Below are 63,498 nucleotides of genomic sequence, written 5' to 3' on the forward strand. Positions count from 1 at the left end.
AGGAAGCTCTTTAGTAGAATACAGCGGATACTAACATATTTCAATGTCTATAAATGGAGTCACAATATAACCATAGGCACCCTTCCCTTTTCCCTTTCTTTTTTTCTTTTTTTTTTTTAAGAAGCCTTGGACCAAGGCTTCTTGAAAGCAAAAGCCTCAGCATATTTTTCTCCCTACAGTAAACATATTATGAAAGTTTACATACTTCTATTAGTTTGACTGCCTTCAGATTTTTGGCACGCCTTGGGACAACTCTATTTTTAAACTCTTAACTGCATACAGAAAACTGATAGAGAGGTTTAAAATTTGAACAAGCAGTATTACTACCAAAAACGTTTTTTCAAAGGCATGAACATTTTGCGGATACAAATGATTTTGCAGATCTCAGCCAGAGGAATTATTCAAATGTCGAAAGTTTAAGCTACTGGTAGAAAATAATATAAAGCTGTAGAGTGCCACAAAAACCAGATCTTTCTTTCAAATAATATAAATATGAAGTTAATTGTGCACATCAAATCTTAAGGTGAATGAACTGCGGGGAATTAAAGACTTTGGAAGACTTATAATCTTCTTTAAAATTGCCTGACTAAATTGCTGACTTGATTTTGCAGAAGCAAACCTATATTAAACAGCTACCTGAACAGTCAGCCCCGTAAGCCTTGGGAAAACACATGGGCCAAAGCAGCACAGTGCAAATCCTTGAAGCCTGGAGTGCAAGACACCCTTGTCTACAGATTTTGAAGACCTGAAGAATCTTCTTCTGCCTGCTGGTTCTCCTACATCTCCCCATCAACTCCTCTGCCCTCCCTGTCCATTTTCCAGTCTCCCCAACTCCTCCCTTACTGCCTCCCCTTATCTTCCCTCTCTCTGTCATTTCTCTCCCCCCACCATTAATTCTGGCTTGGCTCCCTGCCTTGTGTTAGCCCATCTGCCGATGCTGCGTCTCCTCTGCTCTCCCGCTGCCCATTGCTTGGCAGCCACTGACATCCTCTCCTGAGTAGAGCGTGAGATACCCAGGCAACAAGCAGCACGTAAAAGGGAGAGCTCAGCCAATTCAGGAGGAACCATATGGCATTAGCCACAGGTCCAAGCCGACCACAGCTTCTTCCAAAGCAAAAGAAGGGGAAAAACAGAAATGGCATTAACACGACATCATTTCTGAATCTGACCACAGTGCTGCTCCTCCCGTGGTGTGCATCAATAGAAATCAAAAGGCACAATTGCTCAAGGTTTGGGAGACCTCATCACCTAAGCAAGACCCAGTCTGCACGCAAAAGGGACCAGTACTTCCAGGCAGCATCATTAGTAAAAATACTAGCTCTCATCTGCCAGTAGCCACGCAATAATTCATACTCTCACAACTGCCATGTTAGCATGGTGATTTAGGATGCTTTCAAATGCTGTTTTAATACCAAAAGCAATCTAGTTCATATATAGGCTCAGGATAATAGTCCCTTTTCATTTGTTTCTGCCTCAGTTTTTCTGTTCCTTCTGTCACTGAAATATCAATCATAATTCAGATACCAAATACCAAACTGTAAAAAAATAAAATAAAAGTCATAATTACCTAAATAACAGATCAGATTAAATATAACTTGCAATTAGTTAAAAATGAGGAAAAAATATATTCTCGGGAGTTTTTTTGCCTTTGCTCTTTTTTTTTTTTTTAATAGTTTTATAGTTTTAAATGTTAACTCTCACCTGCACACACATCTAGCTGTCAGAACCTAGGAGTGGATATGTCAACTTAGTACTAGCATACCTGAAAACAGGACTTAAGAAGATTAAATCTTTTCTGAGCATTTTAAAGAGGTAGTTAGTCCAGACAGTTAGGATACTACAAGACTAGGCCAATCCATTTCTTAATACTACACATTTGCCCCCTTCTTAAAAGTACAGATTTTACAGATATTTTAGGCAAAATGCTTTAATAGATTCCCATGTCTTACACAGACTCCCAAAGCCTCAAATACACATAATGCGTATCTAAACAAAGCATCAAATGCCTTCACTCTACCGAACTTGAAGCAGAATACTGTATTCCTCAAGAATTTTTAAGCCTTTAGAAACGTACTATATAGGGCTACTAATCTGGTAAGGTGATTAAAAATTGGAATTTTAAAACCAGGTATTTATATTTTCCTTCTCCCAAAAGTCATATTTTCTCCATTAAATTAAGGTAAATTAACTATTTTACTTAGTGGAAAATTAACAACTTCCACATGCACAACTACAAACTTAGCTGGTTTTATTGCTGCATGTTTTTAGTGAGGTACCACCACCAGAGAGAAACGGGAATAAAGTGCAGTTATTGCCACAAACATACAATCTCAATGCACAAACCCATAAAAGAGGCAATAGATATTAGCCTTTGCAAAGGCACAGTCAACTTCCTACAGCAAGTTTGACCACAGTACCTTCTAGTTATGTATCATATCTACTGTTTCTTAAACGATGCTAGAAAGCCAACACCCAACAGTAACAATACCACCTTTTCTATTAACTGTGTGATATTGGGTGGGCAAATCATTTTACCTGCTGGCGTTTGCTTCCACCATTGCCCAGCTAGTATATGTGAAGCATAAACCCTTCCCTCTTTCTTACTACAGACTTGAGGTTTACTCAGAATGATGAGATCCACTTCCATGATACTGCATGCTTATAATTACTGACAATAATACAGCTGCCTCCATCAAATAAATTAGGAAAATGTCCAATAAATAAATAAATAAATAAAGAAGGCTATATTCTCTTTTTCCTAAAAGGTTACTCCAGCTTCTACCAATACCACTGTACAGATAAAACCCCAAACTACAGAAGCTGATACGAGGTACACAAGCATAAAGACAGCGAAGATGTGCACCCAAGCCCATTATTTGATAGTGCAAATTATTTACTTGAGTTTTTATCTGGAAGCCTGTCTATCTTCCACACAACAGCCCTGTAGGCACTCTCGTATTTTGCTGTTCCAACCGAGACTTGTATTACAGGATCGGATTCAACCTCATGTAAAGCACCAAGGCACGCTCTCCTATTCATTTTTGCTTTTAGGGATTTCTGCCTTTGGAGGTTCATGGTCCAAAGTGCTTTGACCCACTGTGTGGGAACAGGAAAGCGTATCATAACGTTTTCACAGTATTTCACAGAGGGTAAACGCATTGGGATTGGAGCAGTTGAAGACATGTTTATAAAAGCCTGAAGTTCAACATATGCCCCCTGAACCACTACTGCAGCCTTCACAGAAAAGGGAAGGTCTTGCCCATTATACTGTGTCCTGAAACGCATCAGTTCCAGCCTACAGGCATCCGGGGGCGTAAACTTAATAATTCGTGACTGCTCGAATTCCTGTGCTTTGACACAGTTATGGAAATGGCAATCGAGAATATCGATCCATTTCTTCTCCTCCTCCTTCTCGAAGTAACGCTCATCCCTCTTCTGGAGCTCCAGGTCATTCAGGGTTAGAAAGCAGTCGGCACTTCCATTCACAAAACACAAGCAGTAAATGTGCGTGATGACAGCACTTTCTACAAGTTTTCCTTCTGCCTTAGTGACTTTCCCCCAAAAGTTATCCACTATTTCCAGAGTCATTTCTTGCTCTTCATAATTTTTCTTTTGTCTAGAAACAGTAGGAAGTTTCATAAGCTCTTCCTCGACCGTTGTGAGGAAATCAGTGAAGTCGTCATAATCTGTGGTGCCTAGCTTTAACATCTGCTCAGCCTCCGGCTCATGGATCGCTTCTACTTTGGGATGATACCTCCTTTTCTCTGTGTAAGACACGCACTCAATCTTCACAGTATGGATTTTTCCCGAGACATTATAGCTCTCTAATTTGGGTTCGGACAGCTTACAGTGTGGGTGCAGCTGGAATTCCCTGAAAGGTTTCTCCAGGCCCTTTTCATAATACATCTGCAGTACACCTCCAGCTAGGACGCTAAGGTAAATAGGGCCCCATTGCCGAGATGACATCATGTTCTTCTTTTCGGGAATCCTCAGCATGAACGGCCACCCATCCGCTTTCCGGCTCCTGAAGAGGCTCTGTGGGATGGCAGGGGAGAGCTTGTGCCACGTGTGAGCATTGGAGGTGGGTGGGCTTCCCATGGCATCGCAGCTATCAGCTTGCAGGTGTTCAAGCCTCTCGCAGATGTAACTGAAGGAGCCCTGGTTAAGGCTTTTCTGATCATGGCAAGTTTCTTTGTCTTTAGGATGACAGATGCTCCTGTCGAGCACTTTGTCCTTCCTGTGTGTGCTAACATTAGCGGGTGATGTGCTGAGCGAGCATCCTTCCTTCCAAAATGGACTGGAAAAAGCACAGTCGCTCTGAAAGTATGGGAAGTGCGCTGGTGCTGACAACAATTCTCCTAACTCCTCGCAGCTTCCTGGCGGATTAGGGCTTCCTTCATCTGTTGATTTGGAGACCGAAGTCTTAACTGGATGGTCATTAGGTGAGGTGTTCAAAGCGAGGCTGCTCAGTTTCTGCGAGGTTAGGGATGAGCAAATCCCGGGTGATGGAAGAAAGTTAACATTTGATGGCCATTCAGGGATGGGATAAAGGATGTGAATCCCAGGCTTTGGGATGCATGGACTTCCTGGGTAGTCTCTGGTAGGTGTAGTAAGTGGAGAGTTGCTGGGAGGTCCAGGACTTAGGTAGAAGTCAACTACAGGAGACGAGAGTGGAGTGCTGCCTGTAGAAGATGATATACTTGAAGACTCATGCACACTAGACAGATTCAGTTTAAGGCCATTTGCTTTACAACTAATCTGATTATCAACCGATTTCTGAGGCGACTGGAAGAGTGGCTCATCATCGAAGGTGACCCAGTTTGCTGGATTTGTGGAACACATCTTGTTGGAGGAACTTGAGGCACTTGCAACACATATCACCCGCAAACCATCTACGGAGAAACAACAGACATGAACAGAAATAAATTCTCTTGAAAGACAAAACAAAGAAACCCAACCCTTATAAAAGTCAAACCACACAAAGCTTAAAATGTGCATGCAGTTTATAAATCCAGTGTACTTTGTGTTTTACATGTATAATCTGAGACAGCCATGTAGAAACAGATGAACTCCCCATGAATCCTCACTGCTCTCCCAGACTGGAGATCTAAGCGAGACCTAAGCTTTATGGGCTCTTCAGAGTGTCTGATGTATGCAGCCTCTAGATTAGAGAGAGCAGAAAGTCCCACAGCTGTACAGGACTGCCTGCATAATACTTTCTACTATATCACTTATCTGTAGCTTGTAATATGGACAGAGATTTTCCATACTAGGCCTCTGCTCCAGGTGAGGTTTTCCCTCCATCCCACCATTAAACAAAACAGTGTTTTACTAAGAATGGTGCAGCTGTTTCCAAGAACAAAATTAGGAGGATGGGGGGAGGGGTATTTTTGTTGTTGTTGAAAAGCTGTAGCAACTCAGTGCTGATGGCAAAGGTACACATACTACAGCCGTCAGGGCAAAACCAGCCCACCAAGATTACATGTGCAACGATCGGCCAGTTCCTGAGGTCTCTCCAAAGGCAGACGCTCCCCTCGTGCGATGGGCACAGGCAAGAGGGCAGTTGCGTGAGCATCCCCAGGTGAGAGGCAGCAGGGAGTGTACTGTAGCCACCAGAACCGGCCTGCGACTCATCACCCACTCCACGCTGCTATCCGAGGTGCCTTCTGCCAGGAGGGGAATATGCAGATTGTTCCCAGATGCCTTCCAGACCTTGGCAGGAATCAATTCACATCAGTTCCTTCAACGCTGACTTATGCTGTTAGGGACTGGACATGTCAGAGTAAGGTTAGAGACACGGTGGAAAAGCCTTAGACTTTATAAACAAGAAGGAGTTAGCCCTAAGGATGAGCAATACATCCCTGTTGAAGGCTAGACTACAAGCATCCACCAGAGATAAAATGCTGTGAAGCACAAGTCAAGGCCAAGTAACAACATACGCAACTGCTAAGCACTGAATTGGCTGGTGGCCTGGAAAAAGTACAGCTCTTTAAACCAATTAATAAACTACACTTCATCAAACAAAGTGTCTTTGGTAAAGGGCTCAGCTAGATGTCCTCGGAGGAGAACTGCAACAAGTAAATAATTGATCTTGCCTTCATGGTTTTAAATCGTGCACTGAAATGTAAATGCTCACTGTATATATGTCATCCCCAAAGTTTTTCCTCCCCACTGCTCCTGACCGATGAAGAAGTGAGCAATAAATTGCTAAAGACTGAGGAGGAATCGAGTGCAATGAAGCACCACAGGGCACAGATAAACATCATCCATTTGAAAAAAAAGCTCTTCTTGTTATGTCAGAACATATTCACGTTTGCCTGAAAGCACAAGGAAGGCAGAGTTCATACAGACAAAACCACCTGCATATATGTTACTCCGTTAATTAAGGTTAGATAACGATGACTTAAAGCTATTTCCATTCTTTATCTGTAGCATTTAGAGAACAGTTCATTTCTAGAGATGCCAAAGTTCGCCAAGTGAAATCTTACGCTACGGGTCATTATTTTTACCATTTCCCCATCATTTCTTGGCCAGTTTATAGCCTTTAAGAAAGTACCATAAACCGTGGCACAGCCCACTCACTCTGCTGCCGAGCAAACAAGAGCTCGCAAGGGAGAAGGACTCTGGTCCTTCATTATTTTTTGAACTCTCGCCCTTTTTGTTCAGTAAAAATATTTGCACTATGCTAGTTATTTTATAAGCACTCTCCTCTCCACTTACAGAGAGAGAGAGAAGGAGCAAACAAGTTACAAATGACTGTCATAGCTCAGACACACACAACTACCAGTGTATCCTTCACCCACACAATCACTTCATCAAAATAAAGTGTAGCAATGGAAAGAAAAATCACAGCTATTTGGTCTCTGACTTGGTCATCATTTTTTCCTCCCGTTCCACACCCTTCTCCTCCTTTCCCTCTGGTTGCTGCCACTGCTCCTTCTGCAGTATATATTGATTATTTCTAGATCAGGAAGTTTCAAAGTTTTCAGACCTTCCTTCATCTTAACAAACTTTGTTTGTTAATGACAGCTTACACAATGCTAGCTCAGAGCATGGCTTTTTTCTCTAACAGCCAGGTAAATAGAAAGCATTAGGAAGCAGCCTCAAAGGCTGCCATTAAAAACTCCTCCAGCATTTACAAGAGATAAAAGTACCACCAGCGAGAGAAAAAACCACGCTGAGCAAGGAGAGAGAAAGCCTTTCTCTCCGGCAAGGCTCCGGGGATGATGCAGGGGTATGGCGTGAAGCTCAGCGGAAATGACAGTGAGTCCAGCAGCCTGAGAAGGCACAGCTATTCGGTACGACCGCAGCCACGCTGAAGGGGCAAATCACAAAACACTGAGATGTGCGAGTGGAAAAGAAAACATAAAATGGGAATGTAAGTAAATACAAATGTTGTTTACAGTAAAGAACACATTCTGCAGCCTGTTTCCCTTTCTTGTTAGAAATGAAGTTTTTCAGCATCCTTTATTATTTCCAGATGTTGATTTTTTTTTTCCCCAATGTCTGTTCCTATTCACTTTCTAAAACATGATGTTACAGATTATTCGGCAGGTTTTTTTTTCCCGTTACAAAACAAAAAGATGCTTGAAATTCACCTGCCAAATATTTAACTTCAGTCAATAAATGTCTATGAAGCAAACTGCTTTGGCAGAGGAAGCTCTTATCTGCAGTTGCAATACCCTTCACATACCTGTCAGAGTCTGTAGCTTTCACCTTTCATTACTTTTCCAGAAATGTGTTTTTCAACAAAAACCCGACACTGATGTTAACAAAAACATACGTGCAAGAAGTAAGTGTTGAAATAGATAGCAGTTCCCCTACTATTGCTCACTGATCCCCAAAACCAACTACTGGGAATGGAGGAAAAGAATCCAAATGGATCTTTAAAAGCTGTTTTTATAATGTCATGCTAATAAAAGGAAATGCACCTTCTCACGTGTTACGGGCAGCACCATTCATCTAGTATTTAAAAGAAAAAAAAAACATTTATAGCCTCATGCTATTTTATGTAGCTTGTTCTCTGATGCTTTTACATCTGCACAACACCATAAATTAATCTTTTCTCTCAAGTTCTTTTCTGTTCTAAAAAGTACTCCAAACTCCTCCTTAAGAATTAGGACATTCTTCCCTGAAACGGTAGTAAACTCAAGCTTTAGGATAGATGTGTTTTGTCTCCAAAAAGCTCCCATGGGACCCACATAAACGTAACCCAAACGATTTGGGGAAAGAGGAAAATGATACAAGATGCTATTGATCTCTGTTACCACATATGTTATGCAGCCCATAACATTTAAATTACAAGCACATGTGGTATCCCATTCAGATATGCGACAGGAAATACCATTTTTAGAATACTGAAACCGCAAACGAAAGAGCTGGCTGAAATAACAGTCGATCCTAAATGCATCAATTCCAGTGAACCCAAAAGCTGCAACTCATCTCAATTCATCCTCTTCTGCCTGAAAACAGTCTTCTCATTTATCAGATTAACTCAGTCCCTCAGCATTTAATGAACAGTATTTGCGGCTTAATTTCTCCATTTCAATACCTCAAGGATGTAAGGAAGAAAAATCCTATCCTATTATTGAGAGATTTTACAGGCTGTAGCTATTACTGGGTCCTTTGTTGCTTTGAAAATCCCAGATCAAATCTGCAGTGAAAATACTGCTCAACTTTTGTGCCTTGCTGGGGGATACTGTTATCTCTTCCTACAGTGAAACAGTAATAACAACTTCCTACTTGCTCCGAGGTGCAATTCAAGGTATTGACTCTGGTACTTTTAATCCTGATAGGGCTTAGCTGAGGATGCTGACTTGTCATCCAGCGATGTCCCCCACCACCCAGATGGAGTGGCCTTGCATCGCCTCCTCCACGGCAGGGAAGCAGCAGCGTCTGAACCAGCACAGTGCATGACTGAACGCCTTAGCATCTCACGCCCAGGGCCTTCCCTAATGTTTGGCACCAGTTACAACCCTCAAGCACATCCCTGTAGATTTAAACACAAAAGTTCTTTTTTTAAATATTGGAGGACCATGGGGTCATCTAATGGGGAATGGCAGGGAAACACCTCCCTTCTGCAAAATGCAAGGCAAGTAAATGCAATGTTTAATAGACAGTACTCACATTCCAAAAATACACAGAAAAACATAATTTTGTAAATACATTCCCTATTGCCTCCAGCTCCAAAGGCCATCGTGGCTTCAAAACTATTAAGCTATACATCCTCTGAATAAACTCCCTTTGTAACACCCAAGCATGTATCTTACGTGTGCTACTTCCATGGTGGGGTCTTATTGGGCAAGTAGCAACCTCATGACTGTTTCAATCCCCAAAAAAGTAGATTTACTTACACACAGTGTGACAAAACAGTTAAATAATCCTTCCAAAATAAGCTGAGCTCTTCGCATGAGGTAGTCCATTTGTGGACAATGCCTGGTTGTTTTATTTCCACCCTTCCAGAACAACTACGTACCCCATACACTACTACACATCAGTTATATTTCCAGGAACAACATCGTCCATTGAACACAGGTTTTATAGAAATTTAACACAAAACTCTACATACTGTGCACACTGTGGTGAAGCTGTCCCATAACGATACCAGATGAGTTACCGTTCCTTCTACAAATATGTAGACAATTCTTCAAGCATTTTGCCATAAAGTGTAATAGCCTCGCAGGAAAGTACAAATTCTCTGCAGTTTAAGCAATAAGGCACATATGGTATATAAAGTACCCTAGAAGTTTATAAGCCTGTGTGATATCCAAGTAAAATATGGCAGATTTATCTCTGTATTTTACAGCCGTATTCTTTGTATCACCGTTTCGTTTCTTACTTAACTATGCAAAAAACTTGAGGAATACCTTCCATGTAAAATAATGCTTGATTTATGTTGATTTGCCTCAAATTTCTTTTTGAGACTACATATGGCTGCACTTTTATTTAACTCTGCTTGATGTCTCCTAGACCAAAAAAAAAAAAAAATTCTCCAAGCTGTACCTCTGAAATAAACATAAGCCAAAGGCACAACTGATGGGAAATAGGCATTTCTTGGCTTTCGTTTGTATTTGGGACATATACATGGATTAAGTCTCCCACTGCATTACTCATTTCATTAACTTTTCAAAAATAAGGAACTGGTGTAACAGTCAAACACATACACCGATTTCAAAGTGTAATGTGAACTTGTATTTACATTGCTCACTCTCTGGGGCATAGGCACAGCTGGGAGAAGTTCGGAGCTCGCAGCTGATCTGTTTAATTTGGAATTCCTTACTCTTGGCCCCGAGAGCTGGAGGAATTAAAGCTTTCAGCTTTTGACAGAGCGCACATCCCCAGAGCAAAGGCAGGCGTAACTCATGCAAACGCCTCTCGCTATTACTTGCTTCTGCTTTCAGTCAAAGGGGAGTTTACAAACAAGATGGTTGGCACTTCCATGCACTAGCATGAAAAAAATTAACGTTTTTAAGGGCATCAGCACAACATATCACAGTATATGCCCAAGCAGAGACAACGCTTACTTTCCTTGCTGGGGTAAAGGATACAGCAAAGGCTGAAACAGCCTCTAGAGAGGATGGTGTCACACGGTTTGGGACGTGGGGGACTCACTACCACAAAGGCAAGTACTGACCGATGCTCTCTGCATGCTGGGAGAGCACCCAGCGCTCAGAAGGGATGCTACACAGAGGTGCCTGACGAAACGCCTGCTCCTCTGCCTCTCAGAGTCACATCTAATCCTTTAAAGGTTGTAAACAGGTATGAGATTCACACACAAGGGAAAACGTACAGGAAGCTCTCAAAAGAAAATAAAAGAAAAGCAGCAGCACTGCCAGATTCACATCTCTAATAACTATTCCAGCCTGCTGGACTGTGGCTGAAGTGAGTCTTCCTCAGAGAAGTAGCTCCTCTGCTTGCTCACAACAGAATGAGGTGAGATGGTGAGGACCTTACAGTTTCTATGAAAATCTGGCATGGCTATTCAAAACAAATCCCATCTTTGCCATGAAACAATCACCCAAACCTCAGCTGCTATGCACTGTAAATAAACTCCTTTTCATGTCTAGATCCATTCTGGGAAACCTTCCCTAACACCCAGGTATGAAGTCATTTCAAAGCTGCCTGAAAAAGACACCAAAACAGCGTGCGTGACCGGTCTTGTGTGTAACACGATTGGCTGCAACTGATCTCCCCATATACTGTAAGCCCCGATTCCCACACCCTCCCTCGCCCCATTCCAGCAGTCACACCACCGCGGGGCAGTCGGACCAGCTTGCTCCTTTAGTATCTTCTTAGCTGGGAATAAATATCAAGGTGGGAAAGCCTAGAAACAACGTTTTACTGGAAGTGACCGTAGGATTTTACGGGGACATGCCAAAGATGCTTTCTACAGGTACTAAGAGATTTTCAGAAATCACTGCACCACAGTCACCTGGGATCTGCACCACCATTCCTCTCAAGGCTTTTTTGCAGAGTTTATCATCACGAACATCACTTTGAGAATGGGACAAAATAAACTAAATAGAATAAACGAAAAATAAATAAAATAAACTAAAATAGATAATTTAAGTGTCATTGGGAAAGATACCAGAATGGAGACCTGAAGCCACTCTTGGAAGTTACTCAAGAGTCTCTCCAGCAGTGCACGCAGCCAAGCACTGAGCTGCAAAAAAGAACAGCAGTCCACTTACCCTAAGGCCACCTCCCTCACCTGAAGGGAACTATAAAGTTACTTGCAGCCAATTCCTATACTGCTTGCTGTGACTTAGCCAGTATGCAGACACAGTTCAAAACGCATGAATCAATGAATGCAACAGCACAGAGAAGTCAGTCAAAAGCCAATCTCCAGCTACAAAACATCTAAGGATCGCAGGCTTGCAATGAGCACTTTCTAACATTAAAAAAAAAAAAAAAAAAAAAAGTTTTCCCAATCCACAGCTACATGTAACTATTTTGTTTCAAGGAGATGCAATCACATCTTGCATCACACCACCAAATCCGGATAATTCTGGCGCATAAGAAAGAGCCAGAAACAGGTACACTTACAACCTGGTGGGTTGTTTTTTTTTTTAAATGTAACAGAAGTGACAAAAAAGGCGCTTATCTCTGGTATAACATCAGGTCTAACCACAAGAATGGCAAACATCAGTACTCGACAAAAGTCTTAAGCATCTTTCTTGGGTCCATCAGTTCTAACTTCTTGCTTGGTTCCTCCAGAAGAGACTCAGGAAAGAGGCCCACCTCGGATATCCAGCACTTTCCTGTTCATGGGGCGGATTTCCTGTCTCAGAAGGTGAAAGACTGTGCCAGGTCTAAGTAATGTATGCCTGGTAGCACGTGCTTCTGTGCATCTTTGGACTCCAGGTTGGTAACTGAGAAGGCAGGATGGGGTGTACCCATGCTCATGCCCCATTCACTAGCAAACAGGGGATGGTCAGGAAAAACCTCAAGAGGACACAATCTGCTACCAAAGGCAGTAGAAGCATTTTTACTAACTTGAGTGAGAACAGGATTCAACCCTAAGAACCACAAAATGGTTCTCTATGTTATACTGAACATCTGTAACAGAAGAAAACTCTCTTTTCCTGGAAGGAATAATAAAAAAGCATGCTCAAATAAGTATTAGCTGCTCAGTGTTTATATTCTCCTCCTTCCTGGATATCACAGTGCCTTCTAAGACACATCACTTGTTTTCTTTCTTCCTATTACCTGCTTAGACAAGATATGTAACTGATTTTTTATTCTTTTCACCGTGCATATGGATGTTTCTCTCATGTATACAACACACCTCTCCACGGGGCCTTTCTTCCTCCTACAAATGAAACCCCCCAATTAGAAGACGGATGGGGAAGAGGCGGAGATTGCTGGGCTGTCAAGCTGCGGGGAGCAGCGCCGGTGCACCCCTGAAAGGTGCTTCTGTTCCCGCTCCCATTCAGTTCACTCAGCCAGTCCTGTTTTATCCTCTCTGAATCGCACTCCTCTTCAGCATCACCATAGTGACTGCATAACTTACGCTCCGTAGGCAGATTTCAGAGAGCCAATGGACAGTTGCGAAAGAGTCTCCTGTAAACTGTTTATTGACACTAGCTGACATTTCACTGTACAGAAGGTTCGGGGGGGGTTAAATTAAAAAAAAAAGCCAACAAGCCCTCAGCATAGTGCTCTGGCCTGGGAGAGACAGGAAGAGAAATCTATTTTTATTTACAGTACTTCTGCAGGTCATTAAGTTAATGGAATGTTACTGCATCTACTGAAGCAATTTTTAACTATGTTTAGGAAACATGCTATTATTAGGAACGCACAAACATCCCACAAAAGTACTCTGGTCACGGCAGTGCTGCAGAGGGCTCTGGCAAGGAGTTTAACTTCCCAAACCCCTCCCTCTCCATTCCCCCTGAGCAGAGGCAGGGATTTATAACATGCCACCAAGCAGCAGAAATGCAGTTACGGGTGGCTGTTCCACTTCTGTAAAATCAACAGCCTTTTTTTTTCCTTTAGGATTAAGCAGCCCTCTGGATGAAAAAAAAAAAAAAAGGCTTGAACGCTTTGGCACATGGATCACATCAAAATATTAAACTGGTCATGGTCTGAAACACATTTAAACCTGATCCTCTGCTAGCGTTTGCAGTATCCAAGGGAAACAATGCCACAAAGAATACATGACACAAAAGTACACTTCAAAAACACTTGCCACTCATCTCAGCAGTGAATAATAAAAAGTTGGGAAGCCAATGGAAATACTATATTTAGCATATTCACTGTACAACATAATCTAACAATACTTTTTGTTTTTTTTTTTTTTTGTTCAGAGTCAGATTTTAAATCTGCATTTAAATCTACAGCATGCTTTAGTGCCTGGTAAACAAGTGCAAGTACCTTCCTGGAGACTAACACACGACATCAGATTTGCACAGCTCTTCTAAACATGAAAAGTACTGCCTGGCAGTACTCAACTGTAGGATACTCCTCCCTGCCTTAAAGCCTTATAAGAATACCAGCACTAACAAGAAGGAGGATCACAATTGAATCCTCCTTTATTTATTTGGACTGAGGTATTTTTAATAGTGACTGATGACAGTCACGTCAGAAAGTGTAATTCATAACACAGTCACACAAAAAAGCCTCATTTGGGTTCCTCTCCAAAAGCTTTTTAAGACGGAGGTGTGGGCAGCCTGGCTTTCTTGAAGCAAAAGACTTCAGCTCATGTTTATACCAATCAAAAACATAAGGAGTGGTGGACTAGAAGAATCTTCTTTACCAAAACATTAAGTAAAGCACTGTCCACGACAGTGCATCACTATTCATGTAACTGGGTGCATTTCATGTTGGAGTTAACACGCATACACAGAAAAACTTAAAAGTTTACATTAATTTGTTATTTAGAGATCTGAATTTGGGCAGCGATATCAAAAAGCTGTGCCATGAAGCTCGCAAGTCCCAATAATTTTTACAGCGGTAGAAAATAACATTCTTTACCTCTGCAGCAGGAGATGGGGGGAAGAAGAATAATCAAATCTGAGCATGAAACAAGGACCTCATACCTGCCTTCGGGCTGAATTTCCCGTGGTGTGATTTACAGGCTCCAACATCAGTTAAGTATAATCTCCAGCCACGCCCTCTGTTGTACAAACTACTTCTGTGCTCAACCACAACTAGTTACAGAGTGCAGTGCTAAGCTCTCCTCTGCTCATACATATAGTCAAGACAGCAGCTAATCTTTTCTCATAACATTTGCTCGCTGCAGGTGTGCTTGCAGTGTGCTAAACCAGGCAACTCGTTGTTTTGTCTTCAGCTATCTTTTTTTCCGCTTCTCTTATAGAGGTAGAAGAGTCTCAGCCTCCAGACAGGGAAAAGTGAGTTAACAGCAAAATGAATAGTTCATATTTAAGAACCTCAGGCTCCAAAACTTCTGTTCCCTCCTCCCCAGACAGTCATGAGCACTCTCCCAAAAAAAGCTAAGTCCTGTTTGCAGAGAAATCACTGAGGGTTTCTAGTGCATTCCACCCCAGAGAAAGAAACATCCCCACTGGGGAAGGTAAGTATAGACTTTTGTAACTTAACTTGTGCTGGGCTCCTACAAAATACCCCAGTCAGCATTCTTCCTAGCACATTTCAGAAGTGGTCTTATTTGCCAGAAGTATCAGAACACCTACATCTTTAAAAAAAAACCCTTACTGGAAGTCATCCCTTCAGCAAGGGGTGACTTTCTTGCTTAAAACCAGAAAGTGAAAACTTCCAATATTCTTTCTCACCTACAATATGTGTGAAATACCATCTCTGGAGTTTGCACTAAGGGTATATATGGTAAGCGCAGTCTAATCATTTCAGCCCTGTGAGGTACATCCTTCTGCATCCGCTCTGGTTGTTTTCCCAAAGTCCCGCACCCTGCTGTATGTCCGGGAGGGATTTCTGCAGCAATGATTGCAAACACCATGAGCCTACATGCATAGTTTAACATCATCAGCTGAACCGCGAGAAAATATGAGAAAGGCTCCAGGAATTCACTTCACTTCAAGTATTAAATAAAGAAAACTTCTCGCTCGCTCCAGTCTCCTCCCTAACAAAGTCATGGGAACTTGATTCTGTGGGATGCCCGTCACCCAAACCCCACTGATTTCCGCAGTGGTTCAAAGCTCCGGGTACCCCATGCAAAGCCATGCCCTTTTCACCACTTCTACTTTAAAATTAAAAAAAAGAAGAAAAAAAGAGGGAAAAAAGAAAAAAAGGGGGGGGGGGGGGGGGAGAGGGGGAAAAAAGTAAAAAAGAAAAAGGAAAAAAGAGGGAAAAAAGAAAAGAGGGAAAAAAGAAAAAAGGGGGGGGAGAGGGGAAAAAAGTAAAAAAGAGGGAAAAAAGAAAAGAGGGAAAAAAGAAAAAGGGGGGGGAGAGGGGAAAAAAGTAAAAAAGAAAAAGGAAAAAAGAGGGGAAAAAGAAAAAGAGAAAAAAGAGAAAAAGAGAAAAAGAGAAAAAGAGAAAAAGAGAAAAAGAGAAAAAGAGAAAAAGAGAAAAAGAGAAAAAAGGAAAAAAGGAAAAAAGGAAAAAAGGAAAAAAGGAAAAAAGGAAAAAAGGAAAAGAAAATAAAGAAAAAGGGGGGAAAAGAAAAAAGGGAAAAAGAAAAAATATAAAGAAAAAAGAGAAAAAGGAGAAAAAGGAAAAGAAAGGGGAAAAACAAAAGAAGGGAAAAGTAAAAAGAGCCAAATTTTTTTTTTTTTTTTAAATCCTGTTCTTAAACCAAAACAAAGCAGCCCCATCCACCGGCCCGTTTCAAGCCAGGACTTCTGCTCCACGCTTCAACTCCCGGGAAAATTCCACTTTTGACGGACCCCCCCCTCTCCGCGCCCCGGAGACACCCCCCCCCCCCCCCCCCCTCCTCCTCCAGCGCTCCCATCCCCGGGAGCTGCTTCCCCCGGGGCAGAGCCGACCGACCTCCCTCAGCCCCGGGCCCTCTCCTTACCCGCCAGTCACCGCCTCGGAGCCGCCATGGCCGAGGGCCCGCCGCCGGGAGAGGCAGCAACGGGCAGTAACGGGCAGCAACGGGCAGCAACGGGCACCAACGGGCACCGGCCGGGCAGGGGGCGACGGAGGGGCGGGGCGACGGAGGGGCGGGGCGACGGAGGGGCGGGGCGACGGGGAGGGGCGGAGCCCCGCCCCGTCGCCCCGCCCCTCCGTCGCCCCCCACCCGGCCGCCGCGGGGGGACATCGTGACCGACCCCCCCTGCGAGACCTCGTGTGGGCGGGCAGCCTCACGGCGTTTCCTTCCCAGCCCTTGCCCCCCCCGCCAGCCGCTGAACTCCGGTTTTAAATGAGACTTCTGGTGAAATTATGCCCAAAGGACCGGGTGGGAAGGGTGCCCCCCCCCCCCCCCCCCCACTTTCAACGAGTATTTACGCTAATGTACCTCATTTATTTTAACTTAAAACCGAAAATTACTTTCTAGTGCTGTTGTTAGAATACAGGAATATCTCCGCCGGTTTTTCTTAGATGCTCTAATTTGCGTAACAATACAACACCTGCAGGTCTGATTTTCGGCAACTTTTAATAGCAAGGGACACGCATACAAATCCTGATATACGCGGTAAATACTACTGAGCTCTTCTGAACAGCTTCACAGTCTTCATCAACGTCTTCACAGACGTATGGAAGTTACCCGAGCAGCTATGAAGCCTACGAAATGCAGGGAGCGGGGAAGAAGATGCCTCATGAAAACAAGATTTCATTTTGGTGGTAACGGGAGCTACAGCAGTGGAGGAAAGTTTCTTACTAGTAAGTGTAGTTAAGGCAACTTTGTGTGTGCATTTGGTCGTTAACTACGTCTGCTGGGCATCAGTAGGCCTGTCGTGCCTTTCCTGAAATTAGGAAAGGGCAGAGCTCATCCCTCAACCAGCCGAGAGGCGAGGAAACAGATGGACAAGAGTGAGGCTAGTCAATCTCTTTGATGACCCAAAGGACAGAGCTCAAAGGACGACACTTCCTGCGAAGAGCTTTGAATCGTTCTTTCCCAAGTTGACTTCTCTTCCGAAAGAGTTTCCTCTGGAGGAGCCCCACACCTCTAATGAGGACAAGGGCTCCAGGATCACTCTCTTCAGTTGTCCACCCTTCCGAGATGTCTCTCTGGTAGCACTGTGCTGGCTGGAAAGTCTATGTAGAGCTCCCCAGCCATTTAGCTTATATCAGATATATAAACTTGCTGATTTATTAGAAGATCTTAAGCCAGGGTGATCTTCTAAGTTGTGTAAGAACAGCTATTTCCTTCTCTGCAATGTCAATCTTCCTATCTCCAAAAGGACAAGCACTGTCCAAAAAAGGGCAAAGGATTTCTTGGCATGCAAATGTTCATGCCCCAGGAAAGGGGTACCTCAAAGACAAAAAAAAGTACCTGCGCTTTAATGAAGATGAGACTCAACCCTTGAGAAATAACTTTATGGCTGAAGGGCCAGCCGGAAAAATCTGTTACTATTGTCCTCAAGAGAGTATGAGTTGCAGTCAAAGAGGGGTGAGGAAGGGCAAGCTACAGAAAGATGGGGAGATTCACAGGTGAACTACCACTGTTTTAAGGAGATGGGGGCCTCTTGGGGAACAGGCTTGGAGGAAGAACATTGACAGCCTCTGGGGAGGATACAAGACAGTGCCACATGGCAGAGGTGAGCCAAGGCTGATTTTCCATGGGGTGAGAAACTGGTGAGACTGTTTTACAAGCTCTTACGTTGTCAGAAAGTCATGCCAAAGCAGATAGGCTTTTCTGGAAATTGAGTTGAGGCAGGCTCCAGTAAATTCAATGGCATGAGGTGGGATGACCAGTGGCTCTGAAAAGCATGAGGCAGCAAAGATTTCTGTCAATGCTGAAGGACATTTGGCATTTCCAACAACACCCTACTGATCTCAGTAAAACATCACTTCTTTTTCTTCAAGGTAGGCCATCAAAATTGCCAAGCCTTCCTAAAAACCAGCAGAGCTATGGAAAGACCAGGCTGCAACGTGGGAAGACCAAGTCCAGGTCAGGTCTCACTCTCTGGTCACCCTCTGCAGGGCCCTCTCGGAGCAAACACCACCAAGCTCCAAGACAGGACATGAGATATCGTGCTTCAGAATTCCTCTGGAGGGAGAAATTCCTTCAAAGAAATACAGCACAAGCCTTGCAAAATTGCTTAATTACCAACAGGATAATACAGTCATATTATCTTAAGTAATAGAAATTCCTTCTTATCTGTTACACTGGGTGTCTCTAGAGGGCAGCTACTAGAGGTGACAAGGTACCGTGCAGAAAGCCTGCTCCTAAAAGCAGAGAACACGGAGATGGAACGGGTAGAATGAAGAGAGGGAAACTACCTGTAAAACCTTCTAGAGCATTCCCAGGGGCATGGAGGAGAGATGCCAGGGACTGCGGATACTCGAATAGCCCATATGAAAAGCTACCGCTGTGAGCTCTAGCGACAGCTCAGTTGCAGCACTGAGCTCCGGTTTCTTGTGTAATGTATCAAACATTGTTTGTAAAGCATCATCCGCCTGTTTTAGCTCCACTGCTTTTCAGCGTTGTTGAAATTTCCCTTGTATTTTAAAGAGAATAAGGAGGGGGGTGCTTTTTGTAAATTGCTTTCATTTGTCCCACTTACCTTCTCTGAAAAGTTTTCTTATGTTTTCTCTGAAAATTAAGCAGTCCTACTTCTTTGCTCTACACATGGGAAATATTATTCAGGCTCTGGCCATCTGCATTTGCAATAGAGGCGTTCAATACAGTTTTCCCGAAAATTCTTCTGTAAGCTTAATGCCCTTACAAGAATTGCACTAGGGAAAAAATTGGCCATTCTTAGTTTAAAAAAATTCCATTTTTATTATCTTAATTTAAAAAAAAATCCAATGCGCAATATAGTTAGCTAGGTCTTTGTTCATGAGTGTTTATCATTTCAAACCAGGTAAGATACTGGTGTTAAAATTATGCTCCCAATGAATTTTGCACTGATAATACCTAATTTCACCTGAGGGCTTGTTACCTGCCAGCTTCTGACAGAATCTTGCTATTGTTCGTATTTCCATCTCAATATGGCGTGAGGGACAGCAATGGTTCACAGAGGAAGGAACTGAGGATCTCCTACATAGACAGGAGAGTGGAAAGAAAGGGTAGCGGTCTTTTCTTCTGACAGCCCAGAATTTTTTCACCATAATTTAATCTGTAACTTGCAAGCCAGTGAATTGTTACATTTCCATTTTTCTCTCTTTAAATGTGTTTCTCCAGTACTGCCAACCCGAGGCCTCCAAACTCAGATCGCAAAGCAGAAGCCCTGGCAAGCATGGGGTTAGGCAGCTCCGCATGCCACCCTCATCCCAGCATGTAGCCCTGGAGGTGCCAGAACCCAATCCCAACCTCTTCCCTCTGGAATTCCATCCCACTGAGTCTTCTGCCTTCTCCCAGAACACACCCAACCTCTTGGCAGAGGGAACCAGAAGATCAATACCTCCCATTTTTGCCAAAAAGCCAGGAAATTAGAAATAGTTTTTAGTATTTTCTACATACTCCAAAATGAGTCCTTCAGACTCCCATGTACTCTTGCACAACATTCAATATATCTTTTTGCCTGTTAGTGTCCACATTAGCGCTCTCTAATGGTTTTCAAGTTAAGTGGGAGGGGTATAAATTTCTCATCTCTCTATCAAGGTCATAATTTGTCTGAAAATAGATCCGATTTTTCCTTTGCTAAGACAAGTGTATACATTTTCAATACAAGATTGTTCTTCTGCAGTAAATTTTGCTATTATTTTCTCTTCCTCCAAAACAATTCAATGTAATATAAACTTGGGGGGGGGGCAGAATCAAACTGATACTGAAATTTTAAAGCCCTTAATATAATTTGACTTTAATGAATAGCATATGCAGAACAAATTAGAACTATTAAAATTATTTCTACTGTAAATACAGTTTGAAGAGTATTTCACATAAAGTTACAGTATTGTATTATATATTGCTACAGGCACTTATTAAACTCATTCAACATTTCACAATGCTAACAGTTTATATTGCTGATTATATTGATCTCAATATGATTTGCAGTATATTACCCTTTTTATAAAATGTTTACTGTTCATGACTATTTGGTCAAAAGTGAAACCTGTCAGTTCATACCTCGATAGAACCAAATGTTCTTAATTGGAGACAGAAGATCACTCAGTTTCTAGACTTATTTTAACTCTTTGCTCTACTACTTTGCCTTTTATTTTAGCAACAAATTTGTGCAAAAGGTCATCTTAACTGAGAATTCAAACCAAAATGCAGAAGTAAAGAGTCAAATTCTTCTCTCCCTCTAATAAATTCATTTTTCACTTAGTACTATTGTATTAAAAAAAAAACCCTCACAAGTTTAGTATATTCACTACATACAAATTAGTTATAGAAATTCAGCACACTCGTGTTCCTTTTGTGAGAGACTGAGTGCTTGTTGGCTTCAAATGCTCTTGACCTCCTGGGCTAGACCAATAATCTAAGAGAAACTTGTCTACGTGTTTGGACCAAAAATAAGCCAGATTTTCCAGAGCTCAAAGGAAACTTTTGGTAAAATTGATTCCCCCCCTCCCAAGGCAAATATTTGCTGTCTCTGACACTGCATATACAATATGCAATTTGGAAGTTGATTATGTAGAAGGCACATAAGGGGTGCCGCACCAATTCCAGTATTACAGCTGTTCCTTATTCCAAAGGCTGCAGTTAATGAAACTGCACTGAAGCTCTCAGTTCAGACCTTTTCAAGCTAAATAAATATTTTTTTAAAAATATTTTTTCTTGAATGAGGTGTTCTGCATTTACTGTTCAAGCACAAATTGAAGCCTTCTGAGAGGAAGGAAACTTGAAGCTTTAGTAGGAGGGCAGACAAGGATGAAGACTCGTTGTAGTAGAAGGGGGGTGTGTGTGTGGAGATTTAAGGTCCTCCCATACTCATTTCAGAAGCAATGACCTTTATATGGAGAAAGTTCGCAAGAAGCTACGTGCCACCACAGACTAGCTTCCATGTCAAGTCGTGAAAGAGTCCATAGTGCTTGAAGTGACTGGAAATTACCTGGACTCTTAATTGTGTGGTTTTAACTCTTCTCAGGACCAAGCTGTGTTGTTTATGGAAGACCATAAACACAATTTTGACACCAGGCCTGGATTTCAAAGGCTACTTCCTTGGGTAAGACCTCATCAGTTTATAAACTTTTGGACTTACAGGGTGAATTAAGAGTTAAAACCAGTATAAATAAAGTAGAATTTCTGCTGTTATCTCTGCAATTTCATGTATAAAGAGTTTAAAACTAAAATTCTTATAGGGCTGTTAGCATGGTAGCTTGCCATGCAAATTAAGCCCAACAAGAATCATACAGTTCTTAATTTGCAGCTCAACTATGTAACCTCGCTATTGCAGCAATGCAAGTATTTGCACGCGAAGCTTCTGTAAGAAACAGAGTGATTCTGAATTAGCATTGACATGCCTAAAGCTGCCTACACACACAGCAGAGGCAGACAATGAGAACTGCCCCCAGGCAAGTTTCCATGTGGTGGATTTCATAGACCCAATCAGGCCTTGTTTATAAATGCCCCCAAAAGCTCTCCTCTCTCCCCATCTGTAACCAAGCTAGCTAGCAGTTCTGCAGACACAAGTGTAGTTAAAGCAAGTGTTTAACTCTGTGATTAAAAGAAATGTTCAGGAATTAGGGCAAATATGGCCTCTTCCAAACAAACATGGTTTTAATTCACTGCTGAGTAATACTGCAAGTAGTAACAGAAGCAGAAAACGCAGAATAAGACAGAACAAGCATTCTTAATAGAATGGCATCTAGCCTTTGTGGGAGGAAGTAATCAGACCTCTGGTAGCAATTACCATTTTTTACTGCACTAAGCTTTATTTTTATTATGACCCTGCTGTTGCTAAGATAGTGCTCTCAAATTACCTTACTTACATACTGTATTAAAGAACAGGTTTGCTCAGTTTACAGGGCCAGATGGTTCTCCAAAGTTTGATATATCATTGGTTTTATATTTAAAAAAAACAAAAACCAAAAAAACAAACGGCATTCACATTGCTCAACCAAGCCAGTAAATAACTTTTCTAGCCTCATGATAGGTGATGTGCAAATAAAAGTTTATCTCCTTTCCTGTTTGCAACTGAGGCCTTGGATGTCTGAACAAATTTCTTCTTTGGAATTGTAGTGAGCACTGTTCAAGAGTGACAGGCCCTTGCTGTGCCCAAAGTCAGCATCAAGGAAACATGCAAGCCAAAGACCTTTCCCCACCAAAAATTCAACTCATCTGTCAGTGATGGAAGCTAGAGTAGAAGGAGCAACAGGATTACAAGTACAATTTAGAAGTGAAGCTGGCTTGGTAAAAAGGGAGAATGCCCTGTGTAAATAGCCAATGCATTTCAAGAAAGATGGGAAAGCAAAGTGTTTCAGTTTTGATACTGATGCTGCTTAGAGTGCTACTAGATCACATCTAGCATGAAGATCCTGGCACCACTATTATTGAAATGTTGAGCTGGTTAAGACTTAATCTGAAGGAATTAGCAAAAGACATTACAAAGACCACCTTTTTTAAATCAACGCTTAAGATGATCAGTATTTAAGTCACGGATGTACAGTTATGTATGTAACAATTTAAAATAATCACATCATCATTTAAACAGCAATGAGGTAACACCTTTGCACAGCTTATGACAATGTCAGCCTAAGGCTCCTGTTTTAGAAATTAATCTTTCAGGCAGCGAAACCTCTTACCTATAAGAACTTAAGGCCTTCTAAAATAGCCAATGTAGTCAGTGCTTCTTGGGTACTTTCAAAACTCATGAAGCATAAGTTCTTAAGAGGGCAATCCTGAAATTAAATTAATTCTTGGTTATAGCAAGTATTTATTTTGAACACACAGAATAGTTACCGGGGAGGTATTTTCAGAAATCTAGGGTAGCTAAAGATTTTGAAATCTTTGAAAGTGTTAGTATAGGTTTAAAACAAAAGTTCAGAAAGAATATTTGAAGATCCAGTTGTTAAAGCCATCAATAGGAAATAGTACTGTTATCTGAATTGGTCACTTATTCATGAGTATGAGAGGTTCTTCGTGAGGTCCCCAGCATTATGGAAAAATGAATTAAGCACTCTAAAAATGCTTTAAAAACTTGTGTTACAATGAACTGTCCATTAAAAAACCAAACATAACTAGCATTAGGATTTTTCTTTAACCCTGGGTTTACACTGTATTGTTCTAAAGATTTTCCTAGTTTACAACAGTTTGTCATTAGTTTCCTGATCAATCAACTAGGAAGTTGAGTATTCACACTGTAAATTTCTGAACATTAATTCCAGTATTAGTCCAATTTTTGTCCAATTTTTGTGCATTCCATAATAATCTGCACAGACCATTTCATATAAAGTAGTTCAGATTCATACTTCTGGAAGACTGTCTCAAAGATGAATTCTTCACTGCAGTGTTGAAGACAGCTTTCAGCTTTTTAATAGCATAGCATTGTTCAGTCACTTTAGATATTTAAGAGCATGTGAGATACTCAGAAACTGATTCAGAACCACCTGGTTAGTGGATAAGCACAAGCTAGTTGGGCCTTTCCACTTGTTCCAGATTCTAATGCCACTGAGTTAAATGTAATATACTATGGCCCTTCATAGCATTACTACAACAGTATCCAAAATACCGTTTTAAATTTTTTTTCAAAGATTCTGTTTTTGTGTATTGGTAGTTTACGATTGTCTGGAACTTACTTGAAAACATTTACTTGAAAACTGAAGGCAGCTTGAGTGATCAAAATTGTCTCTTCCTGAGCAATGTTTACTGCCGATTGGTTAGGGGGACACCCAAATACATTTCCAAACAGATACTGCAAGGAAAAAATGCTGATAAACTAACATACATCAGAATTGTACCTAAATGCCTACACATTCTATATTAATTTCAGTTTTGATGTTGGGGGTATGCTGTTGTAAAAACAGTTTGAGATAACAGATACATTTAACTTTTAAGCACATTTTTAAATATTCAAACTTCAAAGCATATTTTTACTTAGCCCTTTGAAAAAGGGCATAAGCAAAACCTTTTTTTGAATGCAGCCACCTATGAGAAGTAGCATCAGGAAGAAGTTCAGCAATTTGATCCAGAGAATTAAAATAAGATAAATTAGTACCTTCACTGCAAGATTAAAGTCCTCACAAAAGGCAGTTTCAAAAGAATTGGAAGAAAGCAATTAGCTTCCAACCTTAATTGAAACAGTTGAAGCTGTATCTGCTTCAATAAAACGGTTAGAGAGAAAGCAAATGCTTCCCAACCCCCATTAGCACCACCACATGCTATTTAATTCAACACGATGCTAGTAAGAAACCATGCAGGCTCTCCCTATCTCCTCTCCAGTTTCATGACCACATGCATTTTGTCTTTAGAGGGAAAAACTCTATCAGAACAGTTCCACAGTTGCGATCAATACAGATATGATGCTTGTTTGCCTTTCAGCAGACAAGAAGGTGAGAAATGCTAACATAGACTCGATGTATTTTGCACACTGCAGCATCAGGTACAGAAATGCAGCCTGACTCAAAGAGAAGCACTACCAAGAGTAACTAGACTGGTTTAATTACTCAAGTAAACCTCACCAGGAATAGCTGTTAACATCTCACTGCAATACCACATTGTGCAACCTGCGTATAACCAGAATCAAGAAAAAAAAGTCAAGCTGGTTTCATGTAGCTGATTTTATTATTACATACTAATAATACATATCAACAACAGCTGTTATAAGAGTAAACCCTTATGGGACAAGTAAGTGCCATAATGCAAATTATGGAACAGAAGACCAGTGTAAAGTGTGGAGCAGCACAGCATCTGATTAGAAAAAATTTTAAAAAAAATTAATGCTGTGAAAACTTATGGTACTAGCCTTTACTTCAAAAAAAGGAGAGGCCTAAAGTTCACAAACTTCCCAAAACACAGGAAAAGCCACGTGCATCCCCCCAGTGAATCCATCAGGACTTAATTCCAGACTTTTGCAAATTCAGTGTTTAAATCTTCTACATATTTCATATTCTTCTTTACTGTAAGAGAGCACAGTAAGCTGATCTATTCTACACACATATACTACTTCACTCTTTTGGGGCAAATTAGGATCACAATTTCCTCTAGCTTTAAACAGCTATTTCAACCCATATATATACATAGATGTGTAAACAAAATGCCTAAGTAAGGGCTTAAAGCAATTTGATAGAAGTATCCCAATTCAGCTATTTGTGCTCTTTACTTCAAAATCCAAAGTGCCAAATACAAGCAGCAAAAGTTTCCACTATCGCAGACTAAAATAATAGTGATCCCATTTACTTGTGTGAATTCATAGAAATCATTTAAAGCCACAATTCCAATTAATTCAAAAGGGCCGAGAACAGGAATAAGATGTTTACAGTAACTGCACAGCTTGCATGGCCAAAAAAGTCTCAAGATTAATTTTTAAACTGTTATTAACAAGTAAAGGAATGTACACATGTTGACAATTTAACATGTAACGCAAAAATAGACAACTACGGCACTGATCCGAATTTGTTAATTCATGATTATATTTGAAAATATACAAAATCTGAAGTTATTACATGAAATTAAAACCTAGCTTTAAAAAGTGCACAGTAAAAACTGAAGGTAATTACTATATAAATTATCCACAGAGTGTGTGTTTCCTGGTTTAGAGCCAACATTAACTTCTGTTTTATCTGTTACAAGTTCTAAATATTTTAAAGCCATTTACAGCACCAAATCAGTTTTTACTAGACCCAATACAACCTCTGCTTCCTGTAACAACCAGGAATTGGACAATGAACATTCACTAACTGCATCCTGTACAGCAGCAGCTTCCGAAGACAGGTGATTAGCTGTAAGCTATCGATTTTTGTTCTTTTTAGAATTTCCCTGCAACAAGAAACAGAACACATAATTCAGATCAGAAAATCTATACAGACAACATATAAACCTCAATATCTGATAATTTATGCCTACAACAAAGAAAGAACAGTCAAACTGAAAATAAACAGTCCATAGGCTTTTAATAACGGAAGCCTGTAACTGCTTGCTCTGAAAAATCCCTCTATCTTCACAGGCATAACAGGAGGAAAGGTACCAGGTATTTCAAATAAGCACAACAGTACCTTATTTCAACTGCAACCTGTGGAAAAGGCATTTGAGTTATGTCCCAAGACACTCAATTGTATTAACACCACTAATATTGTAAGGACAGTGAAGGCAAGGCAAATCATAATTCACCCTTAAGTGGTATTTCAAATATAAACCTTAAAGGATAATTGCCTCAAATTAAAAACAATCCCCCACCCTATCACTGTGTTCCAAAACAAATTTAACTTTAACTTGTTCTATACAGAGTACTTGTGGTTTAGAAGAGAATTTGTTCTACAGATAAGCAACTCACATTTGACTTGCAACAATTCCACAAAGCAACAATTCCACAAAGCAAATGTGTAGCTTAAAATGAACTTTTGTGCAATAGTTACTTGCTGGCGATTCTCTGTCTTTCTATTTCCTTAAGATAACATTTGTTTTTAACCTAATCAACAACTCTCTCCAAGTGATAATGGCTTTAACTGCAAAGTTCTGATTTCAACTGAATCGCCTTCTACATTTGGTAACATTTGAAAGTGTGCGTCTACTGTTGTGAGATTCTGAACTACCTCCTTACAGACAGAGTATCACTTCCAGTCTTAAAAGTATGACAAGTGAAAAATTCCAGAAAACGTTTTATAAAAACATGAAGTGCTATGGTCAGTATGCAGCTAAGAGCTTCCCTCTTGGGGAAAGAGCTTATACACCAAGAAGTACTTTTAAAGATTGCAATGCCAAGTCAAAGACTCAAGACATCTGGAGAAACACAGTTGCATACATGAGGGGAATAGTCTACTCTAAAAAATAAAAATCACTGTCATGGAACCTTTAATCAAAACATGGATTTTTTGTTTGTTTTTAAACTCTTCAGTGAAACCTGCTTCCATGCATTCCACAATTAAGGATAATAATGCTAGCCAGACCAGTGAAGGTTAAAGGCCTTCACAAGATCAGTTTCTCCCTAGAACCATCAGAATAAGCTATACCATGGTTTAAGCACTGACTGTGCAAAATAGCACACTTCTGTATTTTTCATCATTAACATTAAGATAAGTCAAAATTTTGTTTCTAGTAAATGAATAGATTCCTTGCTTGGAAAAAGATTTAAGTGTGCATTTTAAGGTCACAGAAGAATGTAAGTGGCAAGTTTTTCATTCCTACATATGAGAGACAGAAAAGCTAGAATACAGAAATAAAACAGGGAAAAAGAATAGCTGCCAAGAACAGAGTATGCTGCAACCAAGAGAGGAGTGCAGGAAGGACACTCCTACCAGTAAGTTAATCACAGACACCCAGTATCACTAGATGGATTTGCAAATAGTTCTATTTTCACCAGATATAAACAAACAAACAAAAAAAGGTGCTCATCATCCATCAGAGGGTACACTTGGAAAACCTACTTTGAAGCAGTGACATAAAGTGTTTTTTCTTTCCCACATGTATGTTTTGCAAGAATTTTTTCTTCACTGAAATGTGCAGGACCAGGTTTGGAGTTTTCTTTCGAACTGGCACAGAATAAGAACTATAGCTTGTGAATTCGTTTGTTAAAGCATAGTATTACAGGAATGCCAAATGCAACTCACAGATCTCCAAACTGCAGCCAGCACCTAATGTCAACACCTGGCAACTTACCTTACTAGTCATCTTTAGTGTATCAATTTCTTCCCTTTGTTTAGTTAATGTTTCATTCATACTGCAGAGATGGTCACTCATCATACTTAACTGATCCTCGTAACTTCTCTTTGTTGTCATCAATTCATCCTAAGGGGGAAAAAAATAACCAGATGCCTTTGCTCAATATAGTGACAACCGGCAAAGCAGCCAACTTCTATCTCCACTTAGTAAACTACACTTTTGATGCTGAATCTGTGCAATTAAGCTAAACGACTGAAAAAAAAAATCCCTTGCTGAAAAAAACTCAATAGCTATTTTTCTTTTACCTGAAGTCTCATGGATGGTCCGTTCCCCTTATTTTTGCTCCATTTCCTTTAGATTTTTTCCCCCCACTTTATGGCTTACATAACTAACACCTTACATGACTAACACCTAATTTTTCCAACATTGCTTCCAGCCAAGAAACAAGTAAAGTTTGTAAGGTTAGAGCATGGCCTGTACATGAACATCCGTGGCATACAAAGCTGAAGGAATCGGCAATCCACATGCAGTGGCAGAGCTATGATCTCTCTGGCATTAGACAGACATGGTGGGATAGTGTGCCTGACTAGAATGCAGCAATGAAGGATACAGACACTTTAGGAAGTATAGGATAGGAAGGGGAGAAGTCATGCTTTACATGAAGGAGCAGTTTGAAGACAATTAAGATCTTGTAGGTAGGGATCAGAGGGGAACAACAGGGGTGACATGGGGGGCATTTGCTACGAGCAGACAGAAATCGCACAACTCCAGACGCTGATCCTCATGAGGGATTTTAACCACCCTGACATCTCCTAGAAGGGCAACAAGGTGGGACGCAAGCATGTGGGAGCTCCCTTGAGTGTGGTAAAGAACTTCTTGATACCAGTGATCAATAGGCCTGAGAGAGGCTCTCTGCTGGACCTGTTACTCACAAATAAGGACAAGCTGGTCAGGGATGTGAAAGTCAATGGTAGCCTTGGCTGCAGCAACCATGAGTTAGTGGAATTTAAGATCCTGAGGGAAGCAAGCAAGATGAATAGTAGAATTACAGCAACCCAAGACTTAAGAAGAGTAAATTGTGGCTTTTTCAAAGTCTGCTTGGCAAGATGCCAGGTAAAACTGCCCTGAAAGTTAAAGGGGCCCAGAAAAGCTGAACGATCAAGGACAGAGCAAAGAACAGTCCAATGCTTAGGAAGGCGAGCGACTGTGGCAGAAGGCCAGCATGGCTGTACAGGAAACTCGCGATTCAACAGCTTGATCTGAACTCTCTGCTCTGACAAAAGGAGGGGACCAGATTACCTTCAGAGGGCCCTTCCAACCTGAACAATTCTATGATTCAACATTGTACAGGCTACTAAACATACAAATGGTGCACCCTGCTATCTTTTCTTTGGAAGTTTAATATGTAATTGGAAATTAACATCTTATGTTGAGCTGGATATTGATTGTGGAATTTGTTAAAGGAACAAATCAAAAGAGCACTTTGTGTTCACGAACAATTCTTTCTCATGTACATCATTCTATCCACTGCCTGTATGAAGCATTTTAGGTACTCACTGTCTCAGGTGAGCAATAAAGATATGAACTAAATGTGAAGAAAATAAAGGCATTTAAGCACTGAAATTTATATATACTTTGTTTTAGTATTGGCTCCTTTCTGAACTGTGTGGAGGGGAAGGACAAAGGGACAGGACATTCACAGGATGTCTGGTGTAAGAGTTTATTATCTATTGTTAACAACAGCTTCTTAAAGATCACCCGAAAGTTACTTTTGCTTAATATTAAGTTATCCATCTCAAAAAAACACCCTGGCATTTCTAAGACTTTCAGTCCCAGGTGGCAGAAAGGATTAAGAATTCAGTGTATCATCTAGGAAACTGCACTTTCATCACTTTCCTAGTCCTGTTTCCAAGTTGTGTTGTCTGATGAGGCTGTGGTCTGATGTGTAGTCAGCCTTGTCAGTATCACATCTAACTCTGAGGAGTAGATGCAAGTGCTGGCTATACACAAAGTAATCCTACCCTTGCAGAAGGAAACAAGCCACTGAAATCAGTCATACAGCCACACCTTTTGACATAACCCCCCCCCACCATTTTCATACAAAGCCTTGACATCTGTCATGGTTTAGCCCCAGCCAGCAACTAAGCACCACGCAGCTGCTCGCTCACTCCCCCTGCCCCGATGGGATGGGGGAGAGAATCGGAGGAGTAAGAGTGAAAAACACTCCTGGGTTGAGATAAGAACAGTTTAATAATTGAAATAAAGTAAAATAGTAATGATGATGATAATAATAATAATATACAAAGCAAGTGATGCACAATGCAATTGCTCACCACCTGCCGACTGATACCCAGACAGTTCCCGAGCAGCAATCACTGCTCCCCAGCCAACTCCCCCCAGTTTATATACGAAGCATGACATCATATGGTATGGAATAGCCATTTCATCAGTTTGTATCAACTATTCTGGCTGTGCCCCCTCCCAGTTTCCCGTGCGCCTGGCAGAGCATGGGAAGCTGAAAAGTCCTTGACTAGCATAAGCAGTACTCAGCAACAACTAGAACACCAGTGTGTTATCAACATTCTTCTCATCCTAAATCCAAACCACAGCACTATGCCTGCTACTAGGAAGAAAATTAACTCTATCCCAGCTGAAACCAGGACAACATCTAATGTGCTAAAACACAGGCTTGGCTACTGTAACCTTCCCTTGCAAGCATGTTCCACTTCAACTTTATACCTGGGATTTGAAGTGTATTATTTACATCTCTTCTCTACATACCATTAGAGTTTTAACATCACATAACTAAGGACCTAGTAAAGGCATGACCATGCTCAATGGTCATGATTTTTCTCCTCCAACCTCCCCTTAGACATGATTATGAAATGCATCTATTACATTACACAACATTTTACTTGCCTGTAATCTACTGATGTTTTGACTAGCTAGTTTCAACTCTTCCGTGAGTGATTCCTTGGACTTCTCTGCTAAGGACAGTCTTTTGGCAAGTGCTCGACACTGTCAATCAGAACAGGATAGGGAGGGTAGAAGGGAGGAAAGTTAGTTCCAGAGTATTACCTTGTGCCACCTTTAACTGATTGCTTTGGATGCTTCCATCTTTCTGTAACCCTTACATTTCAAGAAACTTAGTCAGAGCTCATGCACATTTTTAAACACAAAGGTAATGTAATAGTTAACATTACATTTTTGTTCCATTTTAAAGAATTACCATACTGCCAATCCTCTAAATATCATATTTTTCACATAATTACTAGGAAATATACTAAGAAATATAATTACTAGGAAATAAGTAAAAAGCAATACAAACAATTCACTTCATGTATTGCTCAAATATCAGGGAAAGATGTTTCCTCCATACTATGTTATCTACTATTAAAAAAATATTTTAAAAGATTTGCCCTGTCAACCTGGAACTTTGGTATATTCCACATCAGTTAATTACACAAATCAAAAGGGCCACCACTTTCAATAAAAACTACCTATGATTTAAAATGAAAAACAGGCAGTCATGATACAATGAATTGTTTTGTTAGTTCTTGAAATATAACATGCCTAAAACCCAATCTCTCAGAGGAGAGCCGTTTTCATCACTTCATTCAAAAGTATTTCAGTGTATCATGATGTCAGCATCACTTTAAGATGAAGTCAAAACTAGCTTGGTAACTAAAGCCAGCTGCTTCAGCTTGTATGAACAAACCTATACATGATACACATTGTACTACTTAGTACACCCAAGATGAGGCTACCAAAGGATTTATTAAAAAAAAGAATTTTTCTACAGTATCCATTCCTATGCATGCTAAACCACAGCCAAAAAATATATGCCAGGAACATTATGGTTTTTATGAAACAGTGTTCCATATATTTAAACTCACTGTCATAACACTTGCCCGTGGAAAGTTCAAAAAGGGATTTACTGTTTTCAGTATAGACATGCCTGCATGCTCACCTCAGCATGAAAGTGTACTGATTTGCTGTCAGCAAGCTGCAGATGAGATGTAAGTTCTGCTATCCTTGCCATATAGTGGTTTTTTATAAGGTCTTCACGAGACTCAACATCTGGAGCCTGGCAAAGCAAAAGTTTAAGCAGACAGATATTTATGTTTAGTAGCCTGAATACTTGCATCACAACATTGTCCTCTATACTGACTTCTCTTCTTCCCTCTTGAGGCCTGGCTGCTCTACCTGAAAGCAATAAATTCCCCCAACACAGACAAATTACAGCAGGTCACTCTACAATTTGTCACTCTGATGGTGACTTCCTTAAAGAATGAAGAGCTGACTGGAGATGTAAGAAGTTAGCTTGATTTAACATATCAAGTCTCTGAGGAACATGAAAATCCACTGGAGAAATGCACTGCTTTCACCTACATGAAAACTTACTGTCTTTTCCCAACAAGGAGGAATTCCTTCACATAACTGAATTTCAGAAGCTCACAACAGTCAGAACTATTTCTTACATTGCACATTCCAGAAGTTTGTTTAGACATTTGAACTTAACTCCCCAGTTTACTGTAAGTTACAGAGTAACCCACTAGAGGCAGCTTTCGCATGACTTGTCATTAATTTGAAGTTCAGCACTATGCAGTAGCTTTTAAGAACTTTTATCAGTTATCTGGCTCCCACCCCCTTTTTAATCATACCTTCAGAAGAAAAGGGGGAGTAAACTAAAATACACATCAGATCCCTGCAGTGTCAGAAAAGGGAAAGCACTGAATCTTACTCTGCTAAGTTCCTGCTGGGGCAAACATTACACTGTAGCAGTGCTAAACAAAGAGTTAACATTTAGTCTGATACCTGGTTCGAAGTTTCTTTTGGTGTGACCTCTAGTTTGGGACAGCCTGTACTTAAGTGTTAAACATTAGGCACTACAGTCAGTGACTTTTTTGCAGCTTGAGCCCTTCCTCAAGAGTTAAGAATTAAGGCTTGGAATGCAGTTAGGGTTACTGAAGTACAAACAGACCAATGCTTTCCTCAAATTACAGAGAACAGACCTGGACCACAGCTCACGCTGCTCCAAACTGCTTACATGAATAAAAGATAACAGTTCACTAAACAGAAGTCAGTCAAGAAATACATGGATTTCAGAAACTTGAAGATACAGTGTACAGACTGCATGGTGACTCATGCCATTATACAACCATATTCTTGGTAATTAGACCTTTGGAATAAGTTTAACATAATCAGAATTGAACTATTTACCAGATGTACTTTGATAATGTTTAAAACAGATTACCTTTTCATTATCAGTAGTTACAGTCAACATTCCAATCTAGAACAAGGAAGAAAATACACTTAAGTGAGAACTGCAAAAATAGATACTATAGCTGCAAGACACTTTGGCTTCAGTCATAGAAGAACTTTAAATTAAAAAAAAATCCTGCAACAGTTAAAACTAAACAGTTTAAACTAAACTTGCAACAGTTAAAACTAAAACCAAATTAAAGTACTTCCACCTGTAACATAAACAAGGGTAATAATATACATTAATGCCTTGAACAGAATTAAAGCTGACACCAACTCTCCAAATATATCCTTTGCCTTATGATGTACACAGGGAAAAAGCAATAGAAGCAACAAGGCACAGCTAGCTTGTATGATTATGCAACTGTTTGATTACATGAAACTAGGTACATTCAGAGGTACATTAGTACACTAAAAGATTACTTTTCATGTTCAAGAGCAAAGAAACCCATCTTCGATTTCTTGAGTACCTTCTGAATTCCTTTCCTTCCAGTTTGACAGTTCAGTGTGAAGCACTGACAGAACTCTAGCAGAGGGGTGTATGTGACTAACTAGTTTCATGGAAGAATGTCTTCACAGAGACAAGAGGCTTTTTTCTGACCTCAACAGGACTAGAGATTTAGGTTTATGGGAAATATTTATACAATATGTTGACCTGTGAGTTACATTAAGTATCATGGCTAGAAAAAGCCATTCTCCTCAAACTCCTACGAATCAAATACAGGACCAAAAACTTAAGATGCCAGTTTACTTCAAAATTGGGGATTTCAAAACAATCCACAGGTCATTTTTATCCTGGAGCAGGAAAGTGGGGAGAAAAAAAAAACAAGGAAGAATTCTACTGAGTGCTGAGCTAAGTAGATCATTTCTTTCTTACAGATGACATCCCTATCAATACCACTTTGGAAGTGGTAATTCAGAGGAAAGGCCAACCTCTTTTACATACTAGCAATAAACAGGAAAGATAATTTACCCAACATAGAAAAGCAAGGACAGAATGCTCGCTATATGCAAATGCCATTGTTGAGCCTAAGTTCTACGTGCCTATGAAGGTTACATAAAAATTAGTGTTCCAGACAGCACTGAAAACTTGAATGGCTTCAAGTTAAAATTAAGTTATACCGCACCAACTTGTAGTAAGTCTTTCAACCCATTTAAAAATACTAATTACCTACTTTCGTTTGCTTTAACATACCTACAGATGAAAGAAGTATTGGAAACTCAGACCCAACCTGAGATATATACTGCTTGCAAGGCTTCCTGACTACAGAGTCAGAAAAATCTAGAAGTTAAGCACCTACTATTTTCCCCTCAGTCATACAAGTGCAGAGCTACAAAAATGTCTCCATGATACTAAAGATACCAAAGTCTCAAAACCCAAGAAGTTCCAAACTCTGCAGAAAGTATTAGCAAGCAGCTTTGCAAATACAAGGAGGCCAAATGTGAATGCATTTCAGACAAGAAGCTTTCATGATTAGCGTTCCACTGATCAAACAGTACTACTACTGAAGAAAGTGGATTTTTCTCTATTGAAGTAAAAAGGTCACTTACCAGACTAGTACTTTTAATAGGTTCCCTTGGACTCTTTTCTGTAGTTTCCTTCTTTTGTTCCGCTACATTTGGCAAAACAGAACGATCTTGTATAGTTTCAGATAAATGTCCACTAAGAGAGTTCTTCAATTTTTGGTTTTCTTTCTCTAGCTTTATTTTAGCTAGCTGGGCCTCCAACATCCAGTGTTCTTTTTCTTGTTCAAGTTTTGCAATTTTCTCCAAACTCTGCTGGACCTTTAGGAGGGAAAGTTTACAGTCCATGTTATTGAACACAACGGGTAAGAAGTCACACACAGGGAATGTTTTAAGACAGTAAAGAGGTGATCTTCTATCCTTCAACAAGGGATAGGACTCAGATAATGTATAAACAGATTTAGTCCTTCCTTTCTGGTTAATAAAGGCATTGTATTTTTCCCTTTTGTTAGGACTGAATATTTCTGAAAATGAACTTGCATTTTCTTTGAGGTTTAAGAGGTATAGAAATACATCTTCAGTGTAGACAAATGGGTATATTTAGTATATAAAACAATGTACATTACTAGCTCTGACTAGTTTGCATGAATGTGAGTGGGTGTGATAATAATTTATAAAGTATCTAATTAATCCTAATGTAAATTATTGTTAATGTATTTTTTTTTTATTCAGGCTACTCTAAGGACACATTTCAATAATTATCTCCAGTTTGTTTTGCACCAGCCTTTATTTCATCAATTATGCTTATTTCCTATTTGAATATTTCAGAATATATTGCATGTCAACCACAGCTTCTCCAGAAATAAATAGGGCCAATACTGTGAGGAATGAGGGTAATTTGATGAAAGATAAGTGCTAGTATTAAGAAAATATATGCATTACTCTAAAGGACGAGAGGAAATGGCCTCAAGCTGCATCAGGGGAGGTTTAGATTGGATATTGGGAAAAATTTCTTCACGGAAGGAGTAGTCAAGCATTGGAACAGGCTGCCCAGAGAGGTGGTGGAGTCACCATGCTGGAATTGTTCAAAAAACGGGCAGACGTGGCACTTTGGGACATGGTTAGTGGGCATGGTGGTGTTGGGTTGATGGTTGGACTGATGATCTTAGAGGTCCTTTCCAGCCTTAGTGATTTCTAGTTTTTGCTTTCATTAAAAAGTATCCAGCCACCAAGCCAGGAAACATGAAATTATTACTCTCCCCTTAACTGGTTTAGTGGTGGACTAGGTAGTCTTAGGTTAATGGTTGGACTGGATGATCTTAAAGGTCTTTTCCAACCTAAATGATTCTACCATTCTATTATTTTAAACCATTACATAAGTGAGCTAATGAATAATGCAGCAGGTAAACAACTACCGATTTGAGCTGTACACTTAACTATGGTCACGTGTCAAAAATGACCACGTTATTTAGTTAGTCTGAAACATGCATCACAAACTTACAGCTCATAGAACTGGCAACACCATATTAGGTGAAAATCAAAGCAGCGAAAAATTTTATGAAAACTTGAAGGATGTGTGCCTGACACTAGCATTGTCTTGTTCTATGCTAGAAAGACAAACAATCTCTCCCCTTTCAGCTGCCGCACCTCACACAGAGCCACCCATTTGTCCAGATAAGAAACCAACTATGGAACAGTACACATAGTATCACTCCACACACTTCTGTTGAAATTCATCTCATCCCCACTAGTACACCTTGAATACTGGCCACTGAAAAAAAAAAAAAAACCACAAAAAACCAACCCACACACCACCACAACAAAAAACACTGAAGTCTTTCTTTTGTAGAAGTTCAATGACAGTGACTCAAGCACAGTCTGAACATTCAAGCTAATAAAGAAGTTTTAGTATTAATCAGTTAGTCTCATTCATATGAGGAGATGGGCAAACTGTATAGGCCTTTTAAATACCAATTAACCTCCCTCTGCTTCACCTTTCAGAAAAAAAATATACGCATGCTGCAAGAATGATAAACTAATCTATTATTAGACTTTAACTGAAAAATCACTGTTCTTAACCAGTGCTAATAAATCCTGCATAGTCCAAAAAAGCACTCAAAACAGTACATAACATTAGGAATGAATACTTCAGTATGACTTACTCTTGTCTTTATTTTGCATTTATTTGAATTATTGAAGATTGCCTGACTTCCTGTATTTATAAATGAAGATATCAGTGGCATAATCCTGTCTCTTATAACTACATGTATATTCTGCAGGTACAGGAGAACAAGTCTTGAATAACCCAGCCCGACAAGGATAAGCTTTACTTTCAAAACTCTACAAATAATTTTAAGCTTCAGTATATGCACATATATGTACAAAAAAAACCCACACACATAAATGTGGAGACTATTTGATACTACTTTACCTTTACGAAATACACTATCATGTACGTTAGTAAAATTTATACCAGAATACCTGTTGTGCAAGACCTTCTCTACTTTCTGTGGAACTCAGAAGAACTCTGCGATTAGCCAAAGCCTCCTCATAAGGCACTGAATCTGCACAAGGCTGTAGAAGGATAAAACAAACCTCAAAACATGTTTCACAGTAGATCAGAACATGTATTCTACATTTATTTTCTTATTGCCCTCCTTACTTCAGTAAAGGGAAGAAAAACATCTTCCAAGTGTTTACCAGCCAGTAGAGAAAATGGTTTAAGCTAACAAAAAATACCACCCCAAAATGCACATCTGATTGAAAAGTGCTCAGAAAACTCCAGGTGTTACTTAATGATCAAATGCATCTTAAGGTCCACTTTACAGACATTGCATTAAGTGGTTTAATGATAACTGTTAAGCACACCATCCCTTAATTGTTAATTTTAATGGACACAACAGGGAGATCTGGCAGTGTTCAACCCTTTGGTTCAGCACATTTTCTCCTCCTTTTCAGCTGCTCCCCCCCCCCCCCCCCCCACCATTGCTCTCCACTGTCTTCCAGGGAATGCAAGTATAAGAATATTATGTCATTCACTCCATATTCCTGGTGAATATGAGAGGAAATCTAAGCAAGCAGCTACCCTCTTCTTGGGAGTCTTGGCAAAGAAATAATTAGTGGAAATGGGTAACAGCAGAATTGGCACATATGCTCAGTTGTAAGAGCAACTATGTTCTCTAAGTTTTTCAATAGCATTGTTGCTCTAAGGGCTCCATTTCCTCAGCCAAAGATTCTCATTCAGAGCAAAATCCATTCCAAATACTAAAAATCCTTAGCTGGTATTCTCTTTGGTATAACCAACTATCACCTGAATTGTGCCTTCTCTGTGCAAGCATGCTAGCTGAACAAACCTTCTTCAAAGACTTCATGTAAGCAACTGCCTTTTTCTTGTACTGCAGCATACACTCAGCTGAAACAGGGCTGATGAACTCTGTTCCTCCTTTAGGGCCATAGCTCAGCGAAGCAGTGAAGTGATCCAAGTTGTTGCTAAAGAATGAGGCAATCTAGACACATCAAGAAAATTCACTTTTCAAATTAAGTTCACCAGAAAGATTCATGAGAGCAATTACTCTTTCAAGAGAAATATAAGTATTTAGTGACAGTGGACTTCACAACAAGAAATTCAAACAAGCTGCAGGTTCTCCACATAACTTGGACCTTACTAAGGCAAAGCATCCTCTTCACAGTACCTACTTTTATTACCCATTCAGTTGGTTTTATCTGGTAGCCTGAAAATACCTTAGAACAAACCTCATGCTATAGATAATTAGTATCAGAGGCACACCTAGGTTTTCTAAATCATCCAGCTAATTTTTTTTTTTTTTTTTTTAAAAGAAAACCTGCACAAGTTAGGGCATTATATTGAAACAAAAATATCCATTACCTTGCCCACTCCATTTGTTAAAGCCACAACAGAGGATAAGATACAGTCATTTGTAGTTATGAGTTTCTGTGTGGCAGTTGGAACGTCTTGTTCTAGAGTAGCTTTCTGACTGTAGTGCTTGGAAATGTCTAGAAAAAGAAAACACATATCTGTGTCAAATTACACTTTTTGTCTCTTTAAGCAACCATTTTCAAATTCAGCTTATGACCTCGGGCTTCAAACACTTTTCCCCCTCTAAGCGAGTTGTATAAAAGTTCATTCTGGAGACTCTTAGTTCTTTGGTATACTGCCTTAGACAACTGTTTGTGGTTATAAGGAATAGACATTATGCCTGTTACACAAGGCAGAATAAAGGTGTATATTTAAGTGTACTCTGTATCCCAAAAATCATAGCTATAATCGCTGATCCAAGCTCACACTGAACTAGCATTTCATTCCACAAGTATGCTTTCCATTTCCATACGTTTACATCAGGACACTAAAGGTAGAATTTTTAGTCATGTTCAATATCTGAGTCTTAAGCTTACATGACTTAGAAGGGAAGAGTATTTTGATTCTGTCAGAGCAAATCTAAAAGACTACCAGAAATTTAGAATGCTACTTCCTACATTCTAAAATTCTTTCAGGCAAAAATCAACAGAACAGTCTTCAGAGAGGAAAAAAAACACCCCACAAAACTTTTTGAAAGTCATTCACAAAAACATCTTAGCTTAAATACACTAATTAATTTCAACAGTACCAAAATTTTAAAAAACTCAAGTATTTATCATGTAAGAACAAACATTCCCAACTTGGCCTAATTAAAAATAAGTAATTATTTGACAAGTGAACACTTTGCACCTGTTTTACAATAAAGTGCTATTGCTACAGAATGGAGAAATTCTAGCCCATCACCACCAGAAGTTATAATCTGAGGCAAGCTTAAGCAGTTGGAAATTAGTTTGGGTTGGGAAGGAAGGAAGAAGTGTCAAATCAGGCATTGTGGAGTATGGGAGTGCGAGGTGTTAGCTAGCAACAGAAATGTTGTGCTTAATGAATTCTACTAACAGTTTTCTTCAGTACTTTGCTTCCATTTTCTTTATTTCTTTTGATAAAGTATAAGTTGCATTTGTTTTACATTGTAGTGACTATATTAAGAGGTAGAAGGTATTTATCAATAAACTTATGTTACAAAACTCTTGGTTTAGTGTCTCATTTTGTTTGTGGTGCGATCTCTAATAGTATCATTTTGTTTTAAAACAGACACTGCAAAATGGGGCAGTGTTATTGACATTATTACTAAAAGACTAGAAGAAAGAAAAAAACATTTTGCTTAAAATTATAAAATTATAATGTTTAAACAGCTGACTAATATCAAAACAATTCACCTATACACATTATTTTCTCCCTGGGCACAGCTACAGGATATACAGAAACATCAGGGTTTTAAAACACTGAGTTTTAACCAAACATCACTTCACTAAAAATGTAACATATCCATGTCCTTCTGATAAAAGAAAACCATTTTCAAGGAGGAAGTTAAGGAAATCAGACTTCTTCGTAAGCTTTGGTTATATATTCATGTTAAAAATAGCAATCAACCTAAAAACTGGAAGGAAAAAATCCACTTTGAAGGCAGGTACTAGGTCAACAGTACGGAAGCAGAGGAAAATATGTACATTTAATGGCATTCCACTCTGTATGCTAGTTCCACTAGAGCAACAAAGTTCAGTAACTAAAGCAATACTGCTCAGGAAGATCTAGAATGCCACAATTAAATATTCCAGCAACTTAGAAGAAGAAAGCTAACAGACTGGAGGAGTGAAAAACATGCATGCATGTCCAAAATAAGTAGTTAGCAGATTTAGTTTCTTTTCTTAGTTTGTAAAGGCAAAACAAACCAGATTTATCGCATATTACACATTTAACATTGTTAGAAAGAGAGTACATATATGTTATAGTAAACAGAAAAAAGCAGAGCTGAAGCATACCACTATTCCTGTACTCTCACCTTTTAAAATGTCATGAAATCCATGAAGACTTGTAGCAATGTTTGTAAACACCAAGTTGTAATTTGTCCTAAGAAGTCCTTCTGGTTTTGTACCTAAAAGTACCACATAGAAAGAAAAAAAAAAATTAAGATTCAACTATGAATGAAAAAAGTTAGCTTTGAAAAATCATCCAATTTCCACCTGCATTTGCATGGGGTATGATCTTTAGAACTAAGAATCATAACAGATTCATTTACTTAAATTTTCCCTTCTATACTATTAGATATATATATACACCATTTTTTGCCAGGGTAGGCAGGTAAAAGACTTCCAAGTCTCCTAAATTTCATTCAGATAATTAGCAATAAAACATAGTTTATTAACAATTTAATGATTAAGAGATGACAAAAGACATACTGTCAATCGTACTATAAAAAACTACAGTCATTTCTCCTCCTCTGTAGTTAACTATGACTACCTAAAGTTTGGTACATGTGACTGCTTGGTAATTTCCAGGCCTGCACCATGCCTAAGTCCATCCAGAAGGAAGAGTGCAGAGCATTAAAGGAACACTCTACAGCACACTCAGTCTCCCAGCCCAGATCAAAGAGGGTCCGATATGATAGAGCATATTGCAGAACTCACCTGCCCCATAGTTCAGACTCTACCTAAAGAGTAGCATTAGCCTTGTTTTCCCCTATCATAGAAGTGGGATTTTTTTGTGTGTGGTGGGATTTTGGGGGAGGGTTGGTTTATTTTATGGGGTTTTTTTTGTTTGGTTTTTTGTTTGCTTGGGGTTTGGGTTTTTTACTGGTCCAAAAGGAAAACTACACCTTCAAGTCACAACGTAACCAACGGAGCCAAAACTGGCACTTACTTGGTAACACAAGAAGGCTAATATATGTATGTAGCTTCTCAAAGACTGCAGTCAACCTTTTCATGTCTCTGTGTAGCTCCATATTTCTAGCTCTTAAAGCAGCTGTGCAAAGAGAAGACTCACACTCTTCTTCCAAACTAGGAATATATGAATCATTTTTTTAAAAAAGTGAGCAATTATCTTAAAAAACAAGTTCATGAGTTTTGGAGTAGATAACTAACATTCTCTACATCCCCAGTCCAAAGCAACAATAGACTAGGAATTTATTTTAGAAAGTTTAACATACCAGAGTAACTTAGCAATACATGAAAATTACTGTTTGCATGTACTATCCCCTCTTAGGAACTTCAGTCACAAGCCAAGAATGGTTTACACTCACAGCAGGAAACTGATTGCATCAGTTTAAAGACTTTTTCCTCTACTACATAAAAATTTACATTTTGCTTCCTAAGGAGCAGGAGAACAGGTGCAAAGGCAGCACAAAACAAGCTTTTTCTTCTTCCTTAATCCAAACCCTCTTTTTAAGCAGTCCTTTGCACTAGTAATTCACTTCCCTTCAACCCACTCCGGAACAAAGATTTTCACTGCAGAAGGGATGTACATCTGGCCAAGTTTTAATACATTGCTCTATTTATTGCATGATAAGTAATATTCAGACAGGCTAAAGAAATGAACAGTTTCAGTGTATGATACCTGAATAGTATCAATGCTATTCAATAACATTAAGAAACATTAAAAATCTGCACAGCTTTCATTAAAGTCATCTGGGTGGGGGGAGTGGGAGAGGCTTTAAAATATATGGTTTTAGCTCTAATGCCCAGCTGAAAAAACACATGCATAACCTCAAGGCTCAACAACCAGCAGGCAAAACCCAAAGTTCTGCCTTTTAAGCCAGAGTGCTTTAAAGGTTGACTTTAATATTGAGTTGTAGATGTTGACACTGCTGCATGCCTGACGCTTACTGCCCCTTTAATTTGATCTAGCAAATCAAAAATACCTTTTTAACTGATAAGGAAGAATCTTTCTTAAAAAGCATAAGTAGGAAGCTAAATGTTCTGAGAATGCCTTCAGTTTCACAGATGTTTCCTGGAAGGAAAAACAACACATTAAGTATTTTTACTCTGTAAAAATCTTTTTCAATACTAAAAATAAGAAATCTTACCAGGACTGTCACAGTATCTTCTGTAATACTCTCAAACAAGTGAAGCATTCCTTCCTCCAGAGGGCGAACATATGAAGCATTTTCATGAAGATACTGTGAGAACTGAGTACAGAGAAATTTTAAAATGGTGCTTGCTGAAGGCTCTTGCAAACTGCTTCAAGTTAACAATTGAACAGTCCACTTCAGCAAAGCACCTGTCATCTTAAGTGATCCCCAGGACGTCAATAAGATATAACAGTCAAGTGATGTACAGCGACCTCTTCTACAGGACACAAACACACACCTTGAGGGAAAGTGAGAAATAGCAAAGACTACAATGGAAGTCCAGGCAAAACCCCATCTAGGGCTTTGCCACAGCACCCTACCTCCTTTTAACTGCCATGCACAGCACACCAAACCCCTGCTTAAGTTTAAACATTCTTGCATTCCTCGCCCAACTCCATCACGTTAAGGCCAGATCCATGCACCATTAAGCCACCAGAATAAACTATCCTACCTTCCTCCTAGCTGTTGATTGCCTCTCGGGCCTCGTCCTGTGCATCAGCATAAACATTTGCACAGCTGTGCCAAGTATTGAAGAACTAAACAGAGTTAAAACTGAGAGCAAGAGATACATTTTAATCTTTATCCAGTCCAGTTTTCAACATGGGTCAAAGTATGCTTATGCCAATGCAAAGGATGAAGCAATAACTAATCAAAGGGAGAATTCTTACTTTCAAGAACTATGACAGGTTTGGGCAATTATGAAACTTTGGCCTCATATAACTGTCTGACTTTGCTAAAAATTGCTTAAGTAAATCCCGTGGCTAATTTCGCCTTCAAAAAAGTATACCTGAGAACAAAGGTGTTTATTCTCACACACAATCAAAACGTAACAGTACCATCAGCTTTCAATTTTAATACCACAGTATTACAAAAGCTTTTCCCAGAGATTGACATAGGTAGTCAAAAGTGATCTTGGTTTTTATTTTACCCCACAGAAAGATACCTTCACCTTTGATTATTTATACCACAATAGTAGCTAAAGATCCCAGGCAAATAGGGTATGAGAAATTCTAATTATTGCTTGTATTATTACAGTGCAGTAACACAGTGTTAACAAGAAAAGAGAGATGCCAAGCTCTCATTCATGCATGCACAAATCTGGATGGAATTAGGGAAAATTCCTAAATCTAAGGAGGAAGAAGTAACACATGCAGAATGCTCCTGACTTGTGTGGCAAGAGAGAGGACTGGAGTTATCTGGCACAATGCTGAAGACCCAGCAGAACCCAGCAATCCAATACTTAAAGAGAAAAGGAATACTTGAACCTGGAAGGGAATTGTCCACATCTACTTTGAGTGTTTGGTGGGGAAAATAGCTCGAAAGCGCCAGACAAGACCTGGAGTTGGGGAAAAATAAATCAGTGCAAGTGTGTGAAGCCACTACCTGACACTTGTCTCATTTTCTCTACCATATTAAGGGGAGGTTTTTGAACCACTCAGTGGAGAAGCTAAGATCACACTGAGGACACTTGCCAAGCAAATAAATAAAGTAATCAAAAATACAGGTGCAACAGCAGCTTCAGTGAGTGATACAAGATGTTTCACCACTGGAAAGTCACGGCAAAAGCCCCAAGAGGTAGCAGTGCACTGAGTGCAATTAGGTCATGAATACACAGTGGGGCAGACAAGAGACATAATTATGAAAACAAACAAAGCCTGAACTACTGAATCAGAGTCAATCATCAGAAAAGGAGAATCAAATTACAGTTCTGATTAAGTTGTGTGTTTCAGCTGTGTGATGTGTTAACTAGGACATTAAGAAAAAAACGTGCAAGAAGTGATGTCTAAGAAACCTGATTTTATTCCCTTAGCGTAAACCGCAGTAGCGTCTGTAGAATCCAATCACCACACTGCACCACATGAACAAGAAGACACAGTTCCTGCCCCAAAGAATTTGGAAGATGACAAACCCACATAGTTTTCACAGGAAGGATATGCCATTTTGAGCATGTTTGGTGGCAGGAGCAAGAAAACGTTCTCAAAACTAAGACCTATGCTGAACCTCTGTCAAAATGTATTCTTGGTTCAAATAGTTGAAAACAACTGAAGAGATAAATAGGGTGGGATTTCTCTAGCAGGTAAACACCTTCACAAGCATATCTGTTGCCTGCAAAGAGATTATACGAGGTCTTCCCAAGAACAGGAAAGTTTTGTGATAGTTAACATTGCCACTACATGCATTGCAGCCATTCGATGAATGCAAATCACATTCATCTTGGTAGCTTAAGTCTGACCCCTACAAACCACTAAATTGAAATTATAGTCCAAATCAGAAAATACTGTCATCCAGCAACTTAAATGCACATAGGTCCACTTGCACTATGAAGTCGACAACTCTGATGTTAAAGCAATTTTATTCCAAAGCATGCATATATGCATCCCCACACAAATCCCTGTGCACAAAGTTCTTTTCCATGCTTCATGGCATAGAAAGAGAAAGCCAAAAGATGCAGCTCTGAATGATAGTCTCAGAAAAGTCTTCCCGTGGAGTTGCACAGAAAGAGACAGGTCACGTTTCTCATAACAACTTCAACGTGCTTTACAGACTTGAAGCTTCAGAACACTTAGAGGAAAGGTCTTTGCACAAATAGCCCAAAATCAGATGATAAAGCTGGTTTTTGACAAGGGAACAGAGTCCAAGTTCTCTCCTTCATAAGCCTACCTTACATCCAATTTATTTCACATTACAGTTAAACACTTTAAACGCAAGACCTTCTGTCTCAACATCTCCCATGCCCCAGTGCACTAAGACAAGCATCTATTCAGCAGTACAGTATTTGTGTATTTTAAAATAAGTCAGTTAAACTTTTGACAAATGCACTTTAATTTAGCACTTAAAAAGCAAAGCCTTGATTTGACTATCGTATTGGTCTTGTAGCAGAGGCACAGGGGAAAAGGGTTCTCTGTAGCTACGCCTTCACCCACGTTCAGAGAATTCACCTAACAGAAAAGACTTCTCATGCAGGAGAGACTGCCTCTCAGGACCACACTCATAGCATTCCAGTAAAGGTGGTAGAAGTTTGCATAACTAAGATTGTTCACTCATGAAAGCCTACATAATTGAATATACTCGTAGCTGAAATTTGCAAGCTTTACCTTCTGATTTAACGGTGATATAGTGTCTGTTGCAGAGTCAATGGGAAAGATCTGTACCTTCTGCTCAGTGTATGTGTGGAAGTTCAAAAGAGCAGCTACAAGTTCTTGAACAAAAGCCAGCGCCTGGCCAGCAAGGTCTCGCAGCTTCAGCTGTAAAGACAGTTACAAAATTATTATAATTGACATGTACCTATTTAAATATGAAAAAAATTCTACGGTTGGATACAAAAAAATTGCCATCAATGATTTCTTTCTTGTTACTAGTTCAGCCTAAAATACACAGCAGCAATTATCTTTAACTCATATTTTAAAGTTTATTCATAAACTACAATACCACACAGAAGGGCATGTTTTTCTATGACAACAAAGTAAGTTTTTATTTCATACAACAGCTGATGCTTTGCCTCTGCTGCATTTCTCAAACTACAGGCCATGAGAACACTTAGAGGTTAGTACAATTACAGAAACCATCTTTGAAATTAAGAATTCTAGAGACTAATTTCTGACAACAGCTCAGTTCTTTCAGTGTGGTGACAGTGAGAAATTTGTAACACCTGGTTGTAAGGAAACCTAACTTTAATTAGTAAAAACCAATGAGGTTTTCTCCTAGAGTAAGACATGTCTGCTTCTCTAACCAGTAACATTCAATTCTTATTCTCCCACCTGGACAGAACTGAGCTGCTGCTCACTAATAAGGCTGTTCTGTGGCTTTAGTGCATTAGGAAGGTATCCAAGAAATGAATCCAAAATGGAACATTCTGAAAAAGCAAAGACAACAGAGAAGAAAACCACACTCTATTGTGATTTATGGAGAAGAGAATAAGGTTAAAGTGACATTTCAGCCAAGCATGACTTATTCTTCAGAGTTGCATTCCTAACGCTTCAATGAAGTGTTAAATCAAGTGAATCTTGATTACAGATCAAGGATGGCGGCAAGTAATCAATGCAGTCATTATACTCAGTTTGTGTATGTTAATTAGCTATGCAAGGAAGGAACACAGACAATATTACTGTTTTGCTGTCCTTCACACTGCAGCCTGCGCTAATACACTAGCATTTTGCCTCCACTAGCAAAGCCAGTCATAAAAATCTGTCCTGGAACATTTTCAAGACTGCAGATCTTGAAGCATGACGCTGGCTGACATCGTGCTAGCAGAAAATAGTAAAGGGAGAAACTCTCCAGTTATTCAGATTTTTCTTAGAACTCAGCAACAGGTTGATCTAAGGCTATTTCCATCACAAAACTGGACAGAAGGTCACCTGTTCTCACAGCAGACTTATTAGGAACAAGGTCTCTTTATAGGCACTTCTGAAGAAAGGAGAAAGCAGCTGTTTGAAATCTTTCTACAGTGGTATCTGAATGCACTAACTTGAAGGTTTGAGACACATCATACAAGCAAAGAGAAATAACACCAAGTGCTGCAGAACCCGTCCTCAGTGGTAGCAAAACAGGAAAATTTTGACTCCATCAAGGTATCCGATTTAGTACTGTGAAAAGCCTTAATATATTTAGCTATTCACAGAAAACTAATGCTCATTTTTGAATACTGAGTAAACTATGTTCCCCAGGAAACTGATGAAATTACAGTAATGAACAGAAACAGGTTTTTTTAATAATATTTAAATTAATAAGGATTATTTGGCTGCAAGTAAGAGGTGTTTTGGCAAGAAGCATCCCATAAAATGTAAATGAACCATGCAGAGTTCTCAAAGATACATGATTTATTCCTTAAAGGATTATGACTAATGACAAGTAATATTAACCAGTATGGTATTCTAGCATATACACCAATGTATAGTTCACAAATGCAAACATTTTTGGGGCTCAAGTGATGTGACTGAAGAAGCTCAGTTTGAGGAAAAGGAATTTAAGATACCAAAACTACCATTTTTCAACAAAAAGCCTAAGACTTCTAAACTAACCTAGTTTTAACCAACTTTAAGAACGAAATGTTCAAGTTCTAACTTACTGCATGTTGGCATAGTAAAAGAGCGTAAGAGACAAATATTAAACCTTTTTGCCATTTTTTTAGAAAGGCATGCTTGAGTTAATACCTACAGTGATCATCAGCCAGTAGTCAATTAATTAGTTCTAGTGAAGTGAGGTGACCAGACAACTTGACTCCTCAACATAACAACAGTATAGACTACCTTTTGAAAAGCGCAGACGCTCTGTGGGCAAAATTCCCTTGGAATATCATGACAGTAGTGAGACAGGCTATATCCTGGGTCACTAAAATGACTGGTTTTATTCAGTATGTGTGTAGAAGGTTGCATCCTTACACATGAAGCCACAAGAAGTGCTTACCTGATATCTTCTGTTGTGTAACGGTACATTCAGAGCATTGTATCGATTAGACCCTAGAGGACAAAAATTCTGTTATATGCACTTATTAAATCATGGGGGTTTTTTAAGACATGTATTGTAAATAGTGATTTTTTTTTTAAATACAAAATTTCATTGCAGTAATATTACAGTTCATGTAAGTAATAGTAACTAAAAAGATACAAACAATTGGCTTCAATAAAGTAGGCCTAAACATCCTCACTTAAGAAGTGTTACTGTGACTAGGTGGAAAGAAAGCACTTCTATACTTGACTAAATTTGACTTCCAAACTGAGGCATCTGAACACCCTGAATTTGATAGGTAAGAGCAGAATCCTCAGAACAGTATTCATTAGTAACAAGAGTGAAAATCTTTTAAAAGCCCTTAAAGAGTTCAAGATGATCTTCAAATTTCAATTACATTCCAGGGTCAGTCAGATAAATGGGTTTTTTAATGGTTTGCATGTTTTAAAAAAAAAAAGCTCCTGTATGTACTTGATTTGTTGATACTTTAGAATGAGATGTTCTCTCCACATATTTCAGCATTCTGTTCCAATTAAAGAGCAACTAGAATGATTGTTCAATTACAAGCAGGCACAATTTTTTAAAGAGGTAGAGGGATATTTGTACCTAGAGAACAGCTTACAAAGTTTTATAGATTTAAAAGGAATCACATCCATCCTCAATTAAATGGAATAATAACCACTTAGTTTAAAATTTGGAAAGGAAATTTATAGCTTCTATCCCTTTTGTATCATTCACATTTGGCAATTAACACTTGGGAAGAGGTAGTTGTATTCAGAACAAAAAACTGTCCAAAATTACCCAGTCCTACTCATAAGTAAATGCTTCAGAAAACTTTGTTATCTTTCTACTCTTGAAATCGTGCTTAGCAGTCAACAAGTCATTTGATTGTTACTGAAACTGAAGCCAGGTGCTAGCTACCCTTAAAAACAACTACAGAGCCTATAGCAAGACTGTTGGAATCCAGAGCAGATAAATATTTCCTGACTTTCTCTCATTTTTCTATCACCGAAGATCTGTCCAGTATTTGCAGTGTTCTCTACACAAGCAAAAACATGCTATGGCAGCTGAGTGAGCAGATAAGTAAATTATTCACATCAAAGTTCTCACTACAATGATAACCACCTGTAAAAAAAAAAATCAGCTAAAGAAGCCAGAGAAGTAGAAATAGGCAGCAGATGCCAGACAAAGTGATCTTTGTGAGAGGAAAGAAGTGAAAAGGGTATCAACTCAAGGCACCAACACCTAAGCATAACGTGCTGTTATGAGAGTCAACATTTCCTAAAGAGAAGATGATCTAGTGTTTCTAAGCCAAGACTCACTGGTTTGCCAACCCAGTGGAGAACTTGGAAGGCTCACCCCTGCAACACCCCACCAGATCAGCTTTTAGAGAACCTAAGGCTATTCAAAACATTGTCATCAAGTTTTAAACCGAATGAAAAATGCAAAAGCTACCAGTAAAGCCTACTTGAAATTCAACAGCCTTTTTTCACTTCTCTGCTCCTTCTCCACTCTTTCCAGCTTTTTCCACCATTCCAGGTCCTCCTAGTCATGCTGCCAAAAGAGTACAGACTGCTGCCTGCCCAAGTACAACCTGGCGTTCAAGCTATTTACAAAAGCACCCAGCACACAGCACTGATCTGGCACATAGTAACTGATTCTTGCACCAAAGCAATGCAAAGGCTGAGCACTCCTAACTTCATGGTATCCTCTGCCCTTCAGTTTATCGAGTAGCAATTGGAAAGGAAGCAGGAAAAAAGAAAGGTTGCTTCAGGTAGAAGTCCCCAATTTCAAAGGGTTTTTTTCCCCCCCGAAAAGGGTGAATGAGCCCGAGACAAACCACAGATAAGAACTAGTCTGGGTGTTCTCTGATCAGAGATGAGACACACTGACAGACTTCCCACTAGTACTAAGTGTAGACCGCTACTGATGCAATGCCTCATTAAGTCAACATCTCTGCAGCCACTAGTTTATCCCCATCTGAACTTCCTTTAACTCCTGAATATACCCTGCCAAAATAATACTCTTTGAGATGAGTAACTACAGAAATCTTTGTGGAGAAACCAGTAAATAGACAGTGTTCCTTCATCTTTTACAATATTCTGTCAACACTAAGCAAGACAAGTTCTAATTTTAATTATATATATACATCTGTAAAAAACCTTGTTGGATTTTTTTTTTTTTTTAAGATCACTAAACAAGATTATGACAAGTATTAGGAATACTTATCACAATTACCTCCAAGTGTCTGTTCAGGTGTCCAACATTTCTAACAGCTAATATATTTTAATTCATAAGGAGTACTTCCTCCAGATGGATACCCAAAATTAAACAAGAAACCCAGACCAAGGTAATACGTACTTGTGTCATTAAAAGGTACTTTTTCATTGATTATGCATAGAGATTCTTCCAGTCTACTGCCCAAAGCTGCTTGAAGATTCTTTAACTGTTGCTGGCTAAATAACAAAAAGACAAACGAAAAACCACACACACACTCATTGTAAACTTTTAAAATTTAATCTGTATCACCAACACCATAGCTCACCATAAGCATCCCTTGAGCGTACAGGTATCTGTCTCTTTCTAGAAGTTAGACAGAAGACAATAGGAATCATTTTTCTTTCTTTATGTCAGATTTAATATATGACATCGTATTTTAATCCCTAACAAATGCAGTGAAAGATGCAACAAGTTGTTGTAAATCCTAAATTCCATTCTTGAGAAGCTCAACTTACTTCAGAGTTAATCTTTACATTATTTTCCAGTTCTGCAATTATTGTATAAGCTATATGAAGGGAATGCAAAAAGGCTTTTAAATTAGTTACTATATATCCAATGTGGTATTCCAATATGCAAGTAGTGAGTTGTCAATAATGCAGTTAACTGTCACATCACTATTGGAAATACCTCACAAGCTTTTCAAAGCCGCGTATTTAAACACTGCTATGATACGTCCCATTCCCACAAGACTTGGCAATTATGTTTGATGCATTCTCAAGTGATTTTTCTCTAGATCTGCTTCACTTGCATTTGACTGTGTATATAGATGTGAACCTAAGTTATTAAGGTTACTAATATCATTAGTATAGATTCCAGAGATTAACAATAACACATTCCAGCATTATATACATATGTCAACAAAGATTACTGCATATTGATTCAGACCAAATTCCACACCTTACCCAACTTAGGCTCCCAAATTCTTCACTGTTTTGCTTCCCATTTGACATCTAGAACTCCTGCACATATAGTGGAGGGTAGGGGGGAAGGTGTCAAAGGGACAGTTTTTTTTCTTTTTTACAAAAACATTTGATACGTGGAAATTTATCAGGACTAACAAGGGAAAAATAATCCAAAATAGGCAACCAAGATATAAAAAAAGTGGCCAATAAGTAGCTCATGCACATTAACAAATATTTTTCTTGGAGAACAGCTCCAAAATTGCATAGAAACTGTACAGCATGAACCACAGTAGCATTGGGCATGATAGAAAATAAAGACAAACTGCAAAAGTATGGATGTTTCCTTTTTGTACTATAAAGGAATGGGAAACAAGTAGTTTGATATGTTTTGTGTTACATTCTGCCCTTTAATTTTCAAGGCATGCGGGCTGTCAAGTCTCCTGTCCTCTGGCTTTCCTGAATAAAGTGTGGGTGTCGGAGGCAAATGGATCCCTTCCCCTGAAAGAGTGGGGAAAACAGAAGAGCAGTACTCTAAGACACCTTCTGTCACGTGTTCATTAGATACCGATTTCAGTGTTTAAAACACAGAAGTGTCAGGCTTTATTATTTTTTAAAAGTCACCCTTCTTAAATGGCAGGGACAATTTCTTACAATGACTTTAATTACCCAGTCATCACAGAACATGACCAACAAGCTCTGAACTGAATAGTAGCAGATTAAGACTACGCTGTTTTTCAAACACCACAAAAAAGCAAAGAGCAGCAAAACACAGCTTTCATCCTCCTTTGCAAGTCATTCTTGGTGAAACCCTGACCTGTATTAGGAGAGGTCTGACCATTCACTATGCATTTTATCCATTACATTAACGATCCATACTGCACATATATCTTTAAAAATTGCACCTTAACAATGAACTTTAGGAGAAGGGCATGCTAATTTGAGTTGGCCCACAGTCCTCAACTTCTTCCCATCTTCCACAGAGAGGAATTGTCCTTCAAGACAATGAAGGTATTCCAAAACTAACAATACAATCCTTCAACAAAAACTTTCAAATACTCTAACTGAGCATGTTATGCCTGAAGCACAAGTGATTGTTCAAGAAGCTTTTGGGGTGGAGGGGGATTTTTGAAACTCTCTTCAGTCAGTTGTCTCAGCATACCTTACCCAAGCTCTGTTTTTAGAAGCAGTTTGTAAAAACTCACATCTTTGTTTCATATAAGTGTAGTAGTTTCTTTACTTTTTATAGCATTCCATTACAAATAAATTCAAGCTTTCATCAACTTCACAGCTACTTAAAATAGCCTGGCAACAAAACTGCTCTTACTGAAAGCTGAATTTGTGGAATTGATTGTCTAGTTACAATCGCAGAAAGAAAAGGAGTCTGACCTGCACAGTCTTGATGTTAATGTGCTGTGGGCCAGTATTTGGAGTTTTATCAAAGTCTTTTTTTTTTTTTCCCTAGGTATTATTCTCTAAAAATAATCCAGTTAATCTTTTACAGCAGTTACTTCTTTAAATCAATTTTTCATTATATTAAGTAAAAACACTTACCATTCTTCGGTTCGAAGCCTACAGTCCTTAGCTTCTCTTTCTAGTGTCTGAGACTTGATCTTTATGCAAGAAGATAATCCCACAATGTAAGTACTGACACAGCAAGACATTTCATTTCAAAACTTTTCAAACTTGTAAGTAAGAGGAAAAACTCCTTACTTCTAATTTGGCTTTATCATTCTGCAGCTTTTCTATGGTATCCGTGTATTTCCTCGTTAAACTGTCCACCACAGCTTGATGCTGGGCAGCATCAGCTTCCAAAACCTCAAGTCTAGTTCTCAGCTCCGCTTCTAAACGTTTGTGCTGCTCATCTGCTTCAAAGAACTAAAGGAAGAAAAGCAGAGCTCATAAGAAAGTTTCATTTTACTATGGAACCTAGTCCTATGAGTTACATGATTTTAATTAGCCAGTCCAGGTTAATAACAAGTACTAGTTCTCAGACAAATCCAAGTTTTATTATGATATTTACAGAGAAAAGATTCAGGAACAAAGTACTTTGTTTATTAAAGATTTGTAGTACCAAGCATTCCTTAAATATATTGCTGATTAACTGTCGACACGTGAAAAATCAAACTTGAGCCATAAGGTTTTTCCCAAGTTTTCTAAACCAAAGTAAAATGCATTCCATTTTGGTAAAGTAATTCCTGACTTAATTATGGCAACTTGCAGAAAATATTTTAAGCTTTAAGCCAATTCCGAAGCAGTTAGGGAACTAAAAAGAAGTTTCCACTCAGTACCAACTACATGGCTATTTTCAGTAGAGTAACTAAGTGTCACCAAAAGTTAAAAATCTAAATAAGAAAACATGTATTATGTGAGTTATTCCACATGCTGTCTTAAGAACCTGAAGTCAAAATACTTTCTCATTTGCCCAGTGAACATCTTTATAAACAAGCCATCTGATCTAATCTACTGTTTTGCACACAACTAAGGTTCTAAACCCAGTAGTTTTCAGATGGCATTTTTTTTCTATCTCTGTTCCTGTGACCAGTTTTCAGAACTAAAAAGAAAGACTAAAAAATTTTCACTCACGAGTATATGTAGTCGTTCGTTCTCTTCTATCTTCTTCTGAAGATCTTCACTGAATACACTTTTCTGCTCTTGAGTTAACTGAGATGAGGATTCTGCACTTTTCTAAAAGAAAGAAAATGCATTCACTGTCTCCAAGTCTCTGGGGGTATCCCAAAGCCCATCTCGAAGTATATGAAAACATCTCCCATTGCTAATTCCCAACAGAGGCACGTGAATACATATCTTTCTTACATTGACTAATATATCAAAAGGTACGCATATTGCACACAGCATGAGTCTAAAAGCAGCACTTGTTGCTTCACACCACTGTTACCATATAGTGGTAGAATGCTAACTCGATAAGGACTCAGAAAAGCCTCTACTCGGGCATCACATTCACACACCCAAGAAATTGCTTGTATGGGCAGAAGCACATTTGACATCATTTGAATCTTGCATGATTCCACCCAGTCAGCAATACGAAACCCTACACACAGTTACTTGGTTTGGTAGCTGTGTGTATGGCACATCCGCCCCCACCAAGTGTCCAGCTGTAAGCTGGTCTGGTCTCAGCAGGGACCAGGAATAATCACCGAAAGTGCACTATCCCACAGCAGGCTGTGGCGCAAGGTAGCACTGGAAAACACGGGGTCTTCACTGTCCACTAGCTACCCTGAGAATACAGACATCTCTCTGCCAACTGTTTCCTCATTTTCCACCCATTTCATCCAAAAGACTCAGAGACCACCAGTGAATCACACACTGCTGCTCTGCTCTACCACACTGCTGAACACAGGTAGCACCATCACCAAACAAAAGCGAGACTGTTTACATTTAAACTTAACACCGAATTTCAAGTGCTTGGGACAGCTACGACTGCTAAGTCACCTCTGCATTTGATGTCAGCCTGTGAACTACAATACCTGAGATATGGGTGTATGTTCTCCTTCTAAAAGGATTGCGGTCTGACACAGATCATCTATCGGAATCTTAATCTAAGTTATTTTAGATGTGATTTACATGGTCTCCCAATGGCAAGCCTCTGAGGTAAGGGTGACATGGAATTTAGTGGGGGTGTGTTCAATACAACGTACATACTCAGTGAGTCTCTATAGGTAAAACTAAAAGGGAACATATTTAAAAGATAATACAAACAATTCTTAAAAAAAAAAAGAAATATAGAACTATGCATTCTGGCAGCTGAACAGGAAAGAAATTCAGTGGCAATAGTTTGCAAAGCTACTCAGGCCAGGCTGAGGTCCTTCAAAATTTGGAAACAAGTCTAGTGAAGCAATGAGTTACATTACATGAAATAAAAAGAACAGAAGAGTCAAACTGCGTTTTGAAGAACAATTACTATGGTGCATGAATAATATAAGTCAGAGGTACTCTGCTTGTCAAGGAACTGGATAGCAAAAAAATGCACAAGAGTTTAGGGAAAAAGTAAGGCAAATGATCACATTACTAATCAGTTGAATGATTTCTTTAATGTCAGTCTTGATAGCTACAGCATTTTGGGAGCTAACCAAAAAGAAATGTTTATAGCAATTAAGAGGGTTTTCCTCATGGGAGGAAGGTAGCAAAGGATGCTTGAGAATTATTTAAGTCCAGACACACCACCCCTGGAATTCTAACATTACCTACAGAAGACACGATCTTAGACAGAACATGGCATAACCAGGTTTAATCAGCAAGTATTTTGGCAAAGAGCAATCACAGTACTGAAATTATTCTGTCATTTTGAAATAACATAAGGAATACTAGCTAAAAATTTAGATTTCAAAGCATTTGACAAGATTCACTTAAGAGCCGACTAGAAAAGCTACAGTCATAGGCTGATGTCAACTATCAACATCCAAATTACAAAGCAAGGAGGTGGGGATAGGAAATGAGGGTGATCTGTTTTCTTCATAGCAGTAGATTAATCAGAGAGCTCCAAGATCTTTCCCAGCTGTTTGAACACTTAATAAATACCTGGAAAGGGGATAGCAATTCAATATCAGTTAGCTGACACACTAGAAAGAGCACAGAACTACCTAGCATATTATATGTATCAATACCTGTTTTATGGGTATTTTCACTAACATCAGTTAGTAACACAAATTCTGACAAAAATGTTCAGCTCAACCCTTGATACAAAGCCACTACTGCTAGAAATCAAGATAAGACACTGACTGACAGGTAAGGAGCACACATCTGCTAAGCAAGTTTTTTTTGCCTTTAGCACATACCTTGTTCTTCTTGCCCCTAGCTTCACTCAATGCAAGTTCATCTTGAAGTAACTCCACCCGCTTGGCAAGTTGCTGATTTCGAAAGGTCAAGCTGTCCATTTCTTGTTGCAGTTTTCTCAGTGACTGATCCTTCATCTTCAGTTGCTCCTGAATGACCAAAACATTTAATTTTAAAACTTTCACACTTACTTTTACACATGCATTTAATAAGAAGTATCACATTAAAAAAGAACACATTAAAAATTTTTCTTTGCTATTTGAACACTGAAGAGGCAAAAAGTATTGCTTTTAAACTAAAAAAACAGATTTCACTTCCTTGAGCAGTCCACAAATCACACTCAAGTAGGTACTTCATTCTGTAAGTTAATCATCATGAAGCAACCTTCCACTTTTACAAGGTCAGCACCTACAGAGAACAATGAAGACTAGCTGCAGAACAGAATTTTTTTTTTTACTGAATCAAGTTCTTTCTTTATTCTTTTAATCACAATACTTTCAGTAAAAAGTATTCCCATTTACCTTTCCCATTTACCTACTTTGTCACAGAGTAATACATCTGTCATGAGCAGTTTCTAGAGATTACCTTCAGAGAAGCAGAGTTTGCTTGCTCATCTACAACCCCTTTTTTCAGTACTTGGTTCTGAGCTCGAAGCTGAAAAACAAGAGATGCCAATAACTATGCAAGACAAAGGAGTAAATAAAAGCCATTCATTAGAACGCACATAAAGCATCATATTCTCTCATGAGAGCACCAGATGTGCATGCTTTTTAAAGTATTCTGTTCAGGAAGATGGTAGTGGTATCAGGTTGAAAAAAGTATCCTATTCATATCCTGAATTGGTAAGAAACAAGAAGTTACTTTACCATCTGAATATTTTGGTCAAATAGAACATAATTCTTACTCAAGAGATATCTTGGAAGATTAGTTACTTAAATATAACTAAGGTTTGAAGAACAGTGAACAAATATGGAAAAGCTGCAACTTCTTCCTAATCAAGTTCTTGCTCATATTCAGTGCTATTTCTGTCTTTCCCCTCTTCTCCCCAAAACCGTTCATGACTCATTCTGGAGCATAAGCAGGGATCACAAAGTCTAAATGTATCAATTCAAGAAGAGCTTAACTATACTCTAATGCAAAAAAACTTATTACCAGTAGCAGCAGACGATCCAGGGAGAACAGCTTAACAAACACTTCAGGAAAATGCATAAAAAGCATAGAAGGAAAAGCCCTCTAAGACTTACTTACACAGTTCACAAATCTGAGCTAAAATCACTGCGGTGAGAAGTGATACTCAAGAAATCTATTTCCCAGTCACTTCACAGAGTACCTCTACCCTGCAGCAATGAGGATACCAACAGTTGCATCTTCCCATTCCTTGATAATTGCTTGAATCCTGGTTTCTTCAATGGCAGTTTGTATTCATTTGACATGTTTGAGTCCAGCTGTTGCAGATATAAGTTAAAAGTGTTTGTAGAGTGTTTGGGAATACCTCTGGCAGATGCATAAAAGGCAAGATTCAATGTAAAACAGCAATGGCTAATCTTTTCAGTCTGATGACTGGATATATTCAGAGAGGTCAAAAATCAGTTGACATCACTGAGGACAGGCTTTTGCCCTACAGTATTCCCACTGTGCTGCTCAGGCATCACAAAGGCAAGAGAAGAAACCTGCAAGAGCACCACAGAAAGACTTCAAGCACAGGGTTTCCCTAGCAAGAAAAAGCAGTGCAGTAGTTTTCTATGCCTTTTTTCTGCCACAGCTACTAATGCAGGAATATGTCAGGTGCAGTGAATGGACCAGCTCCATCATGCTGCACTGAGGTACCCAAGCTGAAGTGTGATCTTCCAAAGGCTGACACAAGTTGAAAGAGCCTTTTGACTACTACTTCCATCAGGGTTGTGCGAGAGAGCCAGAAGCTGCAACTCGAGGTGAAGAAGAGACTGAAAACACAGATCCTTCTTCTGGACTGCTCTGTGAACTGAGAGGGAAAGCAATCCTTTGGCAGGTACTTCCCTTGGCACTCCTTAAGCCTATCAAGCTCTTGTCTACTTCTTTCCTTGGCTTCCACAACACAATTAAGTGAACAGGCAAATAGCTTCCCAGGGCTACTCTCCATTTCCACCTGCACACAATAAGCAGCCAGTTGAACAACTAATAATTTACACAAAAAGGAGAGTTATCTGCAATGGGGATCCCACAGTGCCATGGAGTTGTTGCACAAGAAGTGGGATGAGACCAAAAAAATAATTCCCACAAAGAACCAATGAAACATCACAGTCTGTTGGTGTTGTCAAGGAACAACATCACTTCAAGCTGCAAGATGAAGTTCAGAGAAAGCTTTTGGACACTATGACACTAAAAGAAAGAGGATCCAGCTGGAACTTTCAGAAGCTATAGTCAAAAGTCCACATTTCAAAGTTTCACTTGGGAATCAAGCAGCAGAAGTCCCTCAATTACCTTATCCTAAGCCATTTTTAACCTCCAAGGTACAGCAGAGCCACTGTAGAAAGCAACAAGGAATATGAACTCTGTGACCTACAAAGCCCCAAAGTGAATTCAGCTTTAAGTGATTTTGTGGAAGCATTAAAATATCTGTGAGCAATTTAGATTCTTTACAGGTTGGGTGTGGGTTTTTTTTTTTTAATAGCAGTCCCAAGAAGAATAGTATTTAAAGATGCATTATTTTGTAATGTAGGGAAAGGTGTCAAATACAGTTAAGTGCCTTGTGCCAAACACTCTGATGCTAGGCTACACAAAGTGCTGGCTTTCTTTCCCAAAGCCATTGAAGAACTGCACCATTCAAGACCAATGGTCTCCTCTGCCTTTCAGTGAGGAAACAAGAATGAAGAGTTCTGTATTAAGCAAGGCTCCACCATTTCAGAAATCATCTCAAGCACCTTTGAAAGGCATTCTCCACTATGGGCCAGAAGGCTTTGCAAATACTCCGTTCAGCAGCACCAGAAACAGGAAGCAAAGTCACCTAGGGCAGCTGCAGAAGAATGGGAACAGACATGAGGCAAGGCTGGAATCGTGTCCTCACTTCCCAGACACTAACACCACTGCAATCGCTACGAACACCACTGAACTCCCACATCCACCAGTCAAACCAAACTCATGGGTAAGATAGAGGACCAAGACCTCAACAAATATTCACAGCCAAAAAGATAACTAAGCCTCATGCCTGACTGGGAAGTGGAGAAGCAAGCTAGTTTCACTTCCCTGGCATAGGTGAACCCATTATTTGTCCTGCTGGATGCTCTGCAGACAAGACTGCTTTCCTACTCACGCAGGCTTGCCCAGCCAGCACTCGGCAATACTGTATTCCCTCGGCACCTGCAAACTCGCACCTCCCCTGCCTGCCCAAGTTTGCCTTCACCTCATTCTCAAAAAAAGGCAGCCCTTGGAACCAAAACAATTCACGCTGCCACAAAAATCAGCGTTTGAGTCCTCAGCAGCCCCCGCTCCGGCTGGAGCACAGCACCGAGGGCAGCCAAGCCGGGCGGGAGAGCTCAGGGCCCCGCCGCCCCACGACAGCACCGGGGCAGGGCAGCCCCGCGGGCCGAACGGGAAGGCCCCCACCTCCCCCCTCAGAGAAGCAGCCGTTAGGCGCGTAACGGCCGGCAGCCCGCGCGCAGGGAGCGGCTGGAGGGGGGCGGCGGCCGGCCGCTGCTCGCGGAGCATCGGGGACGGGCTCTGGCGCCCGATACCTTGGAGTACTCCTGAGCCAGCTTCTGGTACTTCCCCTGCAGCTCCGCGGCGGCCGCCATCCCTCCCGCCGCCGCCGCCAACCCGGCTCGGCGCTAACGCAGCCGCCGGTCCCACACGCCCGCGAAGGGAAGACGCACTTCCGGGTTCAGGCAGCGGGAGCGCGATGACGTCACCACACCGCCCCACACGCCGTGGGGAGGGAGGGCGGAGCTTAAGTGGCCGGCGCCACCATCTTGACGCAACTACCAAGATGGCGGCACGGAGGAGGGCGGGGCCGCGGCGGGGAGGGAGGGCGGGCCGGATCACGTGACGCCACGAGGCGCTCGCAGCCGCCTCTGTTGCCATAGTAACAGCCGCCGGGCCCTGCGCGGCCTCGAGGCTACGGGGCCCCACCCCGCCCAAAAAGCATCGGCCGCTCGCGGGAGTAGCGTCCGCCCGTGGAGGCTGGGCGCTGGCGGAGGGGGGTCGTGTCAGCGGGGCCGTGTCGGCGGGTCGCGACACGGGCAGCGGCGGGCGGTGCCCCGGCGCCGTCCCCTGCCTGGGCAGAGTGCCGGGGCCTGTCCCACGGCTCCCCGCCCGAGGCAGTGCGGTCGCTAGGGGGAGCCCCGGGCCCGGGCCTGCGGCACCGCGGCGCGGCGGCGGGGGGGGCCGTCACCCCGGGCGGCAGAGGCCCGGCCGGCCTCGCCGGGGATGTTTGAGGGCGGTTGCTTGAAGGCCTGCACCCCGGGCGGCGCCCAGCGGAGCCTGAACCTGGGGGCTTGTGCCGGGGCAGAGGGTCAGGCGTCGGGCCCGTTACCTGCCTGCGAGGGAGGGAGGCCTCTGCAGCACAGAGCGTCGTGTACTGCTCCTTCAGAGCGCACTTCAGCTCTTGTTCAATGTAACACACATAATACCCACAGAAACTGAGGCAAGTACATTTTTTGCAGATCCACAGGTGAGGAGATGACCAACAAAAGGCAGTTAAGTAATTTCTCATGGTTTGCAACGAGTGGCAGGGAGGGGATTCGTCGGTGCCAGCACTTGGCTCTTCCTACTGCATTCAACTTTCAATGCCACTGTGTCCTAATGAAGGGGAACACGGGTAAATTGTGTGGGCTTACAGTGCGGTCACTTTGCTCTCAGGCTGCAGAAACTCGAATTCCACAGCCTCTGGGGTCATTTTGAGTATCTACACCCTGTGGTTCCCGGGGGTAGCCTCTTCGCTGCTGCCTCCAGCCTGTAGGTCCTTTTGTTTCAGAGCCTTCTTTCAGCTTCTCCACCATCGTCCTGTAGGGATTGCTTAGACTGTGCTAATTATCTCCTGTTTTCTTCTTTATCGTCAGATTTTCCTAACATTTAAATGTGTATATACCATCAGCACTCTTTAAGCAGAATCTGAAGACATCGTAATAGGTATATTTGGTCCTGCCAGATATCCAGCCAATGCAGGATTTTGTTTCTGAAAATGACTGGAAACAGACGTGTAAGGAAAAGAATAATAAGGCAAAAATGTGATGATACTTCACCAGTATATGCTGAGCATCTGGTGATTTGCAGGTTAAGGGCTTCCTGGTCTAGGATAGAGATGTAACAGCAAATTATTATTTTTGTTCAGTTTCCATGGTATCATTTTTTTCCACTTGATTTCAGCGTGGTGTCTTCATAGCCTTTCCTCAGTAGTGGGTAGTGCTAGAGATGCTAAATCATAATTTTTTTACCTCCTTTTCTCTTTGTTTCCCTTAAGTAGGAATAGATAGTAGATGCCTGTAATGGCAGCTAATCCTTTTCCTTAGGCTTGAGGCTTTGATGGTGTGTGTGCTATTCTTTTGCTTATCACAGTAGTGGAGTTGGCAAGCACTAAATATGATATTGCGGCCAGATTAGTAAATATGTTTGTATCTCCACAGGAAGTCTTAATGTTGGAGGACATGTCACTGATCCATATTGCTAAGAACAGAGACTGCACATTTTAGGAAGTCTAAAAGGGGAAGAAAGCAAAACACATTGTCACTATTCATCCAAATCATCTTGCGGCTGTTCTGCATGGCCAGGAGAGCTTAAATAGCAGTACTGGAATAAGAAATAAGGAAGCTCTAGTTTTTAACATTAGAGCCATGATAGACAACTACTTCCACTCCATTTTGTATTCCCTACAGAAGTTCTTAACGAAGTAAATGGAGTTTGTAATTGCCGTTCAGCACACCAGGGTTAATAGCAACATACCTTGCATGGTATGTCCTCACATGTCAGTGCAGTAAATTTTATACTGGAAAATTATTAAAAACCTTTAGAATTGATTCTAAGCCTGTATTTTTAGGTTTGGATTGTGTAGGATATGTCTTTCATTAAATGCTAGATTGAAATGCTTTGAACATACTTTGCAAAATACAGTACTCCCGGTTTTGTGCTATGTTCAGAGATGCTTTTGTGATAAATTTTTCTCCTTGTATCTGGTGCAGTGAACGCTGGCAGAGAGGTTTTACAGCTGAAAGCTGGGAAAGGGAGCTGAGGGAATTACAGTGTCTAGTTGTAGCAGAATGAATTGCTTTCCCACTGACAACAGTGTTTCTGACTGGGCAGCTAGCGTTCAGGGTGGAGGAACACAGAATTTATTTGCCTGCATCCATCCAGAATGGCAAGATCCAAATGTATGTTTTATAGGGCATTTATCATAGGAGGTCATGCCAGTTTCTTAAAACACAAAGTGGACGGAGTGAATCAGAAGTTGGGTGCTTTTACTGCTTAAAGGCTGTAAGGCTGAGAGCTGACTGCAGGATTTTTAGGCTCATCACAACAGCTCTACTTCAGCGTATTTTAAGCATCAGGCCAGCCTCTTGTATTTTAAACTGGTCCTGTCTCTTACCCAGTTCCTCATGGATCCTGGAGTCCCTGTAACGTTAGGAACATATAACGTTGCAATTTATCACCGTTCCATGGTGGTACTTGGTGTCAAAGTTGGTTTGAGTCAAAAGTTCCTCAAACATACAAGTAACAAAAGGTATGTGGCTTGTTTGTTTTTGGGGTTTTGGGGTGTTTTTAACTTTTTCATAGGAAATTCTCAGATTCATCTTTTTGATTTGTCATTGCCGCTGCAGTGCTACTTCCCCTACTTTCAGCTGTGAAAAAATGTGTTTATTGTGCTGTTTTCTCACAAACACTTTCTTGATAGTCATCTCTCCCTAGAGAGCAAGGTTGTCCAACCACAGCACCAGAGAGGTGCATAATGCGTGTTGCTGCAGCATGGTGTCGTAATGCTTCCTTGTCGGTGACTCAGTATGTAATTGCAAAGGACTGATCCTGTCATCAGAAGTTCAGAGCGAGAGAGGTCAAGTGAGTGGAATGCCAAGCAGTGTGGAGTGGTTGCCACAGGTCCCCCAAAATACTACCTTCTGCAAATCCGCCCACATGACTATAAGTATGCATTATGGCAGCAGAACTTGATGCAAGCTAAAACATGACATGTTGAGCAAAGAAATCC

The 63,498-nt window shown here is 40.1% G+C and overlaps 2 protein-coding genes across 4 annotated transcripts in view; both read right to left on the reverse strand.

The window, feature by feature from the left end:
* Nucleotides 1-4,885, reverse strand: part of STON1 (stonin 1) — a 12,132-nt gene extending 7,247 nt beyond the window's left edge. The window contains exon 1 of the mRNA XM_009486754.2: nt 2,898-4,885. Within this exon, the coding sequence (XP_009485029.1) occupies nt 2,898-4,842 (1,945 nt within the window). The 5' untranslated portion in view covers nt 4,843-4,885. The remainder of the gene's footprint in view (nt 1-2,897) is intronic.
* Nucleotides 4,886-25,412: 20,527 nt separating this feature from the next.
* PPP1R21 (protein phosphatase 1 regulatory subunit 21) lies at nt 25,413-60,123 on the reverse strand. 3 transcript variants are annotated; one of them, XM_075707527.1, is made up of 22 exons: nt 60,041-60,123; nt 56,916-56,984; nt 56,333-56,479; nt 54,123-54,224; nt 53,250-53,414; nt 53,091-53,149; nt 50,719-50,813; nt 48,316-48,368; nt 46,008-46,157; nt 42,868-42,969; nt 42,703-42,791; nt 41,706-41,842; nt 40,849-40,941; nt 38,859-38,986; nt 38,326-38,478; nt 37,454-37,546; nt 35,060-35,293; nt 33,501-33,536; nt 32,214-32,330; nt 31,163-31,261; nt 28,241-28,369; nt 25,413-26,404 (listed from the first exon to the last, which is right to left on the reverse strand). In XM_075707527.1, the coding sequence occupies exons 1-22, from the start codon at nt 60,098-60,100 to the stop codon at nt 26,375-26,377; spliced, it is 2,340 nt and encodes a 779-aa protein (XP_075563642.1). In that variant the 5' UTR covers nt 60,101-60,123; the 3' UTR covers nt 25,413-26,374. The 3 variants fall into 3 exon arrangements, with proteins under 3 accessions (XP_075563642.1, XP_075563643.1, XP_075563644.1); XM_075707528.1 differs by lacking the exon at nt 33,501-33,536; XM_075707529.1 differs by lacking the exons at nt 33,501-33,536; nt 37,454-37,546.
* Between the last annotated feature and the right edge of the window lie 3,375 nt (nt 60,124-63,498).

Source organism: Pelecanus crispus, chromosome 3 (genome assembly GCF_030463565.1).
Source record: "Pelecanus crispus isolate bPelCri1 chromosome 3, bPelCri1.pri, whole genome shotgun sequence".
Classification (NCBI taxonomy): domain Eukaryota; kingdom Metazoa; phylum Chordata; class Aves; order Pelecaniformes; family Pelecanidae; genus Pelecanus; species Pelecanus crispus.

Excerpts from the sequence above, each read along its gene's own strand:
- PPP1R21 (XM_075707527.1), bottom strand. The coding sequence starts at position 60,100 with ATGGCGGCCGCCGCGGAGCTGCAGGGGAAGTACCAGAAGCTGGCTCAG. Across the intron at positions 46,158-48,315 it reads TACACAACAGAAGATATCAG|CTGAAGCTGCGAGACCTTGC; the intron begins GTAAGCACTTCT and ends CTGTCTTTACAG. Across the intron at positions 31,262-32,213 it reads CAGTACACTTTCATGCTGAG|TGTCGAGCACTTGCCAAAAG; the intron begins GTGAGCATGCAG and ends TCTGATTGACAG.